Source organism: Diceros bicornis, chromosome 4, assembly GCF_020826845.1.
Source record: "Diceros bicornis minor isolate mBicDic1 chromosome 4, mDicBic1.mat.cur, whole genome shotgun sequence".
In the NCBI taxonomy this organism is placed as follows: Eukaryota; Metazoa; Chordata; class Mammalia; order Perissodactyla; family Rhinocerotidae; genus Diceros; species Diceros bicornis.
This window is the reverse complement of record NC_080743.1, coordinates 57,821,478-57,889,927: the sequence shown is the minus strand read 5'-3', so window position 1 is coordinate 57,889,927 and position 68,450 is coordinate 57,821,478. Positions and strand designations below refer to the sequence as shown.

The following is a 68,450-nucleotide window of genomic DNA, read 5'->3' as shown; positions in this document are numbered from 1 at the left end:
CTTTTCTATTGTAACCTCTATCCTAAATTATCTTTTATAGCAGTCATGATAATAACCCCTTCCTAAAACAGATTTTTTTGGTTTTAAATTCTTTAGGCAGTTTGGGAGGGGAAACTCAAATATTTTTCCTGAGCTCTCTGAGTCCTTATTGTCTTCAGCTCAAAATAATCCGCATACCAGAGTGGTGCTTCCTGGGGCAGCTTGCCCTGAGCACCATCAGTTCCCTCCTCTGAAACTTCCCTAGAAGTTTCACATATTAAAAGCTGAGCTGGTGACTGTGGAGAGAGAAATCGTGTTAGTACCCGGGTGATAAGAAGTCTGCAAAGAGAGAAAAGAACATAGATTAGAATGAGGATGAACAAGCAGAAAAGAACAAATCGGAGCACATTTCCCCACACTCCATTAAACCAGTCCCCCAATCCTGGAAACAAGTCAGTCCAATAAAATGTGTGAGCTTCGTTTATCTGATGAAAAATGTCAATCTTCTCTTTTAATAGATTTAAGTTAGATATTACTTGACCTGTTTGATTCACATAAAAACAACATTTTTCTCCAATGATTGCGCATGCTCCTCCTTGCTGGGCAGTGAGTACGTTCAGAGCACGCCGATTTTGGAGCACCACAGATGCTAGGCTGTTAATCTCTGACTGGAGTATGTTTAAGGTTTGCATGGTGGTGTTGAACTCTTGTTCCATTACCATAGAGAGATTTAATATTGCTTTCTCTAACTCATAATCTCCAAAGCCGGGGAATAGGACTCTCAAGGCTGAAAAGAACTTGGAGTTGTGATACACAAGTGGATTTTCCACGATTTTTCAACTGGCACGTTTATGTGGCACAATCTTATGAACAAACGAACCCAAGTTTGTAATTTGGCTAGCATTTAAGGTGGAGTGTTTGGTGACAGAAGGAGCCAGGTATCCAAGTCCGCATCGTCCTGACCAATTAGGTGGGAATCCTTTATACACTTTGTTGCCGCATAAAATGAAAAGACCAGTGTAGTTTAAAGACAAGGTTAGAATTGAGTCTGTAGTTCCCAGGATCTGGACTATTTCATGATCTGTGCCACTTGTACTGTTACTACCTAAACATCTCCATTTTCCATGAACTCCAGTCAGTCTGGGAGAACAGAACAGATTGCGGAATAGCTGGTACAGGAGGCCTGCAGTCTGATTCTGACAGCTTTATAGCTGTCAGATGAGCTGGACCAGGTGAGTCCAGATTTTTGATCCACCCATATATAGTCTGTGGCATTGGGCAGCTTAACCATGCGGATAGCTGCTATACCCCAAGTTGCACACGGGTGGCTCGTAGGCCATCCAGAGCACTTGGTGATTTGGCAAATGTTTGTGCCAGAGGGAGTAGTGATAGAGTCACTTACAATTCCCTTGAGAGTTCTGAAGATGCCACCTGCGGAATCAAACCACAGAGTTTGACGGCAATATTGTCTCGGTATATCACCCAGGAAAGGTCCAGCGCCATGTTTACTTTCAATGCAGAGGGAAAAACTTTCACTTATTGTTTGTCCTTGGGCAAGGGACAGTCCTTGACCTTCTAAGTAATCTTTCTGGGGCCCAAGTGACTCACCAGGAGAAGCAGCAGAGTGAAGTTTCCCTTCTTGCGGATACCATACTCTGTTACTCGTCCATTTTCCGTACTTAGTCCACCAGGTGTTCATATTAGCAGGAACAAAGACTAGTTCAGGTTCTTTTGCACTATCTAGCTGTTGACATAACCAACAGTCAGATTGATTAGTTAGCGTGGCTAGGGCTTGGTAAACTGGCATAAGGGGGTGTTTGGTCTGTGCCCGACCTGTTGAAAAGGAGAGGGTTAGTAAAAGCAAGACACGGATGGGAAAAGAGCCCTTAGCGGAGACTTAGAGAGGGGAAGAGGGACAGATAGAGACTAGCACTCTCCAGTCAGCTTTCTATTAAATGATTAAAAAAAAAAAATATATATATATATCCACTAATAGTTTGTGTGTGTGAGTGTGTATATATATAGGGAGTTTTGAAGCAAGGGGGAGGAAATGGGTCAAAGTAGGTTTTCTTGATCCGTGATCTTGGGAAAAGCTGTCTACTTCGTGATGTCGGCTGCTTCTGGGGCCTGGCTTTTGGCCCTCGAAATCCTTAGTTTAAGGTCTCCTGTGGGGATTATCTCCCAGTTGTCTTGAGAGCGATGTTCTGGGTCTATTTTGGCGTGGCTCGCATGGATCCAGGAAGATTTTTCCTTTATTTTGATGGCAGTGCAGGTCATCAGTAAGACTTCATAAGGTCCTTCCCAGCGAGGTGACAGTGCGTGTTTTCTTCTAAAGACCTTGATGTACACCCGGTCTCCTGGTCGAAAGGGATGGCAAGGCTTGTCAGAAGGTGGTGGCCATGCCTCTTCTACCTGTTGATGATATGCTTCAAGTATACTAGTTAATTTTTGTATATAACAAGTCATAGCATCAAATTGTTCACTTAAGTTCCCATAATATTCATTTAATCCAGGAATTGAAGGTTTAGAGACGCCAGTAGGCATCGGACGTCCAAAAACTATTTCAAAAGGAGTCAGTCCATGTCTTCTATTTGGAGTATTTTGAATCTTCATAAGGGCCAAGGGCAGAGCCTCTGGACATTTAAGTCCAGTTTCTTGACAGACTTTTCTTAGAGTTCTTTTTATATCTAGATTTTTACGTTCTACTTGCCCTGATGACTGAGGGTGATATGGGGTATGAAATTTTAATGAATACCCCAGAGTTTTTGCAAGCAAGTGGTTTATCTCTACTGTAAAATGAGTTCTTTGGTCTGATTCAATCCATAAAGGAATGCCAAAGCGAGGAATAACTTCAGTTATTAATTTCTTTACCACTGTTGTGGCATCTGCATGTCTGGTCGGATAGCATTCAGTCCATCCACTAAACATGCAGACAATAACCAAACAGTGAGAGTAACCTAAAGCTGAAGAGAAGTCTATAAAATCTATTTGGAGTGCCGCAAAAGGCAACGTGGGCCTGGGAGGACTTCTTGGATCACACTGATTTCTCCCAGAGACTTGGTAAGATTTGCAAGTTGTGCACTGGGAGGTGATTTGGTCAGAAATTTTATGGATGCCAGGGCAAAACCAATTGTCTTTCAGTTCCTTAACTATCCCCCGTTTGCACATATGTCCCATTTGGTGGGAGATAAGTGCAAGCCAAAAAGTCAAAAGAAAAGGAGCTACTGGAAGTCCATTTGGTCCAATGTATAATCTATCTGATAATTGTTTGGCACCCTTTTGTATCCAATTGTCTTTTTCAGATTGTGGGGCATTTGCCTGATAGTTAATAACATCAGTCAGGGATAAAGGCAGGTTTAAGAATTGGGTGGAAAACGGATAAGGGGGTCCATAGTGAGCTGCATATTTAGCAGCTCTGTCAGCCCTGTCATTTCCTAAAGATATGACATCAGTCTCCTTAGTATGGGCTGAACAATGAACAATGGCAATTTTTGAAGGAAGGTGAATAGCTTGTAATAAGGCTGTAATTAAGTGTCCATTAGCAATAGGAGTTCTTGCAGAAGTTAAGAAACCACGGGATTTCCAAATTGTGCCAACAGCATGGCAGACTCCAAAAGCATATTTGTGTAAACGAAAGAAAAACAAGGTTAATGGTTAGAGCAAATTGTAAACCAGTTTTTGAGTTTAGAGGACTGCCAGTGAAGAAGAATTTTAGATGTCAGCGTCAAAGTATCTTTTGCAGTTTAAAATGTCTCTGATGGTGTCGTCAGGTCATCTCTTAAGTTTATATCAAGTTCATCAGCTTCAGTTTGTAAGGCTTCAGGAAAAAGGGCAGGTTTAGTTCTCAGTGATTTCAAATGAAAATGATGGAAAAAATCAAAAACGTTAGTTTGGACATCTGTAGCCAGATATTTCAGGAGACTAGAAGAAATCAGGATCCAGTCCAGTCAACAGATATAAAGTAAAAACCTCAAAAGACAACAAAACTAGGATCTAATATCCGCAAATTTATACTGAAATAGTTTTTACTGAAATATAATTTTTTTCTCTAAAATCACCCTCATTTTTATTAAGATAGCAAAATTAAAACTAGTTTGCAAAATAAGTCTAGTTTTAATAGAGTTGGCTCAATTATTTACATAAGTACAGCAAGAATAGCAGTTGATCACATAGGCTCTTTTAAATCTGCTTTGCTGGAACTTTTTATAAGGAATCTCACATTGAACTTTAAAGGTCTCTCGAGGCCAGGAAAGCCAAGCCAAGGATTTTGTCATCAGACTTTGTCTGCAATACCTATAAATTTGGGTGAATTCCTCTATTCCGAGGTTTCCCCAAAATATTTCAAGGTTCCTTGTACCTGCCAGATAAGTGACATTCTTTACTTATCCTGGTAAGTGCTGCTTGGAACATAAGGTACCAGGCCAATATTTCTACGTGGCTTTATTTCATAAAGTCTAATCTTCATTTTTCAAAAGCTGTATGGTTATATTGTAAATATGATGTTCCAGTCACAACCTTGGTAATAGAACCAGTGTTTCCAATTGTGTCCTGTTATAAGGAGAACAGATTTTTATTGAACTTATGTAAATAACTATATTGCCATGAAAACAACAATATTTACTTACTAAGAGTTTCTAAATTTGAGGGATCAGGTAGAGAGAAAAAGATAAATATTTCAATTTTATTTATAAAAGTATCATTTACCAAATTGCTATAAGTCATAGCTAGCTCAGGAGAAAAGAGAAAAAGTTTTTCTTAAATCTGAAAAAACATTAAAAATTCAGCAATACTTTAAATGAAAAATCATAAAAATTATAATCATCCTTATCAGTTGGTTCAGTCCTGTGTAATCTATTCTTGATCCCAATCTTTTTGTTAGCAGTTTTATGAAGTTATCAGTCTCTCCATCAGATTTCTATAATTTTTTTTTTTACCCAGTTCAGTTTTATGATCAGAAAGTTTGTCAGAAACCTGTACAGTTCCAGTGTAAATGTCAGAGTCCTTTCTATGAATTTTTTTGAAGTTGAAACATTTTGCAAAAGCATTAGAGCAAAGAAATAAGTCTGTAAACAACAAGACCTCAAAATGGCAATTGACAAGGAAATTTGGTTAATTTTGTGACATACAACACTTTAAAATAATAATAACCAGAATTATGACTGATAACCAGGACAGATCAGAATTTCAGTAATGTTATACAATTTTAAAACACCTATGTCAATAACATTTGCCCACATAGTAGCACCTAAGCAGGCTTATCATCACTGGTCTGACAATGCTTTCCATATAACTGAACATATTGAATAAGCCTAATAAGTTTAGTATCTTTCCCCTTATAGGAAGAGAGCAAATTTCTTTGAGAAGTTCCAGGGCCCTTTGAAAATTCTCAAAGAAAAAGTAAAAAAAAGACTTTATTTAAGATATGAATTTTGGTGGAGCTTGTCAAAAATATAAACAATCAAAGCAAACAGAGCATTAACAGTCCAAAAGCCTTAATAGAGAGACCTCAGTCTTTTGAACGTAGTAAGTTATTTTAACAGTTTTTTTTTTTTTTCTGTCTTTTAGGTAGACTTACTCAAAGGTAAAGAAAAATCTTTTGTAACCTCTTTATCAAGTTTAAGAAAATTATCATTTTAAGAGACAGAAGACCAAATTTTAATTTTGCACCAGCTTATTTCTGCTATTAAAACTCATTTACTTAATTAAATTTATTTCAATCTTAGCCAACTTGACCATGCATAAAACTCTTTTTCCAGAATTCTTCTTCCACAAACTTTTTATAACTTTCTTTTTACATTCAGAATTTGTCCCATGTCTTTCTTTTCCCTCCTAGTACTTGAGGACAAATTTATCTTTCTTAACCAAACAAAATATTTCCATTCTTTGTACCTTTATACATCTTACTTTCCTTGTACACAGACATATTTTTTTTAATTTTTAGTAGCTTCAATCACATATACTAATTAGGAATTTTACCCCTTAGAAACCTTAATTTGTAAGTGAAAACTAAGTAAACAATTGTAAACTTTCTTTTACATTAGTATCTTGTGGCTTGGAAAATTTATAAATACTTCATAACTTCTAGAAACATGTTACTTTATAGTACAATCTTTTAATAAAACACATGTTTACCAATAGAGCCAAAACACCTTTTAGTTTTCCTGTAATGAAAAGCCAAAAGTAGACAAACGTACATTTAGCAATCAATGTCTAATATCTTATGTTATTTGGAAATGATGATACTCAGTGAATTTTTATCATAAAACTTAGCAAAACTCTCAAGTTTTAAGTCACCAAAAAGAGTTTGGAAGCTGTAACCACAATAACACATAATTATTGTTTAAAGTTTATCTAACATTTATCTTTTTTACAACTATTTAGTTACTTATTTCCAATAACTATTTAGATTGCCTATAAGACTTCATAAGACATTAGATAAAATTAGCCATCATTTAAATTACTATTTTTGTTAACCAGTTCTGTAATAGAAATAACATCAGTTTTTTTCTACAAAATTTTATGCAATTTTTATCACTTCTTATACCTTTAAACATAATTATCATTAAGATTTTTATCAATAGGTCTTGGTCTTCTAACTTTGGACAAGAGAAGCATTCCCAGTCAGACATTTTAAAACATACTCAGGCAAAGTTGATGTAACCTCTTTGTATAAAATTAGCTCAAACATTCCAACCTTTATAATCTTATCAACACTTATACTTTTACATGTTTTCAATTTAATTGTAACCTGAGTCAAGGTCTTAAGACTAGTCAAATTTTTTTTCCTTCCTTTTTCTGGCCTTAATTCTTAGGTACCAATTAAGCAATTATGTGAGAGCTCTCAAAAAATTTTTTTTCCCCAATTTAGAAGTTTTTCCAATTCAAAGGATCCGTCGTCTGGCCATTGACGAGTAGGATCTTCACTTGTATATTTATTCCAATAGTGACTCGAACCAATAAGCCTTTTTAAGGAAAGACCCGGAGGTAACTTTCCACGCTTAGAATAAATCTACCATGGACGCAAGAGGCGTCCCTGGTGAGGGCGCAGATGATGTAGCCCCCATGATCCACAGAATTTACTCCCAAAGATATTCAGAGAAAGTAAAGACCTTTGTTGCACAGGCGGTAAGGATAAAAGGGTGTCTCCGGTCTCCCACAATAGTGTGGGACGCCTCCAGTCACAGACCCGCTAATCTGTGACACCGGGCGGGCGATACTGGAATGGGATTTTTCCAGCACTAACAAGCAACGAAGGTTAAGACAACAAAAGCCCTTATGGACTGGGCCCTTTATGACAAACTCCCCTGAGAACTTGGCACAGCCGGACAAAGAGACAGTTCGGAACCCCAGTCTACTCGACTGGCCACCAAGGTGCACCCCGGTAAATGCACCTTCCGTATGGTGGAGACCAAGGAGAATATTCTCACTGGTCACAAAGCCAAGTTTTCTCAGGACACAGAACAAGACAGAAGGAAAAACCTCATCCGGTTTTTTTTTTTTCTGTGCACAATGACAGCTTTAGTCACGCCTTAGGTCTCTTGGAGCCAGAATAATACCTGGGGGGGAGGTGCCGCGGGGTTGGGGACTGTGTGCTTTTACAGAGTACCTCGTCGTTGCACGGACATTTTCTTGCAGTTGGCGGGGGACCTGTGTCATCTACCCCGTTCCGTGACCCAACTTATCCTGACACGGGAGTCTTCTGAAAGTGGCGAGCGCCCTAATGGCTCTTAACTGCTCGACCCGCGCCCACTTAAATTTGCGGCCTTTTTGGCTTCCAAGATGCCCTTGGCAATGACATTCACTTCATGTGCATAATAACCCACAGCAAAGTTTGTAGACGCCGGTCTGGTGAGACCCGCAAACTCACCAGTCTGTGGGGCCGGCCCGGACAGCAGGCTTGTAGGGCCTATGCCTGCGTCCTACCCTATGGTATTTCCTTCTTATGACAAAAGACACAGACAAAAGAGAAAAACAGAGACTATCTCTGGGAGGAAAAGGGATCAAGATCAAAAACCAAGAGTACTCTACCAAATTTAAACCAAGAGTCACTAAAAGCCCAAGAAACTAGTTTCCCAAATATTTTCTCCTGCCAATCTAAATTTAGAAAGAGAAAAAATTCTCACCACTTCCTTCCGCCAGACCCCGCAGATAGAGATTCCGGGAGGCTGACGTGGTAAGAAGTCTTACCTTTTGCCGGCTTTCGTCAGGCGTTCCCGTATCTCATCATCTGCAGTAGTCCAGGGAGAAGGCAGGTCTTCCAGCCAGAGAAGACAACTTACCAGCCAGTTCTTCTCCTGGCTGGCTCGCCAAAACTGTCGGGGGAAGAGGGCTAATCTCCCTCTGCCCTTTCCCTTAAGGTTCTTCTGGCTGGCCAAATAATCAACAAGACAGGTTAGCAGGAGAAAATAATACCAAGTTTAATAACATGTATACATGGGAGAAAGCAGGGACACTGCGTTTCTCAACACAATAGCAAAAATTCTCGTCTTAAATATCATTTTCAGCCAATGACAAAGGAGGATTTTGGGGGTGGGGGAGTCAATTACAGGAGATTACCACTAAAGCACAGTAAACAAGAGTAAGGTTTATTATACAGCCCCAAGGCCTTATCTTCCACATTGATAAGTTACTAGAAATGAGCTCACCCCCCCTCTCTTCTCCAAACAGAGAGGGAGATACCTTTACAAATGGAGATTTCCCTTATAAATGTAAATGATTGTCTGGCAACTCCTGCAGGGCCATCCAAAGAATGTGGCCAGAGAGACAGGACTCCGGATAAGATGGGCTTGTTGGTGCCTTTTCTATTGTAACCTCTATCCTAAATTATCTTTTATAGCAGTCATGATAATAACCCCTTCCTAAAACAGATTTTTTTTGGTTTTAAATTCTTTAGGCAGTTTGGGAGGGGAAACTCAAATATTTTTCCTGAGCTCTCTGAGTCCTTATTGTCTTCAGCTCGAAATAATCCGCATACCAGAGTGGTGCTTCCTGGGGCAGCTTGCCCTGAGCACCATCAACCCCTACATGCAATGTGGAGCCTGGGTGGGGCAGCAGGGGTGGTCAGGGTTATCAGAAGGTCCTTCTTGTGGATGGCGGGGGCAGGCACAGAATGGTGTCTGGTGATGGCTTAACTGGGGAGGGGGACCTGAGAGTCAGACTTCTTTGGGCCCCTGTGGGGTCCAAGTAAGGGACAGGGATTTCCTGGCCCACCAGGCTTTCTGGGAGGTCAGAACTTTGGGGAGCCCCACAATGCTTCAGTGGAGGAGCTGAAGGGGGCAACAGTAAGGGTGGGAGCGGGGAATGGGTAGGGCAGGCAGTTAGGAGGCCTGAGATTCCAGTTGTTTTATCAACTGCTGCTCCTGGAGAGCTGCCGTCCCCACATCCACCGTGGGCGAATTTTCTGGTCAGACCAGGATCAGGTCAGACTCTAGGACTCCTGCTTATCACAAAGGGGTCAGAAGATGAGGGTAAGCTCCCGGCTTTGGCAGTGCTGAGGAGTGCGAGGAGGCTGAGGAGGCCTATCCTCTTCTTTAATCTTTCTCATCTAGCTCCTGTCGGGAGAGAGGGAGAATCTCCCTCTGCCCTTTTCCTTAAGGTTCCTATGGCTGGCCAAATAATTAACAAGACAGGTTAGCAGGAGAAAATAATACCAAGTTTAATAACATGTATACATGGGAGAAAGCAGGGACACTGCGTTTCTCAACACAATAGCAGAAATTCTCGTCTTAAATACCATGTTCAGCCAAAGACGAAGGAGGATGTTGGGGGTGGGGGGTGTCAGTTACAGGAGATTACCACTAAAGCACTGTAAACAAGAATAAGGTTATTATGCAGATTTAAGGCCTCACCTTCCACATTCATAAGTTTCTAGAAATGAGGTCATCCCCCCTCTTCCCAATACAGAGAGGGCGATACCTTTACAAATGGAGATTTCCCTTATAAATGTAAATATTTGTCTGGCAACTCCTTGCAGGGCCATCCAGAGAATGTGGCCAGAGAGACAGAACTTCCGATAAGATGGGCTTGTTGGTGCCTTTCCTATTGTAACATCTATTTTACATTATATTTACAGCTGTCATGATAGTAACTCCTTCCTGAAACAGATCTTTTGTTTTAAATTCTTTAGGCAGTTTGGGAGGGGAAACTCAAATATTCTTCCTGAGTTCTCTGAGTCCTTATTGTCTTCAGCTAGAAATAATCCGCATACCAGAGTGGTGCCTCCTGGGGTAACTTTTCCTGAGCACCATCACTCCCCTCCAGCCAGAAGGAAGAGATGCATAGGCAAGGTAAGGGGAAAGGACGTGGAGCTTCCATACCCCACAGGTGTGCCACTCTCCCAGCACCTCCACACGTTCACCAACTCGGAAGCTCTGAACTCAGCCCTTTTGGGCTTTTACGGAGACTTCATTACATAGGCATGATTGATTAAATCATTGGCCATTGGTGATTTAACTCAACCTTCAGCCCTTCTTCTCTCCCAGGAGGTTGGTGGGGGGGAGGGGCACCAAAAATTCCAATCCTCAATCACGACATTGGTTCTCCTGGCAACCAGCTCCCATCCTTAGGTGGGGTCCAAAAGCACCTCAATAACATACCTCAATCTCCAAACTCTCTCTCATCCCCAGAGGTCTGAGGGTGGGACTGGAAGTTCCAATCCTCTAATTACATGGTTAGCTCCACTGGCTAACCAGCTAAGCCCCCACCCTTAGATTACCTAAGGGCCTTCCAAATGTAACATCATTAACATAACAAAAGATACCTTTATCGCTCTTATCACAAGACATTCCAAGGTTTTTAGGAGCTCTGTGCCAGGAACTGAGTTGAAGACCAAATATATACTTCTTATAAATCACAATATCACACTGTGGATGTGTTTAAATCTTTTATTTTTCTGTGAGGAAGATCAGCCCTGAGCTAACATCCATGCCAATCCTCCTCTTGTTTTTGCTGAAGAAGACTGGCTCTGAGGCTAACATCCGTGCCCATCTTCCTCCACTTTATATGGGACACCGCCACAGCATGGCCTGACAAGCGGTCCATCGGTGCGAGGTCGGGATCTGAACCTGGGCCGCCAGCAGCGGAGCGTGCACACTTGAACCGCTACGCCACGGGCCGGACCCTGTGTTTAAATCTTAAACTGATAATCACCTTACACTTAAAGAGTAAAGAAATTAAATAAATCAAGCCTAAATGGAGAATCAAGTGAATCCTTCAAAGAGGCCTCCTGGGGCCTGAGCTGCCTCAGGCCTACTGGCCTGCCTGCCCTGCAGGGTAAGAGGCCCATGACTAGGGGCTGCTGCCACCATCACATGTCCCAAAGTCGTCCTGGGTCTCAGTCTTCACCCTCCGGGGTCATCCATCCTGCCCTCCTTGCCCCTGGGCCATGTGGTCAGTCAGGGCCCACAGCATGCTTGGTTGAATCACTAGCCGGGTGTTGGGGGTGGGTGTTGGGGTGGGGGTGGGGTGGGGGGGCAGTGCTGGTTGGAGAGCCCACCCAGGCAGGAGCATAGGGCAGCCAGATGGCACCTGGAACACCTCTCCCACCGGCATGACGGACCAGCTAAAAATTGGAGACAGAAGATCAGGAGTATGAAGATGTGGAGATTCCTAATAAGAGGCTGAAGGTGGTGTCTGGGGAAGGTCCGGGGTCAGAAACCAGATGATATGCCCCCACTGGGGCAACTGTCTGTGTTAGCATGTCCATGGGGAGAGAGAGAGCAGGAGGTGAGTCCTTAGAGTAAACTCCTGACGAGATTTTCACATATTGAAGTATATGGGATAACTTCTGGTAAAAAACTGATTCCGCTTGAACTAAAGAAGCCAGACTTATGGCCTATCAAACATACATTGTAGAGCCTCCCTCCTAAGCCTGCCCTACTTACAGTGCTGATCTGGGTGCTGTTTGGCTGCTGGGGGTGGTATTAGCTGGAACTACCTGACAAGGCCCCAGGGATCCTGGAGGAAGGGAGGAAGGTGCTGCCATTTGGGCTTATGGGAGCTGGACCCCTGTCCTCAGCCAGGCCCTCTTGCCTGAAGGCCTGGCTCTTTCCAGGGTATGAGGCCATGGGGAGTAGGTAGCTGTGGTGGAGACTGGGTTGGATGCTGGGTAGCAGTGCTTCCATTGGTTCCAGATCAGGCATCATGGGGTCACCACACGGGGGCACTAGGGCGACAGAGCAAGAGCAGGCGAGGGAGCAGCACATGCCTATGCTTTCTCTGATATGGTTGCTCAGGTCACCCCTGACTCCTCTCTCTTGCTCTGACAGACATCCAGACATCAGATAGCTAGGAAACTGCTGAGGGTGTGGCCTTCTCCCCATGCACACCACCACTGGCCAGGTTCAGGCCCGCTGTTTTTTCAATAACCCAATAGCCCTCATGGTTTCCCAGCCTCCATGGTTGCTCCCTCTAGCCCATCTTCACCTCCCACCACCATTCTGTGTTAATCAACCCATGGTAATCTCCTGCTTAAAATCCTCAATGACTCCAGACTGCCCAGAGCATAAAGCCTCAACTCTTCAGCAGACAATTACGCTTCAGGCTACCCAATTTTATGAGTTGCCTCCCATCCTACCTTGGAGGCCCACTGAACACTCACTTTCCCTGGCATACATGTTCTTTTAGGCTTCTGTACCTTTGTATTTGTTGTTCCCTCTACTTGGAATGTTCTCCTTTCTCTGTTAAACTTTCCCCTGACTTTCAAGATCCAGCTCACCAATCTCTTCTCTGTGCTCCCAACGCCCTCCTAACGAACAATGCCTTGTTTGTGTCAGTATGGCAAGCCCTCCGCAGATGGTGGCTGAATGAGTGAAAGGCTGACCCAGGAGCCAGGCTGACTCTCCTGGTCCCACTTTACCCAGGACACCCAACAAGGACTGAGGATGGCAGAAGTAGGCACAGGCCTCAGGAGATGCTGGGAACTGCAAGTGAGCAGCAGGTGGAATGTGAGGGCCTGTGACTGGTAGGTGAGTTCCTTGTGCCCACTGTTGGGAATGAATTTCTTCATGAGGTAGGAAGAGGTATATAGAGAAGACAGAAAGGGAAGGGGTGGCCCTGCAGTGTAGTGGTTAACTGTGCACACACCGCTGCTGGTGGCCCGGGTTCAGATCCTGGGCAGGCACCGACACACCGTTTGTCAGGCCATGCTGGACGGTGGCCCACATAAAGTAGAGGAAGACGGGCACGGACGTTAGCTCAGGGCCAGCCTTCCTCAGCAAAAAGAGGATTGGCATGGATGTTAGCTCAGGGCTGATCTTCCACACACACAGAAAAGGGAAGGGGTCCTAGGTTCTGGTGGTCACCTCATTGCTCATCTCCACTGGGACTCTCAACCCCAACTCCCCCCATACCTCAGCGTCCCCTGACCACCAGGTTGGGCCTTGACATTTTCATAGCAGTAAAGATTCACAGATGCTAGAAATAGTAGCTCCAACCTGGTGTTAGCTGACTACACCGCAAGTTAGGCCAGTGCAAGAAATGGGTGTAGAGCAAGCACATGGGACAAGTCCTTTTGGACAGTGCACTAAAAAAACAGTCTGCAGGATGGGGTGGGATTGGAAGCACCCTGGGCACGGTGAGCCTGAGCTAGAAGAGTTTGCCCTAGGAGAGAGGGTAGCTAAGGCACACTCAGCACCTTGGGAGGCTCTCTTTTCTCAAGCACCCAGGTATTCTGGCCCCAGCTTCTTTTCCTTAGCCCAAGGGGTTGGGGCACACAGCCTATCTGTCCTGAAGCGAACCCCTCAAAGGATTCCATCAGGGGACGGAGGGGCAATGGTGGGAGGGAGGCGTCAGTGTCAGACACTTCCATCCAACACTTTGGATTATCTTGGAACCTTGCCACTTCTGGCAAGGTATGGGCACAGACGTATGTGGGCTGAACAGGGTTGCAATGGGGCACTGTGAGAGCTCGATTCCCACTGCTGGAGGTTCCCACTCTAGCCATTCCTCCTCTAGCCCACTAGCTGGGTCTCCTTTTCCTCACATACGTTCCAAAGGCCCTGGTGCCTCTTCCACTCCTTTTCTTAGAGGATCTCAGATTTATTGGGTGGGAGCTCAAAAACCACCAGACTAAATAAGTGCTAGATAAAAATAGGAAGTCACATTTGGAGGCACTTACCTGTTAGCTACATTGGGGGAGGGGCAAAGTATTTGGGAAGATGGAGAGGGCTAGGGAAAAATTCCCGGGATGGGTAATCCAAGATTGTGTGGTTGAAGAGGGTAAGGAACCCACTCACCTTGCAGCTCCCTCCATTTTTCTTCCCAAAGGTGTCCTGGAGGGCCTGGGAGGTGCCTGATGTGAGGCAGTGGATGTGAAGTTTGCAAACAGCAGCCTGCCCACTGCCAATTAGCATCTCCCTCACAGAAGCCTTGGGGGCTGCCCGGAGTCTGGGGGCTGCCTAAGAAGCTATCCTTACAATCGGCTGTGCCCACAAAAAAATAACTTTTTTCCAATTAAAGGTGACGAACACCTGCCTGGGCTAAAAACCTCCAGCCACACAGTCCATTTTAACAGGAAGTAATTATAGTATAGACACTTAGAAAGCAGGTCACGTTGGTTGTCTGCACAGTTCCATCCACTAATCCACATGACCTTTTCAACCTCTCCCTTCTACAGGACTAACTAAACCACTTGCTTCACAATTCAGAGGTTAAGAAGTAGCCCAGGTCATACAGATAAGATTCAAGTTCAGGCTGTCCTGACCAAAATTTCCTTTCCAGCCCACAATACACACAACTTCCCAACAGTTTAGGGAGGTTTGGATGGAGGTGCTTAGGGTCTTCTTTTCTCTTAAGCAGCACAGGGAAAAAGGGAAACCAATGTGACGGTCCAGGATGCCGGGGAGCATCATGCTTGAGCTTTCTATGGGCAAATGGGTCAGTACACTACTTTATGTGGTTAAGTTGTCTTCCTGCAGGGCTTATTCAAAGGGGGGCAAATTCTTCATTTTTGCCCCAAAGCCACATTGCCCCCAAGTCAAATTTTAATACAACTATGAAGAAAAGGACTCTCAACTCTATAGGGGTCTATCAAGATATTGTTGTCATGGCCACAGCATTTCAAAGAGCCCAACAAATAAAGAGAAATCCTGGCTGGATTTGCGAGAACAATTTCTTGTTATAATGAACCAGAAATACAAGATTCCACGGAAATTGGAACAGTTGACAGAATACAATGGAACTTAATTAAAACTTCAAGGGAAATAAGAAAAGGGTCAAACAAAGCCAATGAATGGAGAAGCCCTAGATTGGTTTTGGATAAACATAAGGATAATTGCATTTCAGCATGGGTATTTTCTGACCCCTCCCAGCAGGTTATCTGCTAACATTCTCCCACCCCTTTCTCCTTCTGAAGCATCTGCCAAACAAAATGGCTTACTCCTCTCTACTGCAGGTGTAAGTCAACCCAACAGTACCCCTTTAGATATGATGCAAAGCCAAAAGGAAAGTTTATAAATCTCATTCCAGAGTAGAAAGTGCACATAACCAACCCAGCACACTGATTATATGGTGTCAAAGTGCACGGTAGTAACTTGAATCAAATCAGAACTGCTACCATGTGTAACCTGTTATGTGCCCCTGTAGCTATGTCAACGTTTCTAATTTATTACACTAAAATATCAACATGGCAGAATGCATTTCTGAGCTCCAGATTTTCTAAACACTTCTAAGAGGCTATTAAAGATGATGTAGAACAGAACTGTATCTCAAAAACCTAGGCATTAGTGAGGAACACTAACGGGCTCCTTTCTGGGACTTTGTTTCACGGGGGCACAGAGACGAACAGAAATGTTAGAATGTCAAAATACACAACAGGTGATGGGAGGCAGAGGTGGGAAGAGGGTGTCCTAGCCACAAGGCCAACATTCATGTTCAAAGAGAAATCTGGGCAAAGGGAAAAAAAAAAAAAAACCCAAACAACAACATAAAACAAAATCCAAGTCAGAGAAAAAAGCGTTTCATACAACACAGTATCAAAAAAGTAAAAGGAACACACTAAATGCACAAACTGGTGGCAAGTAAATCCACAGCCTATTGCGATAGGTCCTTTCAGCATCAATCAGGTTTCTTCTCATCTGTTATCTGAAGGTTATTTACAGATGTGGTGACTTTAACAAGTCTCTCTCACAGGAGGGTGGGCAGGCTTCAATCATTGGTTTCAGGATCTGTCTGTGCCATGTACGCATCCAACTCAGCATCCAGGTGTCCTTTCGTTTTCGACATGTACGCATCCAACTGGTTGTCCAGCTGCTCCTTGGTCAGTACGGGGCGAGCAAGGGCACCTCTCCCTCGTCCACGGCCTCTGCCTCTGCCTCCAAAGCCCCCTCTTCCCCGACCTATCATACCCCGACCTGGCCCAAGGGGGGAAAAAAAAAAGTTACAAGTAGGTTTAATGGGTGCTATGGTAAATGCCCCTTAGAGCAGTGGGGCCTAGCTGAGAAAGGATGAAGGGGAGGGCAAAGAGGAGAAGTCTGGAAAAACAGGAAACACACTGGGTAGAAAGCAACACATGGAAAGCACACATAATGAATCCCTTATTACATGCTCATCTCTAAATAAATGCTATTTAAAAAACTTATTCTATCGACAAAGGGAAAATAATTGACAGTTAAAAAAAATCGTAATCTCTCCTAAAATGAAGAAATTATCTAAAGTTTGAGACTCACTGTATGTTCATAATTAAAATACAATATTATAGATAACCCCATTTAGTAAGATAGGGAGGAAGCAATAAGGGCACAGAGAAACAGGGATGTGAAGCTAGACAGTTTCAAATTAAGCTTTATTGGAAATCCTTCTGCAAAATTAGCTCATCTTTCTTCCAACTTATCAAACCTAATGAGCTGACCCCATGTCAGGAGACTGAGGAGTTATTTTGACATAGGAACAATGTGGGGAGATGGGGATAAACATTTCGAGTAGTCCTAGCTACCTCTATCTCCAATTCTAGTCACTTTATAACAATTATGGTTATTTGATAGGTGGTTTCAATTCACTTAACAAAACATACCCAGCTTTCTGAAAAGCTACTTTAGACATCCTCCCTGTGATGTCTCTCTCAGAAACCAAGTCAAGATAATTTGGAAACATGCTATTTCATCCTGAAATCCAAACTAGCTTGCACTTCACGCAGTAAGCCAAGCAACATATAATGGGAGAGAAGAAAACAAGCCCTTGGTTATCAAATTTCCTTTCCTAACAGTTATTATTCCTTGGCAACTTCAAGGTCATAAATTATGGAAGACCCACCACACACTTTAAAAGGACCAAAGCAAATATACACAGGGGCTACTAGAATTTTTTTTTTCCTGGACAGGTGTTGTTGGGAGTTTTCCACTAAGCTCTAAGCCAGAAAACTCCCATGAGATTTGGTATTACCACCACCACCATTAAACTCTTTTCCAATCTGGGCCGTGAGGTCATAAAACAAATATCACAAAGTCTTAAAAGTTAAGATTATCAACAAGAGTCAGTTAGTTAACTGACATACCATCTTGCCTTCTACCTTGATCAAAAAAAGTCATCTCCGGTTTCTCACAGACATAAACTTTACCTTGAATTTACTTGGTTTCAGAGTCAATACCTAGCTCCAAGTCTCACAATCCTTTTTAACTCTGCTTCATTTTTGTACATCTCCCTCTATTCTTAGACTCGAAGCGAGGTTTTGAGCTATGGGGTAGGGTGTGTGGTGGTGGGGCAGGGACAGAGAAAGGTAAAATCCCAAACTGACCTTTTTGTCATTTAACAATATATTTAAATTCTCAAGAGAATGGAAGGAGACTGCATATAATCTGGCTCTGTAACATGTACCTGACTGGTTCTTAGAAAACCCATGACAGACTTTCACACTACCAGCATGTCAATTTAGAAAATAAGCCAGTTTCAAAAAACAAAACAAGACAAACAAATAAGCCTGCCTATGACTTAAAGCTGTGCAGGAAAGGTGGCTCTGAGTTTTGAAGAGAGAGAAATAAGGGGGAGCTATTCTCTGAAGTTGGTAGCTGACTAACCTCTACCACCGATTCCGCCACGACCCATAGCTCCACGCCCTAGGCCCCCTCTCCCAGGACCTCCACGACCTCGAACACCACCTCTTCTTAAGCCCATTCGGGGAGCTACGGCTCGTCCACCTCGGAGCAGGTTTTGACCTTGGAGAGGAGGCATACAATGTATATGCAGGTAAATCCAAGAGAGACAAAGTAGATTCTAACCAAAGGAAGGTGGTGAGGGTTAAATGCGAGTTAATTCAGTTAATTTTTAGGTTGGGTGGGGCAAGCTGCACACTGCGTGTGAACAGATTAAGCTGCTCTTTATTCAATCAATTCAACAAGTCTGACCACAAATCCGTTTTTGGAAGAAGCTGGGAGTTAAATTAATTAGTAAGTACGTACATTTAATAAATATCTATTGAATAATCAGAGAGGTGCCTAGCATTATGGTAGATTTAAAGACAAATGCTATGGTTCCTGCTCTCAACACATTCTTGAAAGGGATAAGAACTACACAGGGAACAGTATAACAGTGCCCAAAATGTAACATATAGTTAAGTTCTACGGGTCAACTTGTTTTCTCTTTTTTCCAACGTAACAGAGGGTTTCACTAGCATAGGAATAGAGATGGTTAATTAAGATACAGGCCAACAGACCCATAAATTTTTTAGATTTGACTTATTTCTAGAACTTCAATGTGCTTTGATTCAAGCAGCAGCAGGGTGTTTTAAAATGGAATGGAGATGACATGAATTACCTGTTGTTATGCAGGTCATAGCCTCTCACCATTGCACATTATCAGAAAAGGAATGGTATCGATAAAAGACATGCAGCACTATTAAAAATATGTGATTTCAAAAGTTATTAATTATATTAATACAAATTCAGGCTTAAAGATGTTAAACAAATGTGTCCATAAGCAGCCCAAGAGAAAAGGGAAGGGGATAGGGCCCGACAATTATCGGTACATAGCACTGACCTCGGAGCGACATCCCGCCCCTAAGTAGGGTTCTTGTGGCACGTCCCCCACGTAGTCCTCCTCTGGGCAAGCCTCTCTGGATTATGGGCAGGCCTCGTCCTCCGATTGCTCCCCTGGCCAGGGTCCCTATGGGTCGGCCTAACCGTGCCTGGATGTTACTCTTACCCAGGCGCTGCTTTAAGCTCTTCTGGAAGAAAAGGTGTTGGGGGATTGAGATCAAAAAAGCAATCCAGTAGGATTTGGCAACTCAAAGCGCAGAGAAAAAGAAGCAAGTGAGAGGTCTGTGTGGAGGGAGATAAACCTTCTGTGGGTGTCATAAGGATCCCAAACCAGAAGCAAGCCTTTGCCTCAGAACATGGTATAAAAGAAGCAGATCCACGGTTTCTAAGAAGCTTGAGTATGGTCCCATGAAGTTGGCATCACCACAAATTACCTCACTAGTTTGCCTAGAGAAGTCATACACCACTACTTGGAACTTAAGTTTTAGTATGAACACTCTATATTTCAAATCCTGGATTCTGCTGTTTTTGAACCACAGGTTGACAATAATACAACTTGATTCATACCTGCCCAAGGACTACCACTGTCTTCAAAGGCTTACTCAAACACCAAGGAAGTTCATCACACTCTGGGCAAAATTTAAATTACAAGTTCATTTGAGTTCTTGTGATTTAAGAACAAGATTTGATTTCTCAGTCAAAGAGGCCAGTGTGTTCCATTTTTCCACTGAGTATCTATCTCCAGACGGTCCACTTTTTACCTTAAGATGTAAATAAACACAAAAAAGTCAAACTCCTTTCCTTACATTTCTTAAACAGTCATAATGCCATGTCTACCCTTGCAAACAGCTCCAGTAAGCCAGTATGATGACCTTTAATTCAAAATAAACATATAACTCAAATGTATCTCCATAGAAAGCCAGCCAAACTTGCATTAGAATTAAGACAGGTGAGCTATAATCACAAAACTCAGGGCTACATAGCTGACGACAAGGACATACCAGAGATGGAGATTTTCAATAATCTGTCCCTCAAACAGAAACTATGAAGACCACGTCAGAGAATTAAATTCTTTCAAAGGAAAAGGTGGCTGTGTAGCCTTAAACACAACCAAGGTCCTAGCAAACCTGTTTTCCTATAATGCCATCAGTCAAAATGAATGGAAATAAATTCTACACGTCCTCAGGCTTCACCCACAAGTGACTACCAATGATTTTTTTTTGCAACTATATGCTGAGTTATTATTAGCTTTCTAGCACAAGATATAAACAGCTTCTAACCAGAGGGGCAGGCTCTGAACATTACGCACTTAGCATGGGTAGGTGTAACCAACCATAAGAGCCTGTCACATCACTCCCTTGATAACACACAATTATGAGGTGAGGACTTCATTCCACAAGTCTCTTGTGTTCAGTCATCTAGAGTATATTCTCCTAAGATCTGTGCTTTAAGGGGAGAATGTACAGCGCTTACAAGTTCTTCTCCCTTCTCAATCCTTAGTTGCCACCGATACTGATCTCTAACATTGACAGGAAGCCTGAGGATGTCAACCATACCATCCAGTTTCCACTCTAGAGCTGTGCTGTATGCTAAGGTAGCCCCACTAGCCATGTGTGGCTATTTAAATTACAAATAAAATTAAAAGAAAAATTCAGCTCCTCAATTGTACTAGTCACATTCTGAGTGCTCAATAGTCACATGCAGCTAGTGACTACTGTATTGGAGAGCAGATACAGAACATTTCGATCACAACAGAAAGTCCTATCGGGACAGTGCTGCTCTAGAGGCTGCTTTCTGCACAGCCTCTATTTAAAGTTTCTTGTTGAAAGGTCCTGTGGAGTGATCTGTCAAGGGACTTATCTTCAGCAATTTTTTAATATTTATTCTTGGAAAATGGTGGTGCCTTTTACTGCTTTCCTGAGTCAGGGATGAATGCAGTCACTCCAAGGCTTAAGGTAGCTGAAGCAGAAGGCCTTGTTTATTTTTGGTCAGTGAGCCCAATGGTTCAGGGTGGGGGTGGGAGGGTGTTATATTTAACTGCTGAATTTATGCACAGCCATGCAGTGCTACCAGTTAAAGTCCTTACAGTTGCATGGCACCGCCCTCCAGACGTCCAGCCACAGCTTGGACATATCCTTCCACAGCCACTGTCCGGACTTGCATATAAAGTCTATGAATAATAAAGAGTAGGTTTTATTTCAGGTCTGAATAGGATTATCTCTTACCGGAAATATGAAAGAGAACCCACTAACTTAAACTAATTACTCAGTGCCCTCGCTCTACTTTACTGACAAAACTTTAGGTGCAGTAGGATTCAAGTCATCTTATTCTTTCTATATTTTAGCACTGAAAACCTTTCACTAAGGCCATTCAGACTCCCTGAACTAAGGGAGAAAGGATAAAATTATTTCCCTAATTTGTAAACCATTTAACAGAGAATAGAAGATTTTTTGAAGATCATGTAAAACAGAAAGCAAAATTACTTTGTGTGAAAAGCCAGTGAATCTACTTTAAGGGCAAAGGACCAGAAAACAAGAGAGAGTGATATTCGCTGATAACACAGAAACAGGCAAACTCCCTAAAAGAGAAAGACAACAAAAAGTTATTTTTTGGTACCTGCCAAAATGGGAATTCTCTGAACTTCTCTTTCCTCCAGAGAAGTTTCAGCTTTTGCCCTGAGCCACCTCGTAATCATCCATCACGTCCTGACAGCCTCAGTGGACTGCCTGACAGAGATCACCGGCTGCTTCTGGAGCGTTAAGATCCATTCTCTCACCTGCTTAAGTTTTAATGCTGCCTGGACAGAGGGTCTATTCTCCATCTGCTGGGCCAGTCTTCTGTTTCTGGCACTGGCTAGCTGCTGTTGTTGCTGCATCGAAGCCCGAATATTCACTGGCATCGGCTGTTTGTTCTTCAGCATATTAGTAAAGCTTCAAGGTCGAACAAAATGGATGTTTAAATAAAAGCTTTATTACAAAACATTTATTGGCATTTTCATGGCCTGCTAGACCAGGAGCTCCAGATCCCACGAACTTTTAAGTAAAGTGGTACACTTAGATCAAGGCTGATGTGGGTTAAAGACTCCTCTGCTTCCACAAACTTGCAAGAATCAGAAACTTAGAAATGCAGCTAAGTGCAGCACATTCAATCAAAAGTGATAACAAGGGCTCAGGTAACGGCTTTTAGAGAGATGGAAGGCATGAAAAACACGCAATAAGCAGATAAGATGACAACAAGAGACAGAAGATGTAGTTTCAAAGACAAAGAAAGAAAGCCAAAACCTTGGGGGACCTGAGGGAGTATTTTAAGGGCAAATATAAGGAAGGACTAGAGCACCTTCAAAGCCCACGGAAATAACACACTCATATATATTATGGGAGTGTATCACATTTTCTTATATATTTGTTCACTTAGTAACATGTGAACAGAGAATTAGTATATCATACCCTAAGAGTTAAGAAGCACATATGCCTCAGAAAAGGCAAAAATAAACACTGGGGAAATCTTTCAGGGGTCTAACATCAACTTAATAAAATCACTGGTCAAAGGTACTGAATGAACAAAGCTCCTGGAGATAGAAACTGCTGTTAAATACCTTAACTTTTCTTAGCCTCAAATGATTACTTTTTCTGACTCCAAATGATTACTTCTGAAAAAGTGTGATTCGTTCAATCATTTAAGAGCTTGTGAAGACATTCTTCTATTATTCCTGTCAAGGTAAGTTTAATGGAATGGAAGAGAAGAACACTTAATTGTGAAAGAATCCAAAACAAAAACAAACTTAAAGCAGAATGGAAAGAAAGTGAAATGGAGCAAAGCAAGTGCCTCTTACAAGGCCCAAGAATGACATTCCAGGGCCTTTGGACATATTCATAGCTTGCTACCTGCCTCTTACAGGCCAGACACAACACTGCTGGCCTTGGACTGGGCAGCAAGCCTACTGCAGCCAGGGTACCATGCTACCGAGCTGCACCACCCCTGTATCAACGTAAAAAAATGTGAAGAAAAGGGAGGGTGTGAGAAGTCTTTTTAAAATACATCCCACCAGATAAATATCTCAGACAGCTTAACATAAAAATCTACTGATGAGGGGTTTTGAAACAACCGCCCAATCTGTTTTGTGTACCACATAAGATGCAACTAAGAACAGAGGTCTGTAGCCTTCTGTTGGTATTTAGTTTAAAACCGGTTTTTGTGCAGTGGACCCCAAGGCCAATTTAAGTAATGTTTTCTTATGAACGAGCTGAAGTTGCCGTTGGCTGCCTCACCGCTCATTTAGAGACATCTTGGTGGTGCTTTTTAGCACAACTTTCGGCGCTGACTGTGCAGCCATCTTCAAATCCCGAGAATCTACAAAAGGACAATGGGCACAAAGAGCAAATCAGAATAACAACCACCTCATTTCTGCTAGGGCCAAAGGCCCACACTCACAATGAATGAAAAGGCTTGTATCAATGACTACTGAAGATCACACTCGAACTCATTTTGGGTGCTTAAATTTATAAGACAGTTACCGCAAACTAACAAACTTCAAGGCCACAGGACAGAAAATATGTGCCAAAGCCTCCAAAATGGCAGCCTTAGACCTAGCTAAAGGAAGTATAAGAGTTTGGCTTTTAATCTAGAGCAGTGCTTCTCAACCCTGCCTGCAAGGAGCTTTAAAAAAAAGATACAGGGCCACCCGTGGCTTAGCGGTTAAGTGCGTGCGCTCCACTACCAGCAGCCCGGGGTTCGGATCCCCACGCACCGCTTTTCCGGCCACGCTGAGGCCATGTCCCACACATACAGCAACTAGAAGGATGTGCAACTATGACATACAACTATGCACTGAGGCTTTGGGGAAAATAAAAGGAGAAGGATTGGCAATAGATGTTAGCTCAGAGCCGGTCTTCCTCAGCAAAAAGAGGAGGATTAGCACAGATGTTAGCTCAGCTCAGGGCTGATCTTCCACACACACACACACACACACACAAAATACAGAAGCCTGGCCTCAAACCAATTAAACCACAGTCTCTGGTGGTGAGGTCTGCGGATCAGCAACTGGAAAGAAAAAAAAAAAGCGGAATTCCTAGGCGCTTCTCACGTGCAGCCAAATTGAGAACCACTCGTCTAGAAAGATGATACAGGCATAACTAGTTTCAACCTGGCTTTCGACTCCCAAGTAGGGCCTTAGCAAGGGACTAGGGACCCGGGGGAGGGAGTAGGAAAGGTTTCCTAAAGGGGCATTCACCTGGGAGTTAGCTCCCAGAGCGCGCTCTATAAAATGTAACCCTACCGCCCCCATTACTTCCCAACCTTCCCTGAATCCTGTTGTCCTCATTTCATCTCCCTGCCATCTCAAAGCCCTGTCAACACGGCCAAGTTTGCTCCATCTTCCTTCCCAGCCCTATCAAACGCCAACCTTTTCCCTCAGCCCCGCCACCAGTCTCCAGCGCGGGCGCTCCCCCGCCTCCGCGCAGGGGCTCCGCCCCCTCCCCGGGCCCCCGCACTCCGACACCCTATCTGCTTCCACATGCCGTCGCCTTCCGTGCCGCGTCCGCCGGCCCCTTCCGCTCCCCAAGACTTCTCCCCTCCTTCTCACCACAAACACGTACCGAAGGAAACAGACGCCAGTGCTCCTCCCGGGGCTGCCACCACGGCTGCGGCGGGCGGGCCGGGGGCCGGCCGAACCTGAGCAGACGGTGGAGGGGCTCGGCTTCACTTGTGGGCGGTTGGTCAGGTGTGTAAGCGGTAGACTGCTAAGTTAGTTCGTTGTTGCTGGCTGGCTGTCTGGTCGGCCGGTCCGTCTGCTCGCCCGGCCTGCCCTTGCCTGCCTTTCGTCGGTGCCACCACAGCCGCTGCCGCCAACTCCCGCTCGTTGTCCAAAACAAAATGGCCGCCACGCCCAGTGCGGAGTGGGACCGGCTAAAATGGCGCCGACGCAATTACGTCAGGCGTCCGGTCCGCACACGACTAGGGAGCGGGAAGATTTGTGCTACGCCTGCGCAGAGATGGGGGCGGAGCCCTAGTGAGAAGGCGGGGCTTTAGCAAAGGCCCTGTCTGAGGTACACCCCGTGCCCCGCCCACAAAGGGGCGTGGCCAATGGCCTGCCCTTGGGTCTTGCGAAGGGTTCGCTTTCGAGGCAGGGTTGTTCGAGATCTGGGCGGCTCAGAGCGGATTTGGTCCTGATGAAAAAGGTTTACGTGTTTCTTCACTCTCTTTCCGGTTCCCCAAGCCAAGGCAGACCGTCTAAAATTCTTTACGCGGGGCTTTCCTCGGTCTCTTCCTTACCACCGGGCCGAGTAATGAGCGCTGGCTCTCCTCTCGTCATCATTCGCCCTGTTCAGAGTTGTGGAGTGTCATAAACGGCCCAGCCACAGCCTGGGGCCGGTGCTGGGAGCACACGTCTACTGGAGCCTGTGCCAGTCACCACACGCCCTCCGTATTTTCCTCTTCACTTCCCTCCCCAAGTTGGCCTGAATATTGTTAAATCCTTATTTGGGGGGGACCTTTGTGTGCCTGCATCCCCTTGCATGTCCTCCCTCCCCATCTGCCATCCATGCTGAATTTTGATGCAGACCTATACAGGATTTTTCTTATGCCTGGGTGCACAATAAAATGCTCAAATGTTTGAAGAATGAGTAAATCAGCACATCTTCGACCCTTCCTCCCCCCCATACAGGCACTTCAGGATCCTTTCATTTTCTTTCCTAGCATTTTCCTGTGTGTGTTTAATGGTCTAGCATCCTTCCACCTTACTTTACCTAGGTGAGGGTAATGGTCGCGTTTTGTTCACTGCTGTATCCCCAGTTCCTACACAATGTCTAGTACATGGTAGGTCCTCAGGAACTATTCTTTCAAGGTTAAAGGGAAATTCTTTCTTTTTCTGTCTTATAGCTGAGAAGCTGACATCTCCTGTACTTCCAGCTGGAACTTTGAACCCCTACCTTCCTGGGCCATGAGCATTCCTCAAGTAGGAAGGTGTAATGGTCCCTTGATCTCTCTCCAAATAAGACCCCCCCCCCCCAATAAGGCAAGCTGGGATTGAGCAGCCTTCACTTCCCCACTCACTTGCAGACCCCATAGGAGACAGACAGCAGCTGGTGAGAGAGGAGCCTTTAATGAAACATGAGTTGCAGGCCTGGCCCACTACTCTTGCGCCCTTGTTGGAGGAGGGGCAAGGGTGGGAGTGTGGGGAGGGGAAAGTGGGGTGAGGGGGAAGCAGGGCAAAGGGGCAGGTATGGCAGGGTGGAGGGGAAGGGCGCTGCCCACTGGGGCTGTCTGCTCAACTGTTCTCCCAGAAGAAGTTGTTACAGGCCACTGTGAGGGCAGCCACCAGCACCACATACTCCTGGAAGTCCACCTCCCCATCTCCATTCTCGTCTAGCTCCTTCATCACCTTGTCCACGGCATCCGTATCCTTCTGGGCCTGTGGAGGGAAGAGATGGAGAGGTAGGTGTATAGGGAGATGAATAGCACTGAGTCAGGGGCAAGGGAGGTGGCTGATTGGGGAGAAGGAGGCAGAGATGAACAAGAGGGACTAATTATGGGACTCTTCTGCTCCCCTCCTCAAAACTAACAAAACACATGTGGCCTCCTGTTGCCTACAGAATAAGCTCCTTAACAAGGCAGAGTAACAATAACAACGTCAAGTACCGTATGTTGAGTGCCTACAATGCCACAAGCACTACACTAGGAGCTTTACAAGCATTGTCTAATTTAATTCTAACACAAATAGTATGAAGTAGGTTTCATTATTCCCATTCTAGAGAAGAAACAAATTGACAGTTGGTGGTTAAATGATGTGCCCAAAGTCACACAGCTAGAAAGTGGCAGGGCCAGAATTTGAACCCACGTCTAATAAAACCTCAAAGCTGGTACACTTTCTATTGGCTTCTCCTTTACTATATATAGCATGCTGCATATTCTTCTTTCTCCTATGCTTTTGTTCATGCAGTTACTTCCTCCTAAAATACCTACATTTACCTTAATAACCTTGCGATGGAAATCCATAGCTCAAGTGCCACCTCTTTGGAGAAGCTGTCCTACTTTAGTCAGGTTAATATTCTCCCATAAGCCTTTCTGGCACTTCTGTTCAGGCTTTGCGTACTTCCTGAGTGGCTGGCCCAAGGCTTCAGAGGGAGGAAGGTCTCACTGCCTCTGAGCTTCCTGTCAGCAGACTGGGGGCCTCTTTTGGTCCTTCAACTCTGTTCTTTCCTGAATATGTCACTTCCTGGTGTTCATGGTTTACTTCCAAGTGTCAGTCTTTCCCTTCTAGACTGTGAGCCTTGTTATCGATGCATCTACATAGAGTCTAGCACTTTTAACAGGTGACCAATAAATCGGCATTTTGACTTAGGGGAGCCTGGAAAAACCCAGGAGAGAAGCCTGGGAGAGGAAGGAGATGGTTGGTCTGAGCTGGGGTGGGGTGGGGAGATGGCAGAGAGGTGCCCACTCTGTTCCCCCACCCCTTGCCCATTCCACCCCATACCCCCACTCTGTGCTCACGTCCAGGAAGCCAGAGAGCTCGGTCTGCAGCAGCTCTTTCAGCTCCTTCTTGCTCAGCTTGTACTTGTCCCCCTCCTTGCCCGAGTGGGCGTGGAACACATTGATGAGAGTCTCCATCGCCGTCTCCAGCTCAGAGCCCATTGCGCAGCTCACCTACCCACCCCCACCATGGAAGTGAGCTGAGGACCAAGCTCAGGGTATCTGTGGTCCAGTAGAGGGGAGCCCTTAGCCATGGCCCTGGTCCCATAGCTCGAATAGCCATGAGATCAGAGCTCCACTGAAATTTATCCTTCACTGAGATTTTACGATGTGGGAGAACCCAACAGACCTAAATCCAGACCTGTATTCTGTGTCCCTCAATCCATACCCCAGCAAGAGGGAGTCAGGGTTTGGGGCATGGAGGTAGAGCAGCTGGAGATGGGCTGGCTCTGGAGGCCTGCAGAGGAGTCTGCAGTGGCTCTTGGCTGCCTGGGCAGACACTGAGGAGGGTGGGGCAGGCAGGCGGGGGTGGTCACAGGACCTGGCCAGGCTTCCTCTGGCTCTGTTATTATGCTGGACCTTGCCTGCCTAGCACAGCCAAGCTCTGCTGTTGGCAGTGATGGCTGGGCTCCCCTTTATAGCCTTGTCTCTTTTGCCCATCCCTAGCAAGGAGTCAGTCTGGTGCCCTCGGTCAGCCTGATGGAGAGGGTGGCAGCCTGAGTGTCTGGCCCCAGGTTTCATGAGGACGGGGGTGGGGCGGGTCTCACTGCCTCTGAACTTCGTGTCAGCAGACTGGGGGCCTCTTTTGGTCCTTCAAGTCTGTTCTCTCCTGAACATGTTACGTTGGCTTCCCTGGGGTTCACCTCTACTACTTCTAGTTTTGTTCCTTTTACTTCTCTGCAGAATCAGCCCTTCCATCGGGTGGTGGTGGGAAGGGAGAGAGGAATGTCTGAGCCTTTTCCCTGGAGTCAGGGCTCCCAGGAAGGGGGAGAGGAATCCTGTGGGACTTGTCCCTGCTGCTGGCCACTCCCACCCCCAGCCTGACCTAATTGATGTGGGGACAGTGGCAGCAGGGAGAATGGGCTAAAATGTATTGAGGGAGATAAAGGGCTGAGTGCACGGGTCCTCTGAGTTCAAGGGGCTGCGAGAGAAGAGAAAAATGGAAGGGTCTGTTGAGGAGGAGGGACTGCCAAGCAGGGGCCTCTTTGCCTTGGCCTTGGGACAATCAGCCCCTCCATGGTCTCAGGGGGCAGCTCAGGTGTCTCAGATCAGGTGTCCCCATCCTTCCCCAGGCCTGATGGGCTGGACAATGGGCCCTGATCAGATGACATCCCAGCTCTTCAATGGGGCCCTTGTGAGTGTCACCTGAACTCCGGATATGAGAAGCAGTTGTCACAGAGACATGGGGGAGATGGAACCCAAGCTGGGCTGATGGCGGGGATAAGGGGGGTATGTGAAGGAGGGGTGCTGGTGGCTAAGTTATCGGCCCCATCCAGGATGGGCACCTCAAGGTTGCCTGGAGCCCTTGAGCAGCCTGGGATTTTGTGTAGGGGCCATTCTGAAAGGACTTGGGCAGGGAGGGGACAGATGGGAAAGCAAAGAGGAAAGAATTGAGGGGAAGAAGAATCTGGAGGTCTGGGCCAAGGAAGAGGAGGAGGAGAAAGGGGACTCACGTGAAGGGAGGGTTGGGGTTGGGTACAGTATCCTAGTGCCCCCTCTTCCTGATATCACACGGTCCATGCTCTGCCCTCCCCCCCCAGACTTCCCTGGAACCTGAGCTCTTGGCAAGGCTGGGTGGGGGTGGCAGAGAGACCGAGGCTGAAGCAGGGGTGGGCAGAAGCAGCTGTTCCATCTGCTTTCTTATTCTTACCCCACTGGAAGTGAGGCGAGGGCTGGGTCCCCTGCCAGCCTCAGGGAGATTGAGGGAACCTTGGGAGGACACTTGAGGGCTCTGTGGTAGAAGGGCCTGGTCTCCTGGAAGCTTGGTGGCTGGGTTCCCCAATGGCTTCCTTATTCACTGAGCTCCCAGATCTCCCTCTGACCTTCACTTGCCTGCCTTCATCACCCTCCAAACCCTGTCTCCCTCAAATCCCAAACCGCAGTCACCAGCATACTTTCCAGTCCCTCAGTGCACCACGATGCCATTGTCCCCAGACTCTTGGAGCCCCGCTGAAGTCCCCTTTCCCCCAAGCTGGCCAGGGCAGGATGGGGCAGAATACTCACTGTCAGCCTGGGCCTGAGGTGGGAGCAGGTTCTGGACAGACAGCTGAAGCTGCAAATGTGGCTCCCGGAGCTGTGTGGGGAGACCTGTCTTCAGCCTGCCTTCCCCCACTGACCCCCCCTCCCCACCGGCTCCACCCCTTCACAGACGGACACCCAGTGGGGCAAGGGGCCAGGAGAGGACAGAGGCGCCCTCTGTCTCCTGGGCTGGAACAGGCTGCCCTGTGTCCTCTTCTTTAGCCTCTGTTGCCTTCCCCCACTGCTGGGCCTCAACAGGCAGGGCCCAGGAGGAAGGGAGGTGGGAAAAGTCCTGGGAGGGACACTGAGAGGCCTGCCTGCCACCCCCTGCGGTACTGGCTGTGGCTGCTAGGCAGGGAACAGGAGGAGCCCGCTGAGGGGTCTTAGTGAGGGGTCCTCTCTGAATAATTTAGTCTTGGGAGTCTCCCTGAGGAGTTTCAGTCTGAGACCCCACTGAGGTATTTCAATCCAAGGTCTCCTCTACTGGGGTCTCAGCCTGGATCCCCCTCTGTTTGTGGAGTCAGAGCCTGGGATCCTCTGAGGGGGTCTTGGGCTGCAGGGTCCTTTGCGGGATCTCATTCTGAGGGGTCCTGTGTGGTGTTTCTTGGATTGCTCTCAGTGCTGCGCTCCCTCAGTTGGTTCTTTCCATCTGCAGTCGCCCCCCTCCCGGCAACAGACACACTCCCGATTAGACGCAGGTGTGGTGGGGCAGCAGGCTCCCTGTACGAGAAGGGATGGGACCCTAGGACACCAGCTGAGTGGGATCTGTCCAGGCAGCTCCGGGCAGCTCCAGGCAGGGCCGCCCCTCCACCAAGTGGGGGCGCGCGTGGGCCGGGTTGGGGGGCCAGGGTTCAAGGCCTGATTGCTGGGGTGGGGTGAGGGGGGTGGTGGTGGCGAGAAGCGTGATTGGGCGGTCTGCTCTCTTCAGAATCAACCACGGAAACGCGACACCTCCGGGCTTGGGAGCGGCTGTCTCCTCCCGCCCGAGGGGCTTATAAACCTCAGCCCTACGGCTCCTGCTCGCGTGCACCCCGGCTCCTTGCCCCGGTGAGTCGCATCCCCCTAACCCTGGAGGGGCCTGCGGAGCCTTTTTTCTCCCTGGTCTCCCGCGTCCCTCTCCCGGAGCCCGCTCAGACAGGGATTCAGGAAGTGGCTTTGGGAGATCAAGTCCAGAGGTGGGGGCGGGGGGGTGGGAAAGGGAGGGATGAGGGGGCGTGTCCCCTTCCTCCAGCCGTCCCCGCCCCCAGGGCTGTGAGGGGCGGTACCAAGCCCTTACTGGGCGCGGGCAGTCAGCCGAGTCCCATCCAGGACCCGTGTCGCCGGGAAATAGGGGTGGGAGGGTCTGTAGGGTCCTGGGCTCGGCTCTCTGCCCAGCTGCCCCTGAGGGAGATGGGGGCGGGCAGCAGAGGCCGGGGCTGTCAAGACTGAGCCAACCCTGACCGCAGCTGGGCAGTGGCCAGACCCTGGGCTTCTCTGCTGGGAAGAGCGGCCAGAACGTGTGTGGGCGGGTGGAGTGCCGGCGGGTGGAGACCCAGGTCCCTACACAAACAAGCTTTGGAGACAAACAACCTCATGACCCTTTGAGGCTGGGTGAGACTCCAAGAAAGGGCCCTTGGGACTGAACTACACAGAGGGGCCAGGAGACTGAGAAGACTCCAAAGGGGGACCCTGGCCTCCTGCCAGACAGAGGAGTCTCCACTGAGAGGCCACCACAGAAGGGTCCCTAAGACACAAACACTTCAAAAGGACCCCCAGACAGTGAGACCTAGACAGGAAGGGGTTTCTGGAAGTGAATACCTGGGTGCACTGAGGTACTGTTGCCTGGTTCCCTGCCCCAAGCTCCATCCTTGTCCCCTCCCTCCTTCCCCTAATGCCTCCTCCAGGCAGAGGCCTGAGGTGGCAATGCCAGGGCAGGGGCACTCTGGCCTATCCTGACTCTCTCTCTCTCTCCTTTCCCCTCCTTCAGGTCAGCCCTGTGAGGACATCAGCTCCAGCCCCGGGGTCCTAATGGCAGCTGAGCCACTGACTGAGCTGGAGGCGGCCATCGAGACAGTGGTCACCACCTTCTTCACCTTTGCAGGGCGGGAGGGCCGGAAGGGCAGTCTCAGCATCAATGAGTTTAAGGAACTGGTCACTCAGCAGTTGCCTCACCTGCTCAAGGTAAGTGGGGGTCTCTGGGCCTGAGATTTTGGGAGACAGTGGCTGTGGGACACTGTGTATGTGAGATGGTATTGCTGGGCACGATAATGTGAGCACAGGTGTGTTGTGGAGATGGATGTGTGTGACTATTCGTAAATGGTTCTGGGTGTTTTTGCCGGGGGTGTGTGTGTGTGTAACGAGGTAACACTGTGTTTGTGTGAGTGAGTGTGTTGTTGAGCTTTGTGCTTCCATCAGACAATGCTGTTGGGTTCTTGTGTCTGCTCTGTGCCTCTCTGGTCTCATTTCCGCAACACAGGACTGGACCCAGAGCTGGCTTTCAGGAGATTCATAGAACATCAGAAGGAGGTCAAGAGAAAACATGGTCCAAACTCCTCACTTCTTATATATGGAAACTAAGGCCCAGCTATGGGAAGGGGTTTGTCAAAAATAAAATGCAGCCAAATTCATAGAGTCATAGAATCTCAGGGTATGAGGGAGATGTAAGTAATCTGTGATTACTTCCCACCCCCTCTGGGAATCCCCTCAATAATGCGCCTGACAAGGTCATTCCTTTTCTCCTACTCACAGGATGGAGTAGGGATTTTTTTTTGTGAGGAAGATCAACCCAGAGCTAACCTCTGCCAATCCTCCTCTTTTTGTTGAAGAAGACTGGCCCTGGGCTAACATCTGTGCCGGTCTTCCTCTACTTTATATGGGACACCGCCACAGCATGGCTTAACAAGCAGTGCGTCGGTGTGCGCCCAGGATCTGAATCCCGGGCCGCCGCAGGAGAGCGCACAGCGCACTTAACCGCTATGCCATCAGGACGGCCCTGGAGTAGGGATTTAAATTGCATTCACTCTGGGTTGGCACATCATCCGAGGCTGTTAACAGTTTCTTTTACATCCTTTCTGAAAATTCACAGGCAAATAAAAATGTGTGAACATGGATTTAAAGAAAAACAGAGGGGCCCGCCCCGTGGCCTGTCGGTTAAGTGTGCGTGGTCCGTTGCTGGCAGCTCCGGTTCGGATCCCGGGCGCGCACCGATGCACTGCTTGTCAGGCCATGCTGTGGCGGCGTCCCATATAAAGTGGAGGAAGATGGGCACGGATGTTAGCCCAGGCCCATCTTCCTCACCAAAAAGAGGAGGATTGGCATGGATGTTAGCTCAGGGCTGATCTTCCTCAAAAAAAAAAAAAAGAAAAACACAAATGAATCTCTGAAGCTCATAGTTGATCATCTGAAAAGTCCACTGCATCCTTAGACTTCTCGGACTTTTCCCTTCCTCTTCTCGCTGAAGGTACAGAATTCCCTGTAGCCTTGTCAAATAGTGACTTGTTTTTCTTCCAAATCCAGCTCTCTCTGGGCTTGGAAATTCAGGAAGTAGCCTCTTTGCTTTTCATTGCTGCTCCCAGATCTTAGTTTCTTCTTCCTAAGATGCCCAGCTTCTTGGAAGCTAGTATGCCGCCTGCCACCTTTCTTGTTGCATTCCTTATAGCTCTTCAGCTCCTGGCTTACTGTTTTTTGTTTTTTTTTTTTTTTGCTGAGGAAGAGTCACCCTGAACTAACATCCACTGCCAATCTTCCTCTTTTTGTATGTGAGCTGCTGCCACAGCGTGGCCACTGACAGATGAGTGGTGTAGGTCCGTGCCTGGGGCTGCTGTAGCAGAGTGTGCTGAACTTAACCACTAGGCCATGGGGGCTGGCCCATGGCTTAATGTTTTTCTTCTCATCACTGCTACTGTTGTTTTCGTCAGTATCCACACAGACAACTCATTCAACACCCTGGCCTTTCAATTTCTTGAACTCCTCACTTCCAAAGATTCTATCCACTTGCATCTCAGCATCCTACTCCTCTCTTCATGCTTTAGATCTTGTCATTACCAAAATAACGCACCACCTCCAAAATTGCGATTTCAAGCTTCCCTGTCTGTGTCTACTACCTCCTGTCATTTCAGTTCTATTCCTCTATCTAGTTCCTCCACTTCAGCATTTCCTTGACTCCACTGGGACCGTCAGTCTCTTGACCACTTTTTCATCCTCCATCATCATCCCTCATGTCCTTATTTCCCTTCTTACGCAGCTGGGTTCTTTTTTTTTTTTTGGGAGGAAGATCAGCCCTGAGCTAACATCCATGCTAATCCTCCTCTTTTTGCTGAGGAAGACTGGCTCTGCGCTAACATCTATTGCCAATCCTCCTCCTTTTTTTCCCCAAAGTCCCAGTAGATAGTTGATTGTCATAGTTGCACATCCTTCTAGTTGCTGTATGTGGGATGTGGCTGCAGCGTGGCCGGAGAAGTGGTGTGTCGGTGCACGCCCAGGATCCGAACCCGGGCTGCCAGTAGCGGAGCACGTGCGCTTAACCGCTAAGCCACGGGGCTAGCCCCTCAGCTGGGTTCTAAGGGTCATCATGTAGTCACACCCTCAGCTTCCTTGATTCTGTTTCTCTCTGTCCTATTTGTTTTTTTTTTTCAATGTTTTATTTATTTATTTTTTTTCCCCCAAAGCCCCAGTAGATAGCTGTATGTCATAGATGCAAATCCTTCTAGTTGCTGTACGTGGGACGCGGCCTCAGCATGGCCTGAGAAGCGGTGCGTCGGTGCGCGCCCGGGATCCGAACCCGGGCCGCCAGCAGCGGAGCGCGCGCACTTAACCGCTAAGCCACGGGGCTGGCCCTCTCTGTCCTATTTGTTAGGTGAAATCCCAACCCAGGTTAAATCCAACATTTCACCTCCATGAACTTGCTGGTTAAATTCACCCTTCTGCTTCTGCACTCCTATAGCTGAATCTGGCTGGAGAAAAATGCTGACTTGCCATGTTGACTTGTCTCACTTTAAATATATAACCACAAACCCCAAGGGGACGCTTGGCAATGCCTCGCAATTCTGCTGCATTTTCCTAGCTGATTCGGTTGCTAGCTCTTTCAGATGATTATTTCACACCTTTTCCTTTCTCCTCAGACTCCAGTCCCTCTTTCCACTTCTCTGTCTCACTGAGAAATTTTCTCACTGAGAAAATAAGAACAATCAGGAAACTTCTATGTGCTCCCTCCACCTAAACCTACCAACCAGTCAGCACATACCCTGCCTTCCTTCCCGTCACATGAATGATGTGTCTCTGCTCCTAAGGCCAGCCCCTCCTCTCATACCCTGGATCCCATTCCTTCTCACCTACTTAAAGACTTTACTCTTTCAGGGCTGGCCTCGTGGTGTAGCAGTTCAGTGCTCGCGCTCTGCTGCTGGCGGCCCTGGCCCTGGCCCGGATCCCGGGTGCGCACCGATGCACCGCTTGTCAGGCCATGCTGTGGCGGCGTCCCATATAATGGTGGAGGAAGATGGGCACAGATGTTAGCCCAGGGCCAGTCTTCCTCAGCAAAAAGAGAAGGATTGGGATGGATGTTAGCTTGGGGCTGATCTTCCTTACAGGTAAAAAAAAAAAAAAAAAAAGACTACTCTTTCAAATCTTTCCTCTCTCTCTTGCATCGTCAAATTTTCCCTCCCTACTAGATTGTTCTGATCAGTTTACAAATATGCTGTAATGTCTTCTATCTTAAAAAAAAAAAGAAAACCTCCCTTTACCCTACAACTCCTTCCAGCTATGCCTTCCATCTCTGCTCCCCTTTATAGCAAAACTCCTCAAAAGCAATGAGAGTTATTTATACTTACTGTCTCCACTTTTCCTGCCCAGGTCCAGAATGCTCATCCCCCAGGTATTTGCTAGGCCTATGCCTCAAGTAACTCACATTTCTGCTCAAATGGCAAATCCACAGCATGGCCTTCCCTCACCACTGAATACAAAGGTCACCTCCCTTGTGTTCTAGTCCTTTACCCTGCTTTATTTTCTTTCAGAACACTTCCATCACAACTTGACCTCCATTATGTACTTGTGTATTACTAAGAATGTAAGTCCCATGGGAAAAGGAACCTGCTCACTGTTTTATCTCCAGCACCTAGAGCAGTGTCTGACTCCTAGTAGATGTTCGGTAAAATATTGAATGAGTGAGTAGATGGTAAAAAAGTAAAAAATAAAAATTGTTGAGTGAGTGAGTAAATAATTGCATCTTACCTACTGTGCTACAAATAGTTTTTTAACAATGTAACAGTGCATATAGGATATTTTCCCATTTTTAAAAAATGATGCACTGTATTCCATTATGTATGTTAACCCAAATTATGTAACCAATCCTCTGTTGATAGACATTTCTCTTGTGTCCATTTTTTTCCCTTTTGCAAACATCCTTCTTTATATATCTTTAAATACTTAAGGGAAAATATCAACATAGGGGAAATGTCTAGCAGTAGAAATATTAGGTCAAAAGGCTTGTTTGTTCTTCTTTTTTTTTTTTTTTTGTGAGGAAGATTAGCCCTGAGCTAACATCCAATGCCAATCCTCCTCTTTTTTTGCTGAGAAAGATTGGCCCCGGGCTAACATCCATGCCCATCTTCCTCTACTCTATATGGGACGCCACCACAGCATGGCTTGACAAACAGTGCGTTGGTCCACACCCTGGATCCGAACCCGAGACCTGTGGGCCGCTGAAGCGGAGCACGGGAACTCAACCGCTGTGCTTCCGGGCTTGCCCCAGCATGTTTGTTCTTAATTTTTATAGTTATTACTGATTTGCCTCCCAGCAAAATTGTACCAGTTTTCATGGCCACCAACAGTGCATACGAATGCCTGTTTCCCATGTCCTTGCCCAAACTGGTTCTTACCAAGTTTTTAATTTTTGCCAATCTAATATGTGAAAATAGTATCTTATTTGATTTACATTTCTTTACTTCTGAGTGAAATAGAATATTAAAAAAAAATATATATTTTTTTGGTGAGGAAGATTAGCCCTGAGCTAACGTCTGTTGCCAATCCCTCTTTTTTTGCTGAGGAAGATTGGCCCCGGGCTAACATCTGTGCCCATCTTCCTCTACTTTATACGTGGGATGCCTGCCACAGCATGGCTTGATAAGCAGTGCATAGGTCCGCGCCTGGGATCCAAACTTGCGAACCCAGGGCCACCAAAGTGGAGCTCATGAACTTAACCACAATGCCACTGGGCTGGCCCCTAAAAAATATTTTTGGTGGACACGTATACTGCTTTTTCTGTGAACTGCTTCTTTATTTCTTTTATCAAAGAGTTTTTCTTTTTCATATTGATTTATTATAGCTCTTCCTAGAGTAAAGAAATTAGCCTTTGTCTATTATGTGTGTTGCAAATATTTTTTCCTAATTTGCCCTTTGTCTCTTGACTTCGTTTTTGGTATTTTTTGCCATACAGAATACAAAAAATTTTTGTGTAGTCAAATCTATTTAGCTTTTCCTGAATGGCTTCTGTGTTTTATGCCATGCTTAGAAAAGTTTTCCCGGGCCGGCCCTGTGGCTTAGCGGTTAAGTGCGCGCCCTCTGATGCTGGCGGCCCGGGTTTGGATCCCGGGCGTGCACCGCTTCTCCGGCCATGCTGAGGCCGCGTCCCACATACAGCAACTAGAAGGATGTGCAGCTATGACATAAAACTATCTACTGGGGCTTTTGGGGGGAAAAAATAAATAAATAAAATCTTTTAAAAAAAAAGTTTTCCCCAATTTAACATATTAAAAAAACCCCAGACTTTATTTTATTATTAAAATTTTCCCACTGGTGTGAAATACCACCTTTATTATTTATTCAATTCCCATGTGTGTTTTGGATCTCTTTATTCTGTTTCATTCATCAGTTTATTATTTATTTGGTAACAATCTCGTTGTTTTTTTTTTTTAAAAGAACATCTTTTTATTTTATTTTTTTTTTAAGATTTTATTTATTTATTTATTTTCCTCCCAAAGCCCCAGTAGATAGTTGCATGTCATAGCTGTACATCCTTCTAGTTGCTGTACGTGGGACGCGGCCTCAGCATGGCCGGAGAAGCGGTGCGTCTGTGCGTGCCCGGGATCCGAACCCAGGCCGCCAGCAGCGGAGCGCACGCACTTAACTGCTAAGCCACGGGGCCGGCCCGGTAACAATCTCGTTTAATTACTATAGTTTTATAATATGCTTTCATAACTTGTAGGGTTGGTTCTCTTTCATTATTCTTATTTTTCAGAATTTCACTGGTAGATCTTACGTTTATTTTTCAAGAAGAATTTTAGTAACATTTAATCATGTTAAAGAGAATTCTGTAGATATTTTAATTGGGATAGTATAAAAATGATATTTTAGGGAAAATTAATGTCTTTATACTATTGATTCTTTGTCTCTAAAAAAAATATGTTTTTCTTTCTTTCTTTCTTTATTTTCTTTGTGAGGAAGATCCGCCCTGAGCTAATATCCATGCCAATCCTCCTCTTTTTGCTGAGGAAGACCGGCCCTAAGCTAACATCTATTGCCAATCCTCCTCCTCTTTTTCCCTTTTTCTCCCCAAAGCCCCAGTAGATAGTTGTATGTCATAGTTGCACATCCTTCTAGTTGCTGTATGTGGGATGCTGCCTCAGCATGTCCGGACAAGTGGTGCGTCGGTGCGCGCCCGGGATTCGAACCCGGGCTGCCAGTAGTGGAGCGCACGCACTTAACCACTAAGCCACAGGGCTGATCCCTGTATGTTTTTCTATTTATTCAAGTTTTCTTTTATGTCCTTCAGTTTTTTTCTCAAAAGCTTAATAGAGTTCTACATTAATGCGTTAAGTGCTTTATTTATTTATTTTTTATGATTTTAAATGGGATCTTTCTTATTATATTTCTGACTGGTTAACATTCATATACCTAAAAGGTATTGGTTTTTATGTGTTAATATTGTAACCAGACGCTTTATCATTTCTAATAGTTTTTGGGGGCAAGAAATACAGAATAGTGGATAAGAGCATAAGCCGAGACAGACAATCTAGGTTCAAATGCAGATTTGAGCTTGTCATCCCTGGTTAGTTATGTAGTGTTTCAGAGCCTTAATTTCTCATCTGTGAAATGGACTCATAATAATACCTTCCTTGTTGGATTGGTCTTGTATTTATTCAGTCAATCTTTATTGAGCACCTACTATGTCCTCTCCTGACGCCGTCCTGGGCTTTGGGTTGCAGTGGTGGACAAGCATCTGCCATGTGCCCGACGTTCTCCCAGGCACTGGGATCACAGTGGTGAACACGATGGACAAGGGCCCCTGTGCCCATGGAGGCTTTCACTCTAGCAGACTATGAAGATTTAATGAAGTAAAGCTGTAATGTGTTTAGCATAATGCTTGGAACAGTCAGCACTATTAAGTGCTTACACTTGTTGAAATGTTAGCCATCACTCTTTTGCTTTTTTCTAGGTATACAATTATATAATTGCTGATATAATAAGAGGTGAATTTGCCTCTTCTTTTCTAATACTTATACCTTTTATTTCTTTCTCTTGACTAATTGTATGTTCTCCCCCCCTGCCAATATGATGTTATACTGGACATCTTTGCCTTCCACTGACAATGCTTACAGTATTTTACTGTTAAGCATGATTGTGGCTTTAAAAAAGTCTTGTTTAGGTCTTCTATGGATTTGCTTTGTGCCATCTCTAGGTTTGGCACGCCTTCTCTGCCTTCACGCAAATGTTGATTAGAATGTTTAGCACTGAGCTCTGCCTGAGGCACCCTTCTCTGGTTTGACATCTGTCTGTTGTTCAACAGTCAACTTTTTGGTTGTGGTTGTTTATCTGGCAACAAATCCTTTGATCATGATGGTCCAGCTTACAGTATCCTTTGATTTCACAGGCTTGTCATGAGAGATATTGTCAAGGGCCCCCTAGAAAACCAGATACCCCGTGTCTTTGGCATTCTCCTGATCTACCAGGCTGGTGACCCAACTGGAAAAATGAGAAGACATTAGGGTTATGCAAATGAGCAGCCAAGTAACTGTGAACTTCTCCAGCTTTCTGTGAAGGAGGGTGGCCTGAGAAGGCTCTCGGGGTGGTTGGAGTGGGTCCATGCCTACAAGGGCTTCCTGAGTGTCCTGGGACAAATCCCAGGGCTGGTGCAGTGGTGTGCTGGAGCCCACCCGTACCTGCAGGCGAGGGCCCATTGTATGCATCTCTTCCTAGCTCTGCGTTCAGTGACATCATGTTTGTGGTTCATAATCTGCCATGGTGGGAGTATTTACACCACGGCAAACATTACAAATCAGGCCCCACCCCCCACCCCCCCAACTGCCTCTTGGAGTTGGGGACTAAGGCAGCGCTGTCTTGGAGCTGTAGCCTCATCCTGAAGGTGGGTGGCAGGCCCTAGTACTCTCTGAAGGAAGGAAATGGCAATTCTTTCCTCTCTCCTTGTCTCAAGAACCCTCGTTTCTAACCCCACTCTTCCCTTTGGTGTCTCCTCAGGATGTGGGCTCCTTAGATGAGAAGATGAAGAGCTTGGATGTGAATCAGGACTCAGAGCTCAAGTTCCACGAGTACTGGAGACTGATTGGAGAGCTGGCCAAAGAGATCAGGAAGGAGAAGGCCCAGGAGATCCAGAAGAAGTAAACCCCACTGTCTAGGGTGGGGGCTGGTAGGGCAGGGCCAGGCAGAACCCACTTCCCCCAAATAAAGACTTCTCCTTGAAGCACAAATGTTTCTTATTCACACCCCACCCTGATTTCTTCTTTTCAGACTAGGGGGTGGAAAAGCTCTGCTCTGAGGGTGGGTCCAAAAATTATGAGCTCCTTGAGGACCAGGAATGTTATTCATCTTTGAATATTCCGCATCTGGCATCTAATACCAGATCTTGTACAGGATAGGTGCTCAATAAATAAATGGTTGATGAATGAATAAAAGAAAGGTAGAGACAGATTTCTGGGGCAGGTGAGGTGACTCATATCCTACCAAGTGCCTCCTGGGGCTCAGGGGCATGGTCCTGGCTCTGTTGTCTTCTTCCTGGGGTTTGTGCCATTGGGTGATAATGATGGCAGTGAACATGTGCTGAGGGCTTGCTGTGTGCCAAGCCCAGTGCCAAACATTTTCTTTCATTATCTTGGTTAATTCTCACAGTGCTTTGAGGTAGGTACTATTTTTAAGTCCTGTATTAAAGATGAAGAAACAGATTTTAGAGAGGTTAAGTCACAAAGACAAGAATAGAGGGAACTGGGTTGAAATTCCAGAGCCTCTGTGATGAGCTGAGATCCTCTCTGGATGGGTCCTTGGGAACACCAGGCCTTCCTCCCCTCCCTTCCTCTACAGCACGGGTGAAGCAGAAGGATGGAAAGTTCTGGTTTGAGGACAGTGGAGTGAGGGTGGCGGCGGTGCCGTAAGAAGTGGAATTTTAGGGCGCCCTGGCGCTGCTCTCCCTGTTCTTCTTGGCATGAGGGGCATGTGCTTTGCACTGCCTGCCACCAGAGGGAGCAGGGGCAGGGCATCCCAGTAGGTGCTGCCTTCCAGGGGCTGTTACTGCATCCATTCAGGTGTCCATTTGGGCGGCTGTTACTCCAGAGGAACATTTAGGCTGAGACAAGCTCCCCACCACACAGCACGAAAGGGTTCTAGGTTGAGACCTTCCACCTAAGTGCCCCCAGACTGAGATCTCAGAGGGAACCCCAGGTTGGGACTCTGATGAGCCATTTGGTGGAGACATTCCACAGGGCTCCTACACTGGGGGGCTCCCCCATAGTGAGAGACCCTAGGAGGGACCCCTAGACTGAGACGCCTCAGAAGGACCCCAGGCTGAGGCACTCTTGGAGAAACCCTCAGATTGAGAGACCCTCGGGGAGGGATCCCCAGATTGAGACGTCTCAGAGGAACTCTCAGAATGAGACACTCTTGGAAGGGCCCTTTCATTGAGACACTTACAGATGCCCCCTGTTGAGGCCAAAAGTACAGGGGAGCCCTAGAAGGAGACACAGGGAGGGGCACTGGGAGGTATGCTCTGATCTCATAGTTTAGGACAGGAGCCCAGGAACTTGGGCTCTGGGCCCCAACCTATCCTTGCTCTGACCCACACTGACTCCCCTGCCCTTCCCCCTTCCTCTTCCCATCAGGTGAGGAGGGCCACTTGGGTTGTGCTGAGTCCCGGAACTATCTACCGTCCAGGCTCCCTGGGAAGTCATCCTGGGTACTGGATTGGGAAGGAGTTTGCTGTGCAGTCACTGGATTAGGGAAGGCATGGGGTTCTGAGGGAGGGAGGAGCAGGCAGCCCAACCCGTTTGAGGAAGTCGTTTGTTTGCTGCCAGATAACCCATTTGGGCCTGAGACAACCCACATGTGCACGCTGAGCTGAGGGGAGCTGAAGGGAAGTCAGGACAGCCCTCAGTCTGGCCCCCTCTACCAGGCTGCCCTTCTCTGGCTCCTTCCTCCCCACCAAGGTCTCATTCATCTCTGCCATCAGGACTGGGGAAGGCTGGGGTCTGGGATCCCGGCAGGCTTGCGTGTCACTATCCCAATTGGCCCTGGTGGGAGGAGTGGGTGAAAGTGTGTGTGTGTGTGTGTGCATGCACGCACGCACGTGCCAGGCAAAGTACAGAGAGGCCCCTGGGGACCTCTCTCAAGTCACATGTCCCTCATTTCCTCTGTGTCTGCCTTTATCAGACTCTGCTTCTCCTCCTTTCCAGGTATTGACTCAGAACCCTTCCACTTCCCTGCTCTATAGTTCCTTGAGGCCCTCCCACCTCCCAGGCTAGACCCCACAGTGTTTCCCAGCCCTCCCTCTCTCCCTCCCCAACTCCTCTTCCCTCTCTCTCCCCCCTCCACTTTGCCTGCTGTTCTGGCACCAGGGGCATCCCAGACCCGGCCCTCCTTGGTTCCCTCCTGTGTCAAGGGTGGGGGCCGGATCTCAGAGCTCTGGCGAATGGAAGGTGGGGCCCATACAGCTGGCTCACAGCCCAGGCAGCTGCAATAGCGGGGGTGGCTTAGGGATGAGGCCCAGCCCTTTGCCTCCCCTACCTTCCCCCAGGTATAAGAGCCGAGCTCAGGTGAGCTGGCTCCTCCCATCCTGTCTCAGCGGCTCCCAGCAGGTAAGGAGACCCAGGGCTTTTCACCCCAGGGGGCTGCCCCTGTCCAGGGGGCACACTTAGCTTGTCCTGCTCTAGTCTGCCAGGAGAATGGCTGGGGGACCAGGCCCTAGAGGCTGGTGTGTGTGTAGGAACAGAGGTGGGGGGCTGGAGGAGGTGGAAGGAGTGAAGCTAAGGTGAGGCCCAAGGGATTCCCTCTAAATGGGTTGGCCTAGGGGCTGTGACCTTAGCTCCCGGAGCCTGGGCAGGGATAGGGCCTTGTGTGGAGTTGGCTCTGATCTCCTGGGTGAGGCACAGAATGTCTGGGGTGGAGCCAAAGGGGGTAGTTGAGAAATGCTGAGCTGTCCCCCCACCTTAGCCTCCCCACTCCTCTAAGCCGATCATGAGCCATCAGCTCCTCTGGGACAGGCTTTAGGACCACGAAACTCTCACCAAAGGACCAAGCACATCGGACACCATGGGACAGTGTCGGTCAGCCAACGCTGAGGTGGGCCCATTTATTCCTGGCCTTTCTGCATCTATACTCCTCTCTTTCACCCTGAGGGTCTATGTCACTCCTTGACTTCTGCACCCTCACCTTGGCCTTGCTCTGTACTCCAGACCCCGCGTGTGAGACCTGAGCCCCCTCTCTCGTGCCCACACAGGGTCATGCAGATGGAGCCCTCCCAGGAAGAGGATGCCTGGGCCGCTTGCTGGGACCTGCCCTGCCTGGGGGCTGGGGAGTGGTGGAGAGGAAGCCTTGCCCAACTTGTGGCTCAGGGCAGAGGCCAGAGGGGGCGAAGGGGGCTGGATGCTGGGCTCTGGAGTGGGCGGGAGCCTGTGTGCCTTCCAGCTGTCTTCTGCCTTGTTGGCCTTGCTGGGCTCCTGGGGAAGCATGGTGTTGTAGGGTGGGTGGCCTCTGTGACGTGGGTGATGTCTCCTGCCTTCAGGATGCTCAGGAATTCAGTGATGTGGAGAGAGCCATTGAGACGCTCATCAAGAACTTCCACCAGTACTCAGTGGAGGGTGGGAAGGAGACGCTGACGCCCTCGGAGCTACGGGACCTGGTCACCCAGCAGCTGCCCCACCTCATGCCGGTACTGAGGGAGTGGACCCTGCCCCAGGCAGTACCCTGACTCCTTACCAAAGTGCTCCAGACCCCACCCACTCTGCCAGGCCCCTGGCACTAGCCACTCCCAGCCCCTCCCCCTTGCCAGGGCCAGGTAGACTCGGGCCCTGCTTCCTGCCCCTGGGCAGGGTAGGGTGGGAAGATTGGAAGGTGCTGCCTCATGGAGCTGTGGTGTCTTGTCTTCCTTCCCTTAGAGCAACTGTGGGCTGGAAGAGAAAATTGCCAACTTGGGCAGCTGTAACGACTCTAAACTGGAGTTCGGGAGTTTCTGGGAACTGATTGGAGAAGCAGCCAAGAGCGTGAAGCTGGAGAGCCCCGTCCCGGGGAGTTGAGAACCTTCCCCTGGAATCTGTGGGAGGATGTTGGGGAAAGGGGACCTTAGAGACTATGGGCCTGGAAATAAAACTCCTCTCTCCAGTACCACCACACTGTTCTCCAGCCCGTACCTGTCTCACCTCTGCAAGGTTCAGATTCATAATGACCCTTCCTGGGGGTCTCTGTGTACTTCATCCCTGGGAGCTCCATGGAGCTAATGGGTCCAGGAGTCCCCACCAGAGGGAGGCTCAGGGGATGGGTTGGAGGCAGGGGCGGATGTGGAGGGATGCTGGAGGGATAAGGATGGTGTGAGGGCCAAGTAACTTGATAGTAGGGGAGGGGCAGAAAGGAACTGGGCTATGGGAAATGATTGAAGGAGAGAGCTGGGAATAGGGCTGGATATTTGGTACTAAAAAGGGTCTCTATGAACCTACCCCTCCTAATCCCTTCTCCAACCCAAACTATAGCTGTCTGTTCAGTGCTGTCCCTTCTTGCCCCCAGTTCTGCCCAGCCTCCTGCCAAGACTCTGTCCCTGGGCTAGGATAGGGGAAGAGAGAGAGCAGGGTTGGGGAGAAGCTGAGGAGGGTGTGACTTTGGCAATGAGAGGAACAGCTGGGTGCTTGGGCATTTACAGAATGATGGTTGTTTTGTATCATTTGATTAATAAAAAAATGGAAAAAGTGAAAGATGTTGTCTTGATTGGACACACCCCTGGGGACCATGGGTCCATGGGGAGGGGGATTTGGGGTGAATGGCAGAGTAGTCGGGTGGCATGGGACATGTGAGGCTGCAGTGGTTGGCAGTGGAAATGAATGGGGACTCACTTTTCCCCATGGATTTGAGTTGAGGATGGTACCAGGCCCAAAAGGTGGGAGACCTGGACTTCTCTGAGGGACAGACTCCTCTTTGCCAGTGGGCTGGCCCTCTGACAGGAGAAGAGGGCACGTGTGCACACCTGAGGAAAAAGATATGAACCCAGGTGTGCTGGAGCCTGGCTGACTAGTAGCAAGGGAAATGTGAGGCTGAGAAACAGGCTGACCAACCTGGGTTTGAACCCAGCTCTGCCACTTATTATCTTTGGAACTTTGGGCATGCTCTCAGAGTAACAGTTTCCTCATCCCTAAGATGGGGATATTAATAGTACTTCCCTCACAAGATTATTAGGAGGATAATGTGAACATCATATAAAGTACTTAGCAGAGGGCCTGTCACCTAGTGAGAGCCCAGGGAGCTGAAGTCACCACTGTTGGAGTGGGAGAATGGGTCCCCTCCGGTTTCAGCTGCTCCCTCTGTATAGGGAGGTCAAACAAGGCAGTTTCCTTGGATATCTTGGGGAAGGGGTGGAGGGGCATGTCCAGAGGAATCCTCTGCTGCACGTGAGAGGTCCTAGTGATGGGTGTCAGGAGAGCTCCTGATGGGCTGAACTGGAGATGGAAGACCAGGGAGCCAGACTCTGGTCCCTGGTGTCTACCCTCTGACTTGAGCCCACAGAAATCAGGCATTACTCCTGAAATCCCAACAGCAGGGAAGTTTCCGTGGCCAGCCAGGCTGGCCTGGAATGCTAACTGAACTTGTCTGTCAGAGGCCCCTGAAACTGGGCTCCCAGTGACCCAGGTGAGAAGAGCCGGTGACAGTCCTTCCCTTCCTTCCCTTCCCTACCACCTTGTAGGTTCTGCTTAGGCTGTTCAGGGCTAGGAGGGTGGGATTGAGGGAGTTCCAGCTTCTACCACTCCCTCTGGGGTTGGGGTGGAGTGGTGTTAAAAAAGGTGTGTATCCCTTTAACAAGGGCCCAACCCCAGGGCCAAGTCAAGAGGGAGCTCAGTCACTACCTCCCCACCGAGACAGCTCAGCCAGGCAGGGCCTGGAGGGAGTGGGACAGATTCTGGGAGTGCAGCGGGGAGGAGTCCTGGCTGGGCTGAGCGGGGAGCTGCTTGGCAGTGCCAGAGTCCAGGCCCCAGAGCCCTGTTGGAGAGGAGGTGGACTGAGGAGGCAGGTGAGCACCCCAGACCTGTCCTGGGAGGTCTGGGGCTACTGGAGAGCCCCACAGGCTTGGGAGCCGAGGAGAAGGGGCAGGGAAGGGGGCCTGCCAGAGACTGGGCAGGAAGGTTTCGTTAATTGTTAACTTTCAAGGCCGGTATGGGAATGGAGAGTTCTGGTGGGATTGGGGGCTGGAGAGGCCATCAGAGGAGTGGATGGGGTGGTGAGACCCCCTCCCCAGCCCAGCAGCTGACTGGGCGCCTCTCCAGGGTTGCGGCCACGGGGCGGAATGTTTGGAAGCTTTGCCCACAGCTGCTCAGATCCTCCCCTAACAGAAAAAGGGCAAATGAGTGTTGGTGGGGGTTAGGGGGTGGTGAGACCCTGGACACAGGCCTCACCCGGGTCTGGGAGCTGTGTCCTGGGGGAGATGATGGGGTCCAGGAGGAGCCAGGGAGGGCCCAGGGAGACCGAGAGACTGAGGAGAGGAGGCAGGTGCTGAGGTGGCCTTTCCCCACCTCAGGACTCAGGCAGGTCCCTTGCTGCAGGCCCCGTTGTACTCTGGGAGCTGTTCCTTGGGAGGGACAATGGGAGCTGGGAGGAGCCTGGGTGAGGCCCCTGGGGATCCTGGGAGCACTGGGAGAGGGGCCTGGAACCCGGGCAGCTTCTCCTCCACCTCAGGACCCAGACAGGTTCTGGCTTGACTTGCTTTGCTTGGTGGAGCCACCTGCACTCTAGGAGCACTCCCCTGCCCAGCCCTGTGGGGTGGGGGTGAGGGCAGGGGTGCGGAGGGCAGGGGTGCCGGGAGAGGGAGCACTGGAGGTGCCGGTGAGCAAGGCTCAGCTTTTCCCCATGGACCACGTAAAGATCTCTCTGGGTGTTGACGAGGCCAGGTGCAGCAGTGTCTGAGTGTGTCCACAACAAACTCTTCCAACTTCACTTGTCTGGAAAAATTTCAGAGGAGCAGGCTTTTTCCTGGGGCTACGTGCTCCAAAAGCGGAAGTGGGTGGAAGGTAGATGGGTCATCCAAGCAGAGGGGGTCAGGAGTGACAGAATTCCTTTCTCTGTGTGTATGCATATGCGAATTAGATGCAGTGAGTCCTGTAAGGGTGGGGAGGGGTGAGGCAGGGGTGCTTGTGTGAGATACTGGACTCTGGCACCGGGAAAAGAGCCTGAGAAAAGGGAGCAGAGAACTGCGCTGTTGAGGCTGGAGGGATGAGTTTGAAACAACCTTGCAGACAGAGTAAAGTGTTAGCTGAACAGTTCAGATTGCACCTTCCTTGTGCATCGAAGGTGGTTGCCGCAAAGGAGTGAATTAAGAAGGAAATGAACGAATGAGTGAGTAAGAGAGCGAGTGAGTGAATGAATGAGAGTGAGTAAATTAGCGAATGAATGAATAAGCAAATGAAAAATGAGTGAACCAATTCAAGATAGATGGAGGGGACACAGAGAATGCCAAATTTAGGCTTGAGAGGGGGCTAGGTTCTATAGAGGATGGTGACTAGGAGGCATAGGACTCCAGGGACCTAAGCCAACACTTGGAAACAATTTAAGACTCAAGAACTGTGTGCAGAGGCGGGGGCGGGGGGGGTGGTGGCCCACCTGGTGGCTTAGTGGTTACGTTTCCACGCTCCACTTCGGCAGCCTGGGTTCATGGGTTGGGACCTCTGGCGAGGACCTACACCACTCATCAAGCCACGCTGTGGCAGCGACCCACATATAAAATAGAGAAAGATGGGCACAGATGTTAGCTCAAGGACAATCTTCCTCAAGCGAAAAAAAAAAAAAAAGTGGAGGTGGGAAGAGAAGGTGAATTTTGGAGGGTGTGGTGGATGTTCAGATCTCCATATTGAAGGGGACTGGGGAGTTGAAGGGATGGAGGGCGGTTAGGAGGTACGTGGAGGGGTGGGGCCCACAACCTGGGTGGGAGGGTGGGGCTTGAGTGGCTGAGACCTGAGTGGCAAGGTGTCAGAGCTATTTGGGCTTTTAGAGAACTCAGCAAGCTGGGCTGAGGTGGGTGGAGTGGGGGTGGGGGCCTCTTGGTTGCTCAATGATGAATCAGCCAAGGAGAAGACAATGAGAACTTTGGGGAAGGGCTGGGGGCTCCAGGGAAGAGGGCCCTTTGGAGCACAAGTGGTCCCTCATTCCCATTTTTTTGGAATGCTCCAAGGTACATGTCCACCTCCCCTCTCTTGAGATCAGGTCAGGATCTACCTGTGGCAAAGTCAATGCAGGAACTGTTTTCTGCCCTACCCTTCTGAGGCAGGGGCTGATGGGACAGCACACCCCCAGCCCCATGCCTGGGGACCCTCCAGCCTGGTTGGTGGGAGGCGGACGGGGCAGGCAGGAGGAGCAGGTGACTGTCCAATGGGTGGGGTAGCAGAGCCTGTCTCCTGGCCCCCAGGGGAGGGAGGAAGTAAGAGGTAACGACAACTGACTATCCCATTCTGATACCCTTCCTTCAGAAAACACTTATCCAGGTGGTTATCTCCAGTGTTGTCCATTTGACTAGAAGAAGGTGGGGGGCGGACTATTGAGGGGCCTGGGAACTAAAGCCCAGAGATGCTGAAGCTACCTCTCTGGGGTGACTGCATACCTGACAGCAGATGGCTGAACTGTCTTCTGGGTGCTCACCTGTGTCTTGCCAGGTAGGGGCTGGGGCATGGTATGGAGGAAGGGCAGGAAGAAGCTCCCTTGGTTACAGAAACAAGACTCCAAGAAGGCAGTTGGTGGGAGGGGTGAGCAGGCCAGGGAGGAGAGGGGTAGAGGCACACTACCCCCAAAACTGATTTCTTTCTCTTTCCTCTCCCTGACTATTTCCCACAGGATTCCTCACTTAGGGAACAAAGTCTGGGATGGTTAAGGTTGGGGGTTCTCTGAACTCTGTCTCCACTCCCAAGGCTGGTTGGGAGTAGGCTTGGCACAATTCTTGCTGAAGTGGGTACTTCTTTCAGAATCCCCAGGAATGCTGGTCATGGGCCTAGGCTACTCCTCACTCAAGGGCAGCAGAGCAGACAGTTCATGGATTGCAAAATTATTTCCCTCCTCATTTGTGAATGTTAGAGTGTTTGTATGGAAGTCTTAACAAAGATATAAACATTGAACCACACAGTTACATAGTTAGTAAAGAGCATGGAAAAAGACTGTTTCCTGCAGTCCTGGTTCCTTACTTCATCCTTCTGGTCACAGACCAGAGTGGTCAGATGGACAAGACAGGGGAGAGAAGGGCAGGATTCCTGGTCAGAGACACCCCAGCCTGACCCCTCTCTCTCCTTCCTGCATCCCAGCCTAGTCCCTCTGGGAACCACCCTTCCTTTAGAAAAAGCTTCATCAAAGAAAAATCTTAGAAGGATGGTCATGGGCTTTGGATACCTAGTATCAGGGCTGGAAGGAGGTGTAATATTTATAGAATGTCTACTTTGAGTGAGGAGTGGGCCTGGCAGTGTGGGAGAGGAGATGCAGAGATTCAAAGCAGGGAGGTTGTATACCCAGGATTTAAAAAAATGATCCCAAAGTCTACAAGTTCTGTTGTTTGGTTCAGAAAACAGTGGCTGCATGTAAGAAACCCTGTCTTTGCGTCAAGGAATGTCTGGTGTCTGGGGAGACAAGATCCAGGAAGAGACTGGGGCCACACCAGTTTGTGGGCCCCAGCCAACACCGGCTGAGAGTCTGTGGGAGCAAGGGGAGGAGGGCACTGAGGGCAGGGGTCAGGACAGGCTTCCCGTGGGAGACGTGATTTGGATGGGCTTCAGCTAGGTGCAGAGGGCAAGGCATTGGGCACCAGAGGAGGAACAGCCACGAGGGGGGTTAGAAAGCAGGTGGCAGGGGCAGGGGCTGCGGTGGGGCCTGGCAAAGCCGACCTCCCTTCCAAATTGGACTGTAGGATGCCCAGGCTCTGATGGTGGGTGTGTCCACCTTCCCCTGCCAGGACCCAATGGACAGGGCAGCTGCAGCTCATTCCTGGGCTTGGGGGCGGGAGGGGAGGCTCGGCTCATTTGTCCTGGTTCACTTGGGGGGGCTCTGGGCATGGGCGGCGACTCACAGAGTAGACCCGCCTGCTCCCTTCATATCCTGTTATTCAGTAGGCTGTATCCGCTCGGGGATGTGAGTGCCTTTTGTCCTGGGGCCAGGGGGTGACGTGTGTCGCCTCTGGCTGGCTGCGGCTCCATCTCCATCTGGGGCAGAACCAGGCCTGGCTCCCCCTTAGGTAATGGGATGGGGGGGTCTTTGCGTCCTGCTGTATATTTCGGGTGGCTATGAGGGAGCACAGGCCAGCAGGGTGTGGCTGGGGGCCTGCACAAAATCTGACTCAATGGATCAGCACATTGTCCTTCCCCGGAGAGGGGCAGCCATGGCCTGAGACCCTGTACTCACTGTCTTGGAGCTTGGCTGAAGGGATTGGGGAGCGCCTAGATCCCTACCTCTTGCTTTGTTGCCTGGGACTGGGGTCTCAGCCAATCGTGGGGCGGGGGACGATGGCTCCTGACACTTCAGCCCCCTTGGCTCATGCTAGCAGTTCCTAGCTGTGCTTGACCCCAGGGCAGGAGCCCTGGGTAGGCCAGGTGTGGAGAGGGCAGAGGGATGGGCACTGACTCTCCTCCTCTTCCCACGGGAGCCTCTTGCTCTCACTGGGGCTCTGACAAACCCAGTGCCTGGGGCTGGGGAAGGGCCTAAAGAACCTGTTGAGGCGGTTGAGCTGGAGAGCACCTGGATTAGAGGAGCCACATAGTTCTCATTCCAGGCCCACTCTGTAACCCCCACTCCCTGCCTGCTGCCTCCTCCCGAGGACCAGCCAGCCTGGGGGGGCCAAGGGCCTAGGGTGAGGGGGCATGCAGGAGGAGGACAAGGGCAGGGAGATGGGAAGAGGTTTGGCCCGTGGAGTCTCTTCTCATCTCCTCCCTTCATGGTGCCCAGGCCCCACGAGGAGTGAGGCAGTGAGATGGCGGACAGCTACACAGAGCTGGAGAAGGCGGTCGTCGTCTTGGTGGAAAACTTCTACAAATACGTGTCTAAGCACAGCCTGGTCAAGAACAAGATCAGCAAGAGCAGCTTCCGGAAGATGCTTCAGAAAGAGCTCAACCATATGCTGACGGTGAGGTCCCCTCCACCCAAGGGCCTGGCCTTCCTCCAAGCCCCCGAAGCTCTTATCCTCTCAGGGTGTCCTTCACCACAGTGGCCTCTGTCCTTTCAGAGTTACCCGCCCAAAGCAGGGTCTCAACCCCACCCAGGTCTCTGTCCTCTTGGGGTGCCCAGGCCTGAGCCAGTGAGGGCTCTGTTCCCATTTTCCAAGGGTAGCAGCTGCCCAGGCCAGATCCTGGGATTCTGCCTAGGGTCCAGCCCCTGTGGGGCTGCCACTCTCAGCGTTGCTGATCCAGGTTCCTCCCCAGGACACAGGAAACCGAAAAGCTGCTGACAAGCTCATCCAGAACCTGGACGCCAACCACGATGGGCGCATCAGCTTTGATGAGTACTGGACCTTGATAGGTGGCATCACTGGCCCCATTGCCAACCTTATCCGCCAGCAGGAGCAGCAGAGCAGCAGCTAGAGGACCCCTCCCTCCGTCCCCTCATGGCATTGCCCTGATGCCTGGCCCCAGATGTTCTTCCCAGGCCCGCTCCTCAGCCTCCTGCCCACCCAGTCCCCTGTCCTCACTTCTCCCTCCAGACCTTCTCCCGACCCTTGATGAACAGGGAAGGGGGGATGTCAGGGCCCCTTTGTGAGTGTTTCAGTCTGAGGGTGCCTCCCTGAGGGTCTCAGTCCTTGGAGCCAGCAGTCCTGGGAGGCCCCCCTGTGAGATCTCAATGCTGTTTGGGGACCCCAAGAGTTTCCTCGTCTGTTCGGTCCATCTATTCTTCCGACGTCTGATGTTCCTGCCTGATTCTGAGTCTCTCCTGACCTCTGGAGGTCAGCTTGCTGCTGGAGGTCTCCTTGCTCCTGGCTACAGCAGCAGAGACCTCTCCCCTTCTCCTCAGCCCCTCTGCTGGGTGGAGAAGACTTCCAGGGTCTCCTCTCTAGCTGCCTCTGGGTCTGGGAATAGCTAAGCAGGGTTGAGCACCCTCCCTCCTACTCAGCCACTGAATTGATGGCAATAAAGGCTGGATTTGGAGTTTGTATCCCCCTCACCTAGTCCCTTTGTGATGCTCATTAAAACCTTTCCACTCCTTGGAACTTTCTCATGCCTTGGTGATCTTTGCCTGGGCCCCCAGGTAAGACGGAATCTCACTGAGAAACCCCAAGGGTGGAGCAAAAAAGAAGCCAGAACTCCTAGATCCCAAAATGTGCTGTCAGCCCTGAGCCAGTGGCAACTTTCCTCCGGCTCTGTGAAGGGCCAAAGGCCACATGTCCCTGTCTCTGGGCCCTCATAGCCCCGACTCAGACTCATATTCAATGTCCAGGCACACGGTGTGTCCCATTTAGTCCTCACTACAATTCCATGAAAGAGAGGCCGCCACCCTGTCTTGAGTCAGAGTAGCGCTGAGACCTTGAATCCTCATCAACAGATTACTCTAATACCCAGGGAAGTTTGTGGGGTGGGAAAGGAGGGGTGCAAGAAAAGATGGTGTGGGAGACCAGAGTGGAATTGGGCGGGGGGGTGGGGGAAGGAAACCACAACTTGTAGCTGCTGGATGGAACGATGCCAGCTTCTTTGTTTCTCCCTTACTCTTGCCCTGAGGGGGCCCCTGCCATGGAGAGACCCTGCCCTGTGGCAAGGCAGAGAAACATGCAGGAAGTCCAGCCTGCGGGGCTCTGGGTCAGTGGTTTTCAACCTGGGGCGGTATACCCCAAAGTTTAAAATTTTTCTTTTTTTTTTTTTTGTGAGGAAGACCAGCCCTGAGCTAACATCAGATGCCAATCCTCCTCTTTTTTGCTGAGGAAGACTGGCCCTGGGTTAACATCCGTGCCCACCTTCCTCTACTTTATATGGGACGCAGCCACAGCATGGCTTCACAAGCAATGCCTTGGTATGCGCCCAGGATCCGAACTGGTGACCTCTGGGCTGCGGCAACGGAGTGCATGCACTTAACTGCTTGTGCCACTGGCCGGCCCCAACATTTTTCTAAAGATGCATATATAGAATCCACTTACAGATCCTCAACCTTCTAAAACTGAGCTGCTTCAGAACAGACCTGCAGTCCAGGTAGCACGCTCGTCTCCCACCTCTCCTTCACAGCATCCCTTCCCCAGTTAAAAATGGAAGCCTTACCCTTTCCCTGTCCCCGGGCTTGCTCTGCTTTCCCAACTGAATGGCGAGGAAGAACTCGTTCACATTTTTTTAAGGAGGGATGTCTTGACATATATATTTTATTGTGGTAAAAAACACATAACATATGGGCTGGCCCCGTGGCTTAGCGGTTAAGTGTGCGCGCTCTGCTGCTGACTGCCTGGGTTTGGATCCCGGGCGCGCACCAACGCACCACTTCTCCGCCCATGCTGAGGCCATGTCCCACACGCAGCAGCTGGAAGGATGTGCAACTATGGCATACAACTATCTACTGGGGCTTAGGGGGAAAAATAAATTAAAAAAAAAACAAAAAAAAACACATAACATAAATGTACGCTCAACAAATTTTAAGTGTACATTAAGTATTGTTAACTATATGCACGTTGTACAGCAGATCTCTAGAAGTTTTTCATCTTGCATGATGGAAACTCTGTCCCCCTTGAACAACTCCTCATTTCCCCCTCCCCTCAACCCCTGGAAACTACCATCTCACTTTCTGTTTCTATGAGTTTGACTACTTTAGATACCTCACATAAGTGGAATCACGCAGTATTTGTCTTTTTGTGATTGGTTTATATCACTTAGCATAATGTCCTCGAGGTTCATCCATGTTGTCCCATATGACAGGATTTCCTTCTTTTTTTTTTTATGAAGTATTTTTTTAATTGATGTTTTAATAGTTTATAACATTGTGAAATTTTGGGTTGTACATTTTTGTTTGTCCATCACCATATATATGTCTCCCTTCACCCCTTGTGCCCACCCCCTACCCCCATTGCCCCTGGTAACCACAATACACTTTTCTCTGTCCATGTGTTGGTTTGTATTCCACATATGAGTGAGATCACACAGTGTTTGTCTTTCTCTTTCTGGCTTACTTCACTTAACATAATATCCTCCAGGTCCATCCATGTTGTTGCAAATGGGACGATTTTGTCTTTTTTTGTGGCTGAGTGGTATTCCATTGTATATATATATACCACATCTTCTTGATCCAATCATCAGTCAAGGGACACAGGTTGCTTCCACTTCTTGGCTATAGTGAATAATGCTGCAATGAACATAGGGGTGCATAAGCCTCTTTGGATTGTTGATTTCGGGTTCGTTGGGTAGATTCCCAGTAATGGGATAGCTGGATCATAGGGTATTTCTATTTTTAATTCTTTGAGGAATCTCCATACCATTTTCCATAGAGGCTGCACCAGTTTGCATTCCCACCAGCTGCGTATGAGGGTTCCTGTTTCTCCATATCCTCCCCAACATTTGTTGTTTTTTGTCTTGGTGATTATAGCCATTCTAACGGGCATGAGGTGATATCTTAGAGTTGTTTTGATTTGCATTTCCCTGATGATTAGTGATGTTGAACATCTTTTCATGTGCTTATTGGCCATCTGTATATCTTCTTTGGAGAAGTGTCTGTTCATTTCCTCTGCCCATTTTTTGATCGGGTTGTTTGTTTTTTTGTTGTTCAGTTGTGTGAGTTCTTTATATATTATGGAGGTTAACCCCTTGTCAGATATATGTTTTGCAAATATTTTCTTCCAGCTGGTGGGAGGATTTCCCTCTTTTTAAAGGCTGAATAATATCCCATATTATCAGTAATATTTATTGACTTTAAGTGTCTTAGCAGTAACATTTGACCAGAACAGTTTGCTTTACATAAAAGATTATATCATCAAGCACATCATATACCCCTTTCTTAGAGGCACATTAGCCTGAAAAGCCTCTGAAAAATTAAATGTGCATTTAAAAGTATTATAATTCCCTCTTAAGATACCTTTTCTTCTGTTTCATTTTTTTAAAAAAATTATTTTATTGAGTAAATTTCAGGTGTACATTATTATATTTCAGTTTCTGTATAGACTGCATTGTGTTCACCACCAGTAGTCTAGTTTTTATCTGTCACCATAGACATGTGCCCCTTTACCCCTTCCACCCTCCCCCCATCCCCTTCCCCTCTGGTAACCACTAATTTGTTCTCCTTATCTACGTGTTTGTTTATCTTCCACGTATGAATGAAATCATATGGTATTTGTCTTTCTCTGTCTGACATATTTCACTTAGCATAGTACCCTCAAGGTCCATCCATGTTGTTGCAGATGGCACAGATTTTGTCTTTATGGCTGAGTAGTATTCCATTGTATATATATATACCACATCTTCTTTCTCCATTCATCTGTTGATAGGCACTTGGGTTGCTTCCACGTCTTGGCTATCGTATACCACATTTTCTTTATCATTCATCTGTTGATGGACATTTAGGTGGCTTCTACATCTTGGCTATCATGAAAAATGCTGCAACAAACATGGGAGTGCTAATATCTCTTCAAGACCTTGTTTTCAATTTTTTTGGATATGTACTTGGAAGTGGAATTGCTGGATCCTGTGGTAGCTCTATTTTTAAAATTTTGAGGAAACTCCATACTGTTTTCCATAGTGTTTGCACCATTTTATATTCCCACCAACAGGGCACAAGTGTTCCAATTTCTCCACATTCTTGCCAACACTTATTATTTTTTGTTTTTTTGATAGTGGCCATCCTAATGAGTGTGAGATGGTATCTTGTGGTTTTGATTTGCATTTCCCTGATGATTAGTGATATTGAGCATCATTTCCCTGATGATTAGTGATATTGAGCATCTTTTCATCTACTTGTTGATCATTTGTATATCTGCTTTGGAGAAATGTCTATTCAAGTCTTTTGCCCATTTTTAACTGAGTTATTTGTGTTTTTGTTGTTGCTGTTATTGAGCTGCAGAAGTTCTTTATATATATTCTGGATATTAACCTCTTATCTGATATATATTTTCTCCCATTCTGTAGGTTGCCTTTTCACTCTGTTGATTGTTTCCTTTGCTCTGCAGAAGTTTTTAGGTTTGATGTAGTCTCATTTGTCTATTTTTGCTTTTGTTACCTGCTTTTGGTCTCATATCCAAGAAATCATTGCCCATTACAATGTCATGGAGATTTCCCCTTATGTTCTCTTCTAGGAGTTTTATAGTTTCAGGTCTTATGTTTAGGTTTTTAATCCATTTTGAGTTAATTTTTGTATATGGTAAGGTAAGGGTCCAAATTCATTCTTTTGCACATGGATATCCAGTTTTCCCAACACCATTTGTTGAAGAGACTATTCTTTCCCTATTGTGCAGTCTTGGCACCCTTGTTGAAAATCATTTGGCCATATATGTGAGGGTTTATTTCTGGGCTCTCTATTCTTTCCATTGGTCTACATGTCTGTCTTTATTCCAGTTCCATACTGCTTTGATTACTGTAGTTTTGTAATATGTTTTGAAATCAGGAAGTGTGAGGCCTCCAGCTTTGTTCTTTCTCAAGATTGTTTTGGCTAGTTGGGGTCCTTTGAGATTCCATATGAATTTTAGGATAGTTTTTTCTATTTCTGCAAAAATCTCCATTGGGATTTTGATAGAGATTGCATTTAATCTACAGATCACTTTGGGTAGAATGGACATTTTAACAATATTACAGCTTCTAATCCATAAACACTGGATGTCTTTCTGTTTATTTGTGTCTTCTTTAATTTCTTTCAGCAATCTTTTGTAGTTTTCAGTGTACAAGTCTTTTGCCTCCTTGGTTAAGGTAATTCCTAAGTATATTATTCTTTTTGATGCTGCTGTGAATGAGATTGTTTTCTTAATTTCATTTTTGGATTGTTCATTGTTAGCATTTCTATAAACACAACTGAATTTGGAATCCTGATTTTGTATCCTGCACTTTGCTGAATTTGTTTATTAGTTCTAACAGTTTCTTTGTGGAATCTTAGGGTTTTGTACATATAAGATCATGTGATCTGGGAGTGGAGAGTTTTACTTCTTCCTTTCCCATTTGGATGCCTTTTCTTTCTTTTCATTGCCTAATTGCTTTGGCTAGGACTTCCAGTACTATGTTGAATAGAAATGGTGAGGGTGGGCATCCTTGCCTTATTACTGATCTTAGAGGAAAAGTTTTCAGTTTTTCACTGTTGACTATGATGTTAGCTGTGGATTTTTCATATATGACCTTTATTATGTTGAGGTAGTTTCCTTCTATTCTTAGTTTGTTGAGTGTTTTTATCATGAAAGGGTATTGAATTTTGTTAAATATTTTTTTTTCTGCATCAGTTGAGACAATCAAGAGTTTTTTCCCCTTCATTCTGTTAATGTGGTGTACTATATTTATTAATTTTTGTATATTGAACTATCCTTGCAACCCAGGGATAAATCCCACTTGGTCATGGCATATAACCCTTTTAATGTGCTGTTGAATTCAGGTTGCTAGTATTTTGTTAAGGATTACTGCATCAATATTCATCAGGGATATTGGTATGTAGCTTTCTTTTCTTGTAGTGTCTTTGTCTGGCTTTGGTATCAGAGTAATGTTGGCCTTATAAAATGAGTTTGAAAGTATTCTTTTCTCTTCAACTTTTTGGAGGAGTTTGAGAAGGAATGGCATTAATTTTCTTTAAATGTTTAGTAGAATTCTCCAGTGAAGCCATCTGGTCTTGCGTGTTTCTTTGTTGGGAGGTTTTTAATTACCTGATTCAATTTCCTTACTAGTTATAGGTCAGTTCAGATTTTCTAATTCTTCATGAATCAGTCTTGGTATGTTGTATGTTTCTGGGAATTTATTCATTTCTTCTAGGTTATCTAATTTGTTGGCATATGATTGTTCACAGTGTCTTATGATCCTTTGTATTTCCATGGCATCAATCGTAATGTCTCCTCTTTCATTTCTTTTCTTTTTTTTTTTAAATGTTATTTAAATTTTATTTATTTATTTATTTTTCCCCCAAAGCCCCAGTAGATAGTTGTATGTCATTGCAGCACATCCTTCTAGTTGCTGTATGTGGGACATGGCCTCAGCATGGCCAAAGAAGCGGTGCGTCGGTGCGCGCCTGAGATCCGAACCCTGGGCCGCCAGCAGCGGAGCACGCGCACTTAACCGCTAAGCCGTGGGGCTGGCCCTCCTCTTTCATTTCTGATTTTAGAAATTTGAGTCCTTTCTTTTTTCTTAGTTAACATAAATAAGGATTTGTTAATTCTGTTGACCTTTTAAATTCTTAGTTTTGATGATTTTTTCTATTGTTTTAATTCTTATTTAATTTATTTCTGCTCTAATATTTATTATCTCCTTCCTTCTGCTAACTTTGGGTTTAGTTTGTTCTTCTTTTTCTAGTTCCTTGAGGAGTAAATTTAGGTTAAGATTCTTTCTTCTTCTTTTTATTATATATATTTTTAGAGCAGTTTAAGGTTCACAGCAAAATTGAGGGGAGGGTACAAAGATTTTTCCACATACTCCCTGCCCCTACATGTGCATAGTCTCCTTTTTATAAACATCTCCCACCAGAGGTACATGTGTTACAATTAATGTACCTACATTGACACATCATAGTCACCCAAAGTCCATAGTTTACATTACAGTTATCTCTTGCTGTTGTACATTCTATGGGTTTGGACTAATGTGTAATGACATGTATCCATCATTATAATATGATACAGGGTATTTTCACTGCCCTAAAAATTCTCTTTCTTCTTTTTTAACGTGGTTATTGTAGCTCTACACTTCCCTCTTGGTACTGCTTTTGCTGCAACCCATAGATTTGGTATGTTGTGTTTTTGTTTTCATTTATTTTGAGATATTTTCTAATTCCCCTTGTTATTTCTTCTTTGACCCATTGGTTGTTCAAGAGTGTGTTGTTTAGGGCCAGCCCAGTGGCCTAGTGGTTAAGTTTGGCCCACTCTGCTTCAGCAGCCTGGGTTCAGTTCCTGGGAGTGGACCTACACCACTCATCAGTGGTCATGCTGTGGCATTGGTGGCCCACATACAAAATGGAGGAAGAGTGGCAACAGATGTTAGCTCAGGGTGACTCTTCCTCAGCAAAAAAGAGGAAGATTGACAACAGATGTTAGCTCAGAGCAAATCTTCCTCAGCAAAAAAATAAATAAATAAATAAATAAATAAATAAAAGAGTGTGTTGTTTAATTCCACATATTTATGAATTTTCCAGTTTTCCTACTGCTATTGATTTCTAGTTTCATTCCATTGTGATTGGAAAAGACACTTGGTATGATTCCAATCTTCTCAAATTTGTTAAGACTCATATATATACATATTTTTTAAATGATTGATGGAGGGTATGAAAACTTTGTGATGTTTAGAGTACATGAAACACACATTTAATTCGGGTCATAATGGTTTTATTTAAAAATGTCACCTGGAGGGTATTATGTTAAGCGAAATAAGGCAGAAAGAAAAAGACAAACACAGCATGATTTCACTCATAAGTGGAAGATAAACTAACACACGGACAGAGAGAACTGTTTGGTGGTTACCAGAGGCAAGGGGGATAGGGGGGTGGGCACAAGGGGTGAAGGGATGCATTTATATGGTGACTGATGAACAATAATGGACAACAAAAATTTCACAATAAAGAAAAAAAAGTCACAATATCTAAAACATTTCAGAAATTATACCCTTTGCAAGGATTTAAATTTATGACGAAAAATCTTATCTGTCAATTTAAAATACATGCAAGGCAGTACATAGTTTTTTTCAAAATTCCTTTAGGAAGCAAAGAAGCAAACCCTATGAAGACAGACCATTGCTTTAGAGAGCCAGGGTCACCGGGGGTGTAGGGTAGGAGCCACCTGGGAAAGCTTCAGAGGAAAGATGAGGTGAACTAGAAAGGAAGCAGGAGAGGGGCAGACCTAGGGGGGAGGAAAAGGGGCAAAGAGCCTCTGGGAGAATAGAGCAGGGATGACAGTCAGGTGCCAAGGCCTTGACATGGTGGTTCCTGGAAGCTCAAAGTGTGGGGGATGCCATGAGAAATCCAGACAATTCAGAATGGAGCTGCCCTTCCTGCCTCCTCTCTTCCAATGACGGGCTCCTCAGTCATTTTCCACTCTCCACACTGTGCCTGTTCCCTCTCGCCCCACTCTGCATTCCCATCCCTCCTTCCAAAGGGAAAGGAAAACTGGGGAGAGAGGGAAATGTTATCTTCCTATCAGAGATCAGAGAGAGCCTCTCCTAGGAGGGATCAGGGGGGAGGTGGGGGTCGGGTGGGTCAACCCCAGCCCTATTTCCCAGCACCTTGCTCCTTTTTCTTTGAGAGAAGGGGCTATGCTCCCTTCACTGCCCCTGGTATGTGTCTGGAGACCAGCACTTCTACCCCTCCAAGACTCTAGAACAGCTGGTGGGAAAGAGAAGGTGTGTGACCCCAGTTAGAGGCCTGTTTCTTGGGTGTCTAAGCTTAGGCCTAGAGCCCTGAGGAGGACGCTGAGCTTCCGCAGAGGTCAGAGAAACTTAACGACAGTCAGGGCTTGGGCTTCAGGGCTGCAGCCAGAGAAGCCCCAGAGGGGCAAAAGCAGCCACTGCAGGGTCAGGCAGCTCAGCCAGAGGTCTCCCTGGGGAGTGTTGGGGCCAGAGAAGGATAGGCCTTTCTCCCTTTCCCAGGGTCCAGGAACCAGACAGTCTGAGCAGTGCTTGAGCAGAGCAGGGGAGACGGGGCCAGACACAGGTTCCTGAGGGGTCCCATAATGGGGCCGAGAAGGGTCCCTTTGTGTGAGGTCTCACACTGGCCTGGGCTAGTGCCTAAATCACTTGGGTCTGAGGTGGTGGGTGCTCAATAAATTGTGCTACCCACTGGTAGCCAGACTTGTCATTCTACAAGGTGAGAACTTGGCTGATCTCGTCACATTAGGGTAAGGCACCTAAAACCACCTGTCAGCTTTTGTACTTCCTGTGCATTTGGTTTTTCTTTACATTTAGATTCCTAGTAAAGTTCTTTTTGAAAAATTAAACAATCCTTTCTGCTTCTCCAATGTGAAAAGTTTTAAAAAACACTTTCTCATCCAAGGCTCACTTGGTTCTCTGACAACCCTGTGAGATAGGAATCAGGATCCACATTTTACAGAAAAAGATATCAAGGCTCAGAGAGGTGATGTGACTTAGCCAAGGACACACTGCTGGTGACCAGCAGACCTGTGACTCAGACTCCTTCTTTTACTAACTCTGTGTGGACTTCCCAAAAGGCAGAGGCTCTTGTTTGTGTCTTGGTCCCAATAACTATGGAGGGCCAACAGTGCCCCCTTAAGGGCCCTATATGGTGGCTGTGGTTGCTTCTGCTACAGACCATTCATTCATTCATTCATTCATCCATTCTTTCAGAATATAGTACCTTGTATGTACCAGACACAGTAGATGCTGCAACAAAAAGAGTAGGAACAGATATTTTCCTGATTTTACGAGGCTTTCAGTTTAGAGTGGAAGACAGCAAATAACCACATGATCACACAAACAGGTGGATAATTACAAACTGAGGTAATTTCTGAAGCATCACATTGTAGTAATTTTTAACAAAGAAGCCTGACAGCCCAGGAGTGGGAAGTATCCTTGTAGAAGCAACACTTGAGCTGAGATCTCCAAGATAAGCAGAAGTTGTCTAGGCAAAGTGTGGAGGTGAGAGTGGAGTTGAGGGAGAGAGGGATTCCCAGAAAGAGGGACCATCGTATGCAAAGGCCCTGTGGCAGAAGGAACATGAGGAGTTTAAGTTACTGAGGGAAAGCGAGTGTGGCTAAAGCCTAAGAGCAAGGTGGAGAGAGATACAAGGCAAGGCTGGAGTGGTGGGCAGGACCTTGAGGGGCATGTTAAGGATTGGTAGCCACTAAATGACTTTTTTCAGCGTTGTGAGTACGTGTATGAGTGCACTTGTGTGTGTGCCACGATCAGATTTGCATTTTGAAAAAATCTCACTTATTCTGCAATATGGAAAAGATTAAGAGAGAGAGGCAGAGCAGATGCAGGGAGACCATTGAGGAGGTAATTTTCAACAAATAATAGCAAATACTAGCTAATTTTTACAGAGTACTTATTCTGTACCAGGTGCTGTTCTGTATTTTGCATGTATTAACTCCCTAATCCCTGAAACCCAATGAAGTAAGTACTTCATTATCTCCATTTTGCAGATGAGGAAACCAAGGCACAGAGAAGTTACATAACTTGCTGGAGATCCTAGAACTGATAAGTGGTGGAACCCAGGCAGCCTGATTTCAGAGCTGCTGCTTTTAACTACAGCAGTCCCCTGAACCAGGATGGTGACAGTGGAGACATTCGTCCAGTCAACATGTACATACTTAGTGCTCACTCTGTGCCAGGCGCTGTTCTGTCTCTGCCCTCATGGAGCCTACAGTCCACTCAGGTGGAGATACATGATCAGCAAACAAGGAAATCATATGGTGTATAAAGAAAAATAAAGCAGAGAAGAGCGGGGCTGGCCCGGTGGTGTAGCGGTTCAGTTTGCGCATTCTGCTTCGGCGGCCTGGGGTTCGCCGGTTCGGATCCTGGGTGTGGACATACTCACGGCTCACCAAGCAATGCTGAGGCAGCATCCCACATAAAAGAACTAGAAGGACCTACAACTAGGATATACAACTATGTGCTGGGGCTTTGGGGAGGAAAAAGAAAAAGAGGAAGATTGGCAACAGATGTTATCTCAGGGCATCTTCCTCAAAAAAAAAAAAAAAAAAAAAACCCCAGAGAAGAGGAACAGTGAGTTCTGGGAGTGGGATGGTAGGGAGATGTAAGAAGGGAATAGATTTTTGAGAGACTTAAGGGGTAAAAAAAGGCCTTGATGGACTGGATATGATGGGCCCGGCGGGGGGAAGGTGTCCAGATGACCCCTGTATTTCTGTTTTGTGCAACCAGATGGATGGTGGTGCTGTCATTGACACAGGGAACACCGGAAAGGGCCCAGATTTTTTGGTGGTAGGAATGTGGATACTGTAAGTTTAGTTTTAGACATTCTTTTGAGATAGTCATGTGGTAATGTCGAAGAAGAAGTCGGATATACACATCTAGAGTTCAGAGGAGAGGGCTGGACTGGCAGTTTGGGAATCAGAAACATATAGATGGAAACATAAGCACTGGGCATGGTTGAGCTTGCCAAGGGATAGAGCATGGAGTGAGAAGAGAAGAGGTTCTGTCTAAAAAGCATCTTCAATTCTGACACCAATTTCAATTCTGATGTATGGGTTCTTCCCCCATACCAAGCTGGGTGTCCTTCAATTCAACTCAATTCTGACTCTATCTACCTGGAGATAACATCAGATCCCACCCACAGGTTAAGGGCTCAGTCCTACCAGACTGTCCTCTCGACTCCAACTTCAGATGCCAATCGCAAGTCCAGGTTGTAACCTGTGCTTCTGATGGACTGGCTATAAACCAGAGGTTCCCATGACCCACTTTTTGAGTTAAATTAATTTGCTAGAGTGGCTCACAGAACTCCGAGAAACATTTTCCTATCTCAGGAACAGCCAGATGGAAGAGATGCACAGGGCAAGGTATGTGGGAAGGGGTGCGGAGCTTCCATGCCCTCTCAAGGCTCGCCACTCTCCCAAATCCCCACATATTCACCAACCTGGAAGCTCTCGGAACACTGTACTTTTTTGTTTTTTATGGAGGCTTCATTACACAGGCATGATTGATTAAGTCATTGGCCATTGTAGATTGATTCAACCTCTAGCCCCTCTCCTCTCCCTAGGGAGTGAGACTGAAAGTTCTAACCCTCTAATCATATACATGGTTGGTTCCTCTGGCAACCAGCTTCCATCCATAGGCACTTTCCAAAAGTCACCTCATTAATGTGACCTCAGGTACGGTTGAAAGAATTTGTTATGAATATCAAGACACATTTATTGCTCTTATCACTTAGGAAATTCCAAGGATTTTAGGAGCTCTATGCCAGAAATGGGCCAATACGAAATGTATATTTCTTATGACAAATCACAATATCACAGCATCTCAAGCTTCATATGTCCAAATGCACACTCCTGACCTCCTCCCTCTGACCTCAATCTGCTTCTCCCATGCTCTCTCATCTAGTTCATTGGCAACTCCATTCTCCTGACTTCTCAAGATGGAAACCTGAAGCCATCTTTGGTTCCTTTCTATGTTTCACATCCCACATATGGTCAGCAAATTCTACCAGTTCCACCTTCTAAATGCATCCAGAAGCAATTGCTTCTCTCTACTTCCACTGCTACCACATTGGCCTGAGTCATGGTCATCTCTCACTTGGACTTTTGCACTAGTTTTCTAATTATTTCCCAGCTTCTCCTCTTGTCCCTTTATAGGGACTATATACTACGTTCTTATCTTATGTACTCATACAGCAACGAAAGTGATTCTTTGAAAATGTAAATCAGGTCATGTCCCTCTGCTCAAAATCTCCCAGTGGCTCCCCATTTCCCTCAGAGTGAAAGCCAAAATCCTTCCAATGGCTCCAAGGCCCCTGTTAAGAGCTCTGACCTGCCCCCCACACCTCTCCGTCCCTCACTCCTCCCTTGCCATCCCGGCCTCTTTGAAGGGCACTTCCACACATGCTCTCTCCTGCAGCCCTCTTCCCCAGATAGTCACCTGGCCCCTCCCTCACCTATTTCAGGTCTTTGCTTGAATGTTGTTCTCGGTGGAACCTTCCTTGATCACTTTACTTACAATTGAACCTCCCCGCAGGCTCATGCACGCTACCTCTGTCCTGCTTTATTTTTCTATGTAGCATTTATAACCTCTCAAATACTATGCATTTTTTAATTGTTTTTCCTCACTACAATGCAAGCTCCATTGTCGGTCTTGTTCTCTGTAGTGTCCCCAGTGTCTTGCACATAGTAAGCGCTCAATATTTGTTGAAGAAATGAACTTCCACATGGATATCTCACAGTATCTGAAACTGACCAGGTCCAAAAATGACCTCTTGTTTTTTCCCTCTGTTATCAAACCAAAGGGGGTCCACTTCTTGGTGAGTTGAAATCAAAGCCTTCTTCAGAAGTAATTGTCACACAAAGTAAGATTTGTTTGCAGCAAATAAGGAGCCCGCGGGGAATTATTTCCAAAGCTGTGGGTCCTGAGCAAGGGACAGCAGGGCCTTTTATTTCAGGTGGGGAAGGAATACTCAAAAGGAAGAGGTGGGTATTCGCTTGCGCAGGCACAGTTGGAAGACATGCTTCCACACACATCTTGTGTTATGTTAGCAAGGCCTAAACTCCTCCTGGGGCAGAGATCTTAACATTGAAATGAAGCAAACGTAATCTCTTGGGTACTTCTCGGCCCATCTGCACAGGCATTGCTGTTGCAGTGGGGTTTGGACGGGTTAAGGGCGGTTGGTGATCGCATCTCCTAACAAAACTAAGAAAACAGTTCGGAGAAACAGTTAAGTGCTTCTGCAACCTCCTTTGAGTTACGTGGGAGCAATTACTCCATGACACATCCAAATCCACATCCCCACCCCCTATATTAATGGTGTTATCATCTACTCAGTTGTTCAAGTCAAATCCAGAAGTCTTGGGTTCTTCCTTACCCCTTGTTCCCCATATCCAATTAATCAGCAAGTTCTATTCGTTCTACCTTAAAAATAAATTTCAAATCTTTCCACTTCTTTCCCCCTCTAATGCTCCTCCCATTATTTCAAATCCACCACCATCTCCCCACACTGTAAGAGGCAGTCTTCTGTTTTCCACAAGTCCTGCTTCAATCTGTTCTTTGAAATAACTGCCAAGATCATCTTTTCTGCTTCCTTTTTAGAATGCCCATGACCCATATCCATTAGCAGCAGCAGCAACAACAACAACAACAAATTAAGCAATGCAGCAAAGTACAGAAAAGAAAGAAAAAAATTTAATCAATATCCCGCCATCCAGAAATAAACATTGGCATTTGACGAGCATCATTTGGATCTCTCTATCAGTATATACAGCTGGAAAGACAGAGAGACTTATAGAAGAAAAAGTTACAAAAACGGGACCATAATATATGTTATTTATAACAAAAAGTACTACTTAAGTTTTACTCATAGATAACAAAAGGAAAAAATATCAAAGGAAAAGTGAACAAATGACTGATCTTCAGGTAAATTTTTTTCATCACAGAAATCTTAATTTGTAAAAGAGTCTAGAGATAAAAAACAACTCCTCACCGCGTGTTTTCATTTTAGAAAGTCTCTTTGGACTCTGCCAGAAGGATGAGGAAAATAGTACCTTTTACTTCCATTTCCCCTGCCCCAATCTGCCAATTTCTGATAGTTATATTGGTTAATTTAAAAATGTCAATGTATACAGTATTTACGTTCTGTTTTGTAACCATGATTTCCAATGCAAGTTTAGTCTTAGTTCTATGAATCAGTGGTCACAAACAGACGGTTTAGCTTGGCTTCTTTGTTTCTGTATCCTTTATTTGATTCATCATTTGGTTGGTTGGATTTCAAAGGGCTCTTGGCTTATGTATTCCCTGAGTCCTTTCAGCTTGAGACTGTTGCTGCTTGGCAGGGCATAAAGTTCTCAGGTCATACATTCTTTCTCTCTGAGCCTTGTAGACACGGTGCCACCATTTGTGAGTTCCATGGGAAAATCTCAGGCTAACTGGGTTTTCCTACCTTGTACGTGGCTTGCTTTCTCTTCATAGATGCTGTCTCTTCTTTTTTTTTCTTTTTCTTTTCCTATTATTTTAATGATGAAATATTTCAAGTGTACAGAAAGGTATAGAAAATAGCACAATATCTAACCATAAGCTTTTTTGAACTTCAGCATTTTAAAAATATTTGCTTTATTTCACTTTAAAATAAAACAAATAAAACTTACAGACCTAGTTAAAGGCCTCCATGTGCAATCCGATATTGCACTGACCCTCTCCATAGCTGTGGCCACCATCCTGAATTATGTTTATAATTCCCTTGATTTAAAAAAAAATAACTCTGATCATATATGTACATATTCCCAAGCAATATATTATTTAGCATTGCATGTTTTTGCACTTTACATAAATAGTATCATTATACAGAGATTCTTCTGCAACTTCCTCTCTTGTTTAAAATAAGAGATTTATCCATATTGATGGAGTTCACTCATTTTCACTATTGTATCATATTTCATTGTTTGAATATGCTCTAATTTATTTATCCATACTCCTATTGATGGACATTAGGGCTATTTTCAGGTTTTTCTTGTGCTATTTCTTTTAAAACTATTTTATTATCTATTAATTTAAAATTTTTATTGTATTATAGTAAGAAAACATAATTTTAATTATAATCTTTATAATAATGATTCTTTGGAATTTATCGAGACTTCTTCTGTGTCCTAAAACATATTCAATATTACACGATCCACACGTACTAGAAAAGAATGTGTATTTTCTCTTGTTGGGTGTAGAATTCTATACATAACAATAGCTTTGAGTTTACCAATAATATCATTCAGCTATTTTATATCTCTGCTTATTTTTGTCTCCTTGATGAATCAGTTTCTCAGAAGAGTGTTAAAAATCTCTAACCATAATTTATTTATTTCTTCCAGAAGTTTTATTAATTGTTGCTTTATATACTTTGAGGCTATATTATTGGTGCTTTTATGTTCATGATGTGTTTTCTTGTATTATGTTCCTTTTTGTCTCTTACATTGTTCATCTTGAGTTTTCTTTTGTCAGACATCAAAATTACTTCCTTGATATTTCTTATGCTTTATATTTGCCTGGTATATTTTCTCCTATTCTTTTATTTTAAATATTTTAAAAAGTTTTTTTTTAAGTATTTCTTTTATATGGACCATATTGCCAAAAAAAAATTTTAAATCCAATCTGGGAACCTTTGTCTTTTAAGAAGTATGTTTATCTTGCTCATCTTTATTACAAATACTATTATATTAGGACTTACTCTGCCATTTAATTTTAATTTTCCATATACTGTGCCTTTTTTGTTGTTTGTTTCTTTTTTTTCTTTCTTGCTTTCCATTGCATAGACGCAATTTTTTTCTTATATTTCAAAAGTTATACATTCCGTATTTTAATTTTTATTTTTTGTGAGGAAGACTGGCCCTGAGCTAACATCTCTTGCCAATCCTCCTCTTTTTGGCTGAGGAAGATTGGCCCTGAGCTAACATCTGTGCCCATCTTCCTCCATTTTATACACGAGATGCTGCCACAGCATGGCTTGAGCAGTGCATCAGTCCACACCCAGGATTTGAACCTGTGAACCCCGGGCCGCCAAAGCGGAGTGTGCAAACTTAACCACTATGCCACTGGGCTGACCCGCATTCTATATTTTTAAAGTGGTGTGGTTGCTTTAATTTAACCCCATGTTACCCCTTTGAATAGTTTC

General features: G+C 46.5%; 5 protein-coding genes across 11 annotated transcripts; 3 read left to right on the top strand and 2 right to left on the bottom strand.

The window, feature by feature from the left end:
- Positions 1-15,074: 15,074 nt before the first annotated feature.
- CHTOP (chromatin target of PRMT1) lies at positions 15,075-24,829 on the bottom strand. 3 transcript variants are annotated; one of them, XM_058539206.1, is made up of 7 exons: positions 24,539-24,829; positions 23,213-23,294; positions 21,721-21,874; positions 21,031-21,114; positions 18,946-19,132; positions 17,988-18,125; positions 15,075-16,328 (listed from the first exon to the last, which is right to left on the bottom strand). In XM_058539206.1, exons 2-7 carry the CDS (start codon positions 23,275-23,277, stop codon positions 16,123-16,125), a joined length of 834 nt encoding a protein of 277 aa, XP_058395189.1. In that variant the 5' UTR covers positions 23,278-23,294; positions 24,539-24,829; the 3' UTR covers positions 15,075-16,122. The 3 variants fall into 3 exon arrangements, with proteins under 3 accessions (XP_058395189.1, XP_058395187.1, XP_058395188.1); XM_058539204.1 differs by lacking the exon at positions 21,031-21,114 and having other exon boundaries at positions 24,539-24,828; XM_058539205.1 differs by lacking the exon at positions 21,031-21,114 and having other exon boundaries at positions 18,946-19,129; positions 24,539-24,828.
- Positions 24,830-26,002: 1,173 nt separating this feature from the next.
- On the bottom strand, positions 26,003-30,973 carry S100A1 (S100 calcium binding protein A1). Its single transcript, XM_058539203.1, has 4 exons — positions 30,925-30,973; positions 29,634-29,703; positions 27,432-27,584; positions 26,003-26,352 (listed from the first exon to the last, which is right to left on the bottom strand). The coding sequence occupies exons 3-4, from the start codon at positions 27,570-27,572 to the stop codon at positions 26,209-26,211; spliced, it is 285 nt and encodes a 94-aa protein (XP_058395186.1). The 5' UTR covers positions 27,573-27,584; positions 29,634-29,703; positions 30,925-30,973; the 3' UTR covers positions 26,003-26,208.
- Positions 30,579-40,523, top strand: S100A13 (S100 calcium binding protein A13). Of its 3 annotated transcripts, none has more exons than XM_058539201.1 (3): positions 30,579-30,695; positions 31,615-31,808; positions 40,095-40,523. In XM_058539201.1, the coding sequence occupies exons 2-3, from the start codon at positions 31,656-31,658 to the stop codon at positions 40,236-40,238; spliced, it is 297 nt and encodes a 98-aa protein (XP_058395184.1). In that variant the 5' UTR covers positions 30,579-30,695; positions 31,615-31,655; the 3' UTR covers positions 40,239-40,523. The 3 variants fall into 3 exon arrangements, with proteins under 3 accessions (XP_058395184.1, XP_058395185.1, XP_058395183.1); XM_058539202.1 differs by lacking the exon at positions 30,579-30,695 and adding an exon at positions 31,065-31,238; XM_058539200.1 differs by lacking the exon at positions 30,579-30,695 and adding an exon at positions 31,066-31,459.
- Positions 40,524-43,049: 2,526 nt separating this feature from the next.
- On the top strand, positions 43,050-44,803 carry S100A14 (S100 calcium binding protein A14). The gene is made up of 3 exons (XM_058539199.1): positions 43,050-43,181; positions 43,624-43,770; positions 43,997-44,803. Exons 1-3 carry the CDS (start codon positions 43,152-43,154, stop codon positions 44,132-44,134), a joined length of 315 nt encoding a protein of 104 aa, XP_058395182.1. The 5' UTR covers positions 43,050-43,151; the 3' UTR covers positions 44,135-44,803.
- A 1,142-nt stretch (positions 44,804-45,945) lies between these two features.
- S100A16 (S100 calcium binding protein A16) lies at positions 45,946-52,260 on the top strand. 3 transcript variants are annotated; one of them, XM_058539196.1, is made up of 3 exons: positions 45,946-46,110; positions 51,006-51,183; positions 51,479-52,260. In XM_058539196.1, the coding sequence occupies exons 2-3, from the start codon at positions 51,031-51,033 to the stop codon at positions 51,635-51,637; spliced, it is 312 nt and encodes a 103-aa protein (XP_058395179.1). In that variant the 5' UTR covers positions 45,946-46,110; positions 51,006-51,030; the 3' UTR covers positions 51,638-52,260. The 3 variants fall into 3 exon arrangements, with proteins under 3 accessions (XP_058395179.1, XP_058395181.1, XP_058395180.1); XM_058539198.1 differs by lacking the exon at positions 45,946-46,110 and adding an exon at positions 47,327-47,429; XM_058539197.1 differs by lacking the exon at positions 45,946-46,110 and adding an exon at positions 50,223-50,298.
- The last annotated feature ends 16,190 nt before the right edge of the window (positions 52,261-68,450 follow it).

What these genes read in the sequence shown, in the direction of transcription:
- CHTOP (XM_058539206.1), bottom strand. Translation starts at nt 23,277, where the DNA reads ATGGCTGCACAGTCAGCGCCGAAAGTTGTGCTAAAAAGCACCACCAAG. An exon ending in CAGCATTAAAACTTAAGCAG is followed by an intron (nt 21,115 to 21,720) that starts GTGAGAGAATGG and finishes TATTATTCATAG; the next exon opens with ACTTTATATGCAAGTCCGGA. An exon ending in GAGGGCGGTGCCATGCAACT is followed by an intron (nt 19,133 to 21,030) that starts GTAAGGACTTTA and finishes CTTTTCTTCCAG; the next exon opens with AAGAGCTTAAAGCAGCGCCT.
- S100A1 (XM_058539203.1), bottom strand. Translation starts at nt 27,572, where the DNA reads ATGGGCTCTGAGCTGGAGACGGCGATGGAGACTCTCATCAATGTGTTC. An exon ending in AGCTCTCTGGCTTCCTGGAC is followed by an intron (nt 26,353 to 27,431) that starts GTGAGCACAGAG and finishes TTCCCTCCACAG; the next exon opens with GCCCAGAAGGATACGGATGC.
- S100A13 (XM_058539201.1), top strand. Translation starts at nt 31,656, where the DNA reads ATGGCAGCTGAGCCACTGACTGAGCTGGAGGCGGCCATCGAGACAGTG. An exon ending in AGTTGCCTCACCTGCTCAAG is followed by an intron (nt 31,809 to 40,094) that starts GTAAGTGGGGGT and finishes GTGTCTCCTCAG; the next exon opens with GATGTGGGCTCCTTAGATGA.
- S100A14 (XM_058539199.1), top strand. Translation starts at nt 43,152, where the DNA reads ATGGGACAGTGTCGGTCAGCCAACGCTGAG. An exon ending in GTCGGTCAGCCAACGCTGAG is followed by an intron (nt 43,182 to 43,623) that starts GTGGGCCCATTT and finishes TCCTGCCTTCAG; the next exon opens with GATGCTCAGGAATTCAGTGA. An exon ending in AGCTGCCCCACCTCATGCCG is followed by an intron (nt 43,771 to 43,996) that starts GTACTGAGGGAG and finishes TCCTTCCCTTAG; the next exon opens with AGCAACTGTGGGCTGGAAGA.
- S100A16 (XM_058539196.1), top strand. Translation starts at nt 51,031, where the DNA reads ATGGCGGACAGCTACACAGAGCTGGAGAAGGCGGTCGTCGTCTTGGTG. An exon ending in AGCTCAACCATATGCTGACG is followed by an intron (nt 51,184 to 51,478) that starts GTGAGGTCCCCT and finishes GTTCCTCCCCAG; the next exon opens with GACACAGGAAACCGAAAAGC.